Genomic DNA, 72,089 nt, shown 5'->3' with positions numbered 1-72,089 from the left:
CACTGATGAATGTGAAGGAATGATCATCGATGGATGGAGGCATGGAGACAGAGAAATCAGTCGGAGCCGCGCAACGCAGCCCGCCCGGAGTGCACGTAGCGGCAGCACAAAAAACCTTTCTGTGCATGCCCGGGGGCCCACACGTGGGCAGGCCCCACCCCCGGCATCCCGTCGCTCGTCGTCAGTCTGCTAGCCACTCCCGTGGTCCACACGTGCGGTTGGGCCATCAACGTGTCGCTCCCCCATTGGTCCCGGCCCGTGGCGGGATGCTCGGGCCCGCGTGGGCCGCCTCCTTGTAAAAAATCATCGCAGCCGCCGCCGGCTTCCCTTGACCCACACCCACCACCCGTCCACCACGGCACCACCACAGCGCGCCATCGGCCCCAGGCCATTCCCTTCTCTTCTTCTCTCTCCACGTTTGGAAAAGGGCCGGTGCCGCTGCCGCTGCCGCGTGGTGAGCCTTGAGGTTGAGGGGGCCCTGTGGGCCGTCCGATGGCACTTGGATGGCCCAGATGCCGCTCCGTGGCTAGCGTACTCCGCACGCGCGGGCTGGGTCAGGGTGCGGGTGACGCCAGCCGGTGCGTGGAGGTGAGGTACACAGGCGTCGCGGCCGCGGCGGTGGGGACAATGACGCCAGCCGGTGCTGATGCCTGATGGCTCGAAACGTGTCTCCCGGGACGATGACGTGGCGCGTGGTGCTGGGTGTTTGGGGCTTGCGTTGCTGATCCCTCGAGTTGCAGCGGAGCGGGTTGTTAACGTAACCCGCCCGCTCGCCCCGCAAAACTAGGTTTCGTGGCTGTTATGGATCGGCTGCAATTTTTCCGTGGCCCAAAGACTTCCAACCCTCCAAGCCCGTTGGACGAGCGAGAAGCCTCGCAACAACCCGCAAGACCCGCGACACCCTCCTCTACTCTCCCTTCCATCGCAAGCAACTGACGCAAACAACTAGTCTGAATCTGACTGTTGCTCTGCCTGGCTGACTGTTGTCCGCAAGCAACTGACGCAAACAACTAGTCTGAATCTGATACAAACTGAGTTGACTACTCAAGTCCACATGTAACCTGGATGGAGTACTCCATTTGCAACTAGGCGATACCTGTGCGTTGTGGCGGGAATTACTGGAATAAACTGTAAATTGACGATTGAAGATGCTCCGCAGCCAGATATTCTTGCCTATGAGATAGAAGAATCTGAATCTGCAGACTTGAAAGCTGTTCTGGATGATATGCCCTTTTTACCAAGTAACAGATAATCATAAAAAGCACGTCTAGACGTCTAGTCATATTATATACTGAAGAAATTCTTATACTCATTTACTCCTTGCTAATATACAGCTTAGCTAGATTGATTGCTTACCGTACACTGACTGATTACAGCAATTTGAAAGTTAGTCCAAAAGAATATATTTGTTGCAACTTCTGAAATGCGCAGGCCTAACGTAGGGCAATTGATGGAGGGCCTGTGGAAAAAGGTCAGACTTGAGCTTGGGGATACTAATAATTTTTAGATATTGTACTGTATGTCTTGCGGGTCTTGCGAGTTTTGCATACAAGTTTGTTGTGTCCACGGAACACTTGTCCGCAAGATTCGTAGCTTTGTGGCAAGCCATAAGCCCGCTAATAAACTTTGCGGCAAGTGAGACGGGTTAGCTGCCGGCCGCGAACGAGCCCGCCTGCAAGTTGACTGATCCCATTCCCAAGTACTAGTATCCTGTACCCCGGCTCCTAGGTACGTACGGGTACATCATGCCTGTGAATCTGTGATGATGGTGCGGTGCGGCACAGGACTACAGGAGGCAGGCAGGCATACCGCATTCTGCAAGACAGACATGCATGATATACAGTAGGTAAGCGACGGACGGACGACGGTACGGTAGGCGGGCCGCGGGCGTATCGATTGGTGTGGTTGGAACGGCGATCAGTGTTGGGATTATGGAATGGATAACATGGTGGATTTGGTTATTATGTAGTGGTTCAGCCTAATCATATGCATGCATCGTTTGTTATTAGCGCCCCAATCACTATGCATGGATAAGCAAACTGGGCACTAGTCGATCGATCCAACCCTACCATCAAATTGAAATCCATGCATCTGATTATTGATACATGAGGTGCTCGGGCTCGGCTCTAGCTGCAAGCTGCAAAGGGAGAGCACTGTAGCATGCTCTTGGTCTTGGATAGTAGTACTGCTCCAAATTCGACTGGAAGGTTGCTGCTACTGTAGCTACAAATGTCGTGCAGCGATTGAGCCATGAGCCAAGCCAACAGCCTGTTCGGTTAGCTGGTTCATATCGTTGCTGGTTCGTGAAGAAGTACTATTGACTGATTTGTGTGAGAGAAAAATACTATTTTAACTAAAAATTTACGATTATTTATAACAAACCACAGCCAAACCAACAAGTAAATCGGTCGGTCAGTCAATGGTCAGAGATAGCGTCGGACCGGGTCACGGGGCGACTTGAACTAGAACAGTTGGTCTTTGGGCAGCACCAGGCACCAGCATGCAGCTGGGTGCTCTGTCGTCAGGCAGGAGTGAGCGACAGACACGTACGGGTCAATGGTGCTCTGTTGCCACCTTGCATCTGCATTGAATCTTGGTGGGCCTATCTAAATCCAAGTAGGCCTGCGGCCTGCCGCCAAGTGATGCACCCGTCAATGGCCATCGGCTAGCGGTGGCTGGCTTTTAGCCTGTGCAGATAGTCAAGGCCCAAATTTACTGGGTCTATCCACCAGGGCCTCCTTTTAGGCCTGGTTTAGATTGCAAGTTTTTTCACTCTCTCCATCACATCAAATTTTTGGACACATACAGAGAGTATTAAATGTAGATAAAAAAATAATTAACTACACAGTTTGATTGTAAATTACGAGACGAATCTTTTGAGATAGTTAGGTCATGATTGGACAATAATTGTCAAATACAAACAAAAGTGCTACAGTGTCCAATACTGATTCCTAACCTCAATCTAAACAAGACCTTAGTGAAAGAGAGGACAGATCCAATCTCGTCTTGGGTCAAGGAACTGGAACATCATGAATAAATAAAGAGCATTGATGCTTTCCCTAACGATAATGCTCGATCATCCCGTCCGGATGCCGCTCATCTCCGTGAAGTCATTCACCCTCTCAAAAAAAATCCATTACGGTTATCCACTCGTCTTGGTGTGAGCGCGTGAACGCACACCGCGTGCTCGTCGTTTACCGCACCGTGCCCTCCCCCCATCGTCGCCTGCGTCGTGCTCCGTTCTAGTCACATGCGCCGCTCGCTCCCTCGTCGTCCATTCATCCCCACTGTCGTCGCGCGCGCCGCTGATCCTACCAGCCGTTGGGGCGTACGTGTCGTGGCGCCTCAGGTCTTCTCCGGCCGAGCCAAGGGCACCCACGAGCGCGCCGGGTGCTGGTGGTGCGCGCGCACCATGGCTCGCTGTCGGCTCCCACCTCGACGGCCAGAATCGATTGGCCCCGGCCTTCTCCTGTCCTATTTTGTATATATGTTTCAAGTGTTTTAGCATTTTAGATGTATATAGTGCAATTGTTTCATTTTAATGTTGTAAAAGTAGATCGGAGGATGCCGCACATGTTGCATATGTTGCAAGTATTTCAGTGGCATGATGCAAGCGTTTGTTCAAAATATTTCATCTGTTTCCAAACGTATGTTGCAATCATTTTTTATTATCTGGATGTTGTATATGTTTCACACATATGTTGCAACAGTATGTTCCAAATGTTTTAGCTTAGTTTTATGTTGCAACAAGTAGTTTCATATTGCAAGTTGCAAGTGTTTTATTTGAATATTTTATGTGTTTCACAAACATGTTGCAAATACATGTTCCAGATGGTTCATATGTTTTCAGACGTATATTGCATCCAAATGTTTTTTCATGTTGCAAGTGTTTTATGTTGTTCGGCCGGAGACAAGTCAGGGCAACTCATCCTGGCTCTTGAGTGCCGCCCGCATGGAGAGAGAGAGAGGAGGGGGTCAAGGAAAGGACCGGCGGGTGCATAGATGGGAGTGGAGTCGCGCGTGGAGCGAGGTGAAGGCAAATGGGAGGGGGCTGCATGGGCGTCTGGGCACGTGCGTTCGTTCGAATGTCCGAACGCTAGCCACGCTGTTTCCCTATACAAAAGCAAGGAATTGGAATCTACCAACTACCATGCATGTACCAGCTTGGTAATCGGCTAATCACATGTTGAAAACGAAGCCCAGAGGCAAACAAGAAATCAAAGAAGCAGGCTATGGCTATCACAAGGTATACTAACAGACTATCTTAAGGCCTCCTTTGGAATACACGAATCAAAAAATGCAGGAAGAGAAAAAATATAGAAACACATGTGCAAACCTAAGGAATTCAAAACATAAAAATTATATAGGATTATGTGTTTAATTTGGTTGGGTATAGGAAAAAAATAAAGAATTCTAAAAGAATCTTAAGAACAAATTCATATTACTCCTTTATTCAAGCTAGGTATCCTTTCATAATAAGATACTAGTGGAGAGCACATGCTTGATTAGACACCAAGTACAATTATTAATTTCTTGTTTGTCCTCATTCCTTGTGCAAAGAAAATTTTCCCTGAGGTATGAGTAGATTCTTTTTCCCTCTAGTTTTATTGTGACTTATTCCTATAAACCAAATGCTGCTACATGAACTAAATCCTTAGGAATTAGAATCCTATATTTTCTTGTGTTTGTCCTCCATTCCAAAGAGGGTCTAAATGTGGAAAACACAAGCATCCAAAGAGGGTCCTCCATTCCTTGTTTGGTAGGGCTCCGGCTCTAGCTCCTCATATGGAGCAACTTCTTTGGTGCAGTTAAAGTTGTTTTGAAAAATGTTTGACAAAATCAACTCTAGTGGTAGTTTTGTAATAATTTATATTAGCTGTGTAAGGAGGAACATGAGACTGGGACGGTCCTTAGACCTGTGCTTTGACGTGAGATATGCGAGATGATTTTTTATAACGTGCAATTCCTGCGCATGCGAGGTGGGGAATCAAACTCCCGACTTGGAGCTTCCCACAACAGGGATGCCAACGACGGGGACGCCACCGTTATCAACTGGTCCACTATCATTATCATTTTCATCATTTAATGAAAGCCATTTTTTGGGCCATAGTTGTGACACGTCATTAAAAATTGACAATGTAAATGGACAACAGCATTTCCAAATCCACTTGAAAGCTTGATGCACTTGAGTATGCCCTATCAGAAATCTATAGATTCTTGTGGTTGAAAAATTTCCCCAAACTGAATGCCAGATGCCTTGCTGCTCTGTTAGAGGAAAGTGGTTTCTCAGAGATTCAACATGAAAAGACTGATTGTAAGCTTCGGTTGAAAGTGGCAAATTGAACTGATCAGCCAAAGGTTGTTGCCCAAGCATGTTGTCCACTGAGATCAGTCTATTTTTAGCAAAAGAGTATAATTCTGGATATTGCAAGTTCAGTGGCTGTTGTATCCAAGTATCTTGCCAAAATAGACAGGTTTAACCATTCTGAACAATGACCCACATGTGCTTGTCATTGTCCTTCAGACTTTTGACTGCTGCACATGAGAGCCAGATAACTCTGGTAGTCTGTCAGGTGTCCTCGGGGAACCCCGAATCATCCACATTTATTCTCTCGAGCAGGATCCATTGCAGAAAGCATTGTAGTATTATAACAGTTGTACAAATATACAAATCTATTACATCAGAGTAAGTGGCGGAAGTCTTACAATACCATAATTTTACAAAACCAATTATTAAGTTATTACAAACCATAAGTTTTAGCCATTCAGGCAGTGGGGTAGCAAAAGGGCACCACTTATACTACAATCAAAAGATACTCACCCTGCCCAAGGGTGCGCAACAACAATAGCTCTACTGTTGGGACTCATCCTCCAGAACCGCCATGCAGCAGGGGCAAAAGTCTAACTGCTCATGAGGCTCACCTGCAACAAGGGTTTAACAAACCCTAAGTACAAAGGTACTCCGACGAAAAGGAAAGACTCTAAGGATATGCAGGCTTACGGGGAATCAAGGTAAGTTTGTAGCAAGAATCAAGTTAAACTTTTGTAGAAAAGCTTACTAAGTTGATCCTTACTTTCAATGTTTTAGCTCAAGTTAAATAATTATAGGTCTCTCATTTGCACCTGATCTAGGTCAATCACTTCTTTAACCATCTCATCTCATGATCATATCACTAATGTTTCAGTTATTAACTACGATGCAGGTTAGTTGATCGAGTCTTCTTCTCCAAGAAGCAGCGGTGATTCGAATCGGTTTGGCCCAGCTGGGGGTTCCTTACCACACGACATATGCAGGTCTAGGACCGGTCCTGAACCTACATATATCAACCCTCATGTGGTTCCCCCAAAACATGAATGAGTCCAGCGCTACCCGAGAGCACGGTACTCCACCTCCCCATGCCACTCCTGGTGGATTGACATGATGGGTACATGTTACTCTCGTCATCTCTCCACTCCCAGCGCGCGGTTGGTCTTTCACATAATGGAATAGTGAAAGCTCTAGTTTGGTTTTGGTTAATTGATGAAACCCTAAGTGCTAACCTAGTTTATCAAGATGATTATGAGATAGGTAGCACTACTCCAAGTGATGAAGCAATGGCGAAGATCATGACAATGGTGATGGCATAGTGATGGTCAAATGCTTAAACTTGGAAAAGAAGAAAGAGAAAAACAAAAGGCTCAAGGCAAAGGTATAAAATATAGGAGCCATTTTGTTTTGGTGATCAAGACACTTAGTGAGTGTGATCACATTTAGGATTGATAGCCATACTATTAAGAGGGGTGAAACTCGTATCAGAATGCGGTTATCAAAGTACCACTAGATGCTCTAACTCATTGCATATGCATTTAGGATCTAGTGGAGTGCTAACACCCTTGAAAATATTTGTGAAAATACGCTAACACATGTGCATAAGGTGATACACTTGGTGGTTGGCACATTTGATCAAAGGTAGTGAAGTTTAGGTGCAAGGGCAAGAAACTCCACCGGCGGAGTGTCCGCCTGTAGAGTGCGGACAGTCCGACGGTGCCACCGGCACCCTAGATAGAAAAATTGGAGGTCACTGTGAGTGACCGGACGCTGATCTTGGATGGACCGGCGCATCCGGTCAGGCGTAGCAGAGAGGTCGCCAGTTTCGGTGTTGCACCGGACGCTGGACCTGAGATGCACCAGACGGTGGTTTCTGCGTCCGGTCAAACTGACATGGCGACACAGTGACTAGGGTTTAGCACCGGACGCTGGTCTGTGTCCGGTCAAGGTGGACCGGACGCGTCCGATCGAAGAAAACCGGATTTAGACCCTTACTATAAACGACCGGACGCTGGTGGTTCAGCGTCCGGTCAGTTTTGCCGGAGCGTCCAGTCAGTTAATAGCCGTTGTGATCTGGCGGCTCAAGTTTAACTCAGAATGACACGTGGCTTACATCTGTGGACCGGACACTATGTCCAGGGTCCGATCAGTATGACCGGAGAGTCCGGTCAGAGCGCGATTTGCCCAGTGAAAGGGTATAACAGCTCTATTTGATGGGGGCTCTATTTATAGCCCTATGGCCGGCTCAAGGGACAACTCTTGCACATTTTCATTGACATAGCAACCTTGTGAGCTTAGCCAAAGTCCTCCCACTCATCTCCATCATTGATTCATCATCTTTGTGAGATTGGGAGAGAATCCAAGTGCATTGCTTGAGTGATTGCATCTAGAGGCACTTGGTATTCGTGTTACGCTGCGGATTTCACTTGTTACTCTTGGTGGTTGCCACCACCTAGACGGTTGGAGCAGCGGTGGAGGATTGGCATGAGTTGGTGATTGTTCATGGCCATCTCCGGTGATTGTGAGGGGCGTTATACCTTCCTCGGTGGAGCGCCGAAAGGTAACTCTAGTAAATTGCTCGTGTCATTGAGTTACCTCACTCGTGGGTTGGTTCTTGCGGTGTCCTATAGTGTGGACGAGGTTTGTGAAACACCTCTTAGCCGTCAAACCACCAAGTGTTGGTCGACACAACGGGAACGTAGCGTGTTGGCAAGCACGTGAACCTCGGGAGAAAATCGATTGTCTCTTGTCTTTGGCATTCTCCCGGTGATTGGCTATATATTCATCTTATGATTGGTTCATTCCCTACACGTCGGTATAATCACCCTACTCACTTATTTACATTCTTGCAAACTAGTTGATACAAGCTCTTTAGTGTAATTAGAATTGAGAGCTTGCTTTGTTATTTACATTCATCTAGTTGAGCTCTTTAGAGTAGCAAGGTTGAGAGCTCTGAGTGAGTAATTACATAGCAAGTTTGTGTGCCTAAGTAATCATTGCAACTAGAATTGTTGTATAGGTGGCTTACAACCCTTGTAGAGCTAGAGCAAGTTTGCATTACGCTATTTGTCATACTAATCAAATTGCTCTAGTTAATTTGTAGATTTTTAAATAGGCTATTCACCCCCCCTCTAGCCATATTAGGACATTTCAAGTGGTATCGGAGCCATGGTCACCATTTGATTGAAGGCTTAACAACCTCGGTGTCAAATTATGGCTCAAGTTGTGTTCAACCATGTGGGGGGCAAACCACCTTTCTTTGATGGCACATGCTATGATTATTGGAAGAGAAAGATGAGGATGTATCTTGGTTCAATCAATGATCAAGTATGGGAAGTGACCGAAAATGATTATGCTATCATTGATCCCGACAATCCCACCAACCAAGATAAGACCAACAAGCAATGCAACACAATGGCTCTCAACACCATCTACAATGCCATTGATTCTAAGGTGTTTGAGCAAATCAAGGATTGTGAAAGAGCTAATGAGGTGTGGACAAGATTGGAAGAAACTTATGAGGGCAAACCGGCGGTGAAGAGTGCCAAGTTGTATATCCTCAAGGATAAATTGACAAGCTTTAAGATGAAGGAAGATGAGAGCATTTCGGAGATGTTCCATCGGTTGCAAGTAATTGTCAATGATTTGAAGGCTTTAGGAGAGAAGATCAAGGATGATGACGTCTCTCATCGGTTCTTAATGTGCCTACCTCCAAGATTTGAGATGTTGAGATTGCTCATCATAAGAGGAGGATTGAAGGATATTACCCCCAACCAAGTACTAGGTGATGTCATGACACAAGAGACATACCGTGTGAAAAGGGAGGGGGATGACAAGAAGGAAGAAGAAGACAAGAAGAAGAAAAGCATAGCATTCAAGGCTAGCTCATCATCATCAAAGAACAAGGGCAAGTCCAAGAAAGAATCAAGTGATGATGATGATCTTAGTGATATTGATGATGAAGCTATGGCTCTCTTTGTGTGCAAGATGGGAAAATTCATGAAGAAGAAGGGCTATGGTGTAAGAAAAAGAAGAGATCACACCAAGAAGAAAGAGTATGTGAGAAGATGCTATAATTGCAAGAGCCCCGATCATGTAGTCGTAAATTATCCATATAATAGTGATAATGATGAGAATGAGAAGAAGAAGCATAAGGAGAATAAGAAAGAAAAGAAGGAGAAGGAGAAGAAGATGGCCTTCCAAAATAAGAAGAAGGGTGGAGGATATGTGGTCACATGGGATAGTGATGGCTCTTCAGATAGTGATAGCTCTAGTGATGATGACAAGAAATCTATCAAGAGAGCACTAGCAAGCATCGCCATCAACAACAAGCCCTCCATCTTTGACACTCCATCGACATGCCTCATGGCAAAACCTACCAAGGTAAAATATGATGTGAGTGATGATGATAAATGTGAAAGTGATGCTTGTAAGAGTGATGATGATGATGAGGAGTACTCCAAGGAGGAGCTCATGGATATGTGTGAGCAAGTACATACTTGCTTTGAGATGAAGAGAAAGGAGTGCAAGGAATTGAACAAGAAAGTCAAATTTCTTGAGCAATCCCTTGATGAGCTCAATGCAACTCATGAGAGGCTAATGGAAGCCCATGAGAAGCTTGGCAAAGCTCACTCTAAGCTTGAAAAGGCTCACTCCTCTCTCATTGAGCAAGTCAAAGTGGAGGAAGCCAAGAAGGAGCAAGTAATCATAACACATGATGTGGGACTAACATGTGATCTTATTGATGAATCTTTTCATGAACCCATTATTGTTGCTCCTACTAACACTTCTTGTAGCACAATCATTACTACTCCACCTATGAATGATACATCACTAATAGTGGAAAATGAGAACCTCAAGAAGGAGGTGAATGAGCTCACTCGTGCCTTAGGCAATGCCTATGGTGGAGAAGTCCACTTGCTAAAGTGCTTGGGTAGCCAAAGATTTTCTCTCAATAAAGAGGGATTAGGCTATACCCCTAAGAAAGACAAGGCGGCCTTTATCACTCCCAAAGCTAGCTTTGTAAAAGGCAATTGTCGGTTTTGCAATAGATGCAAGCAAGTTGGGCATATAGAGCAAAATTACAAGACTAACAAGAATAAGCTACCTATTGTTTCCTCAATCAAGTTTGATTCTTGTTACATGCTTTATAAGAGTGCCAACAGTGTGAAGGCTAAGTTCATTGGTACACCAATTGTGAGCCCAAAGAAGAAGGCCATTTGGGTACCAAAGACTTTGGTGACTAACCTACAAGGACTCAAGCAAGTTTGGGTACCTAAAAAGAATTGATCTTCTTTTGTAGGTAAATTATAAAGCCGGAGGAAGGCATTGGGTGCTTGATAGTGGATGCACACAACATATGACCGGTGATCCAAAAATGTTCAATTCAATCAATGAAAGTAAGAGCAATGGGATTGATAGTATCACATTTGGTGACAATGGCAAAGGCAAGGTCAAAGGGCTTGATAAGATTGCAATATCCAATGATTTGAGCATTTCCAATGTGCTACTAGTAGAGAGCTTGAACTTCAACCTATTATCGGTAGCTCAATTGTGTGATCTTGGTTTCAAGTGCATATTTGGTGTGGATGATGTAGAGATCATAAGTGTAGATGGCTCTAACTTGATATTCAAAGGATTTAGATATGAGAATCTATACTTAGTTGATTTCAATGCTAGAGAAGCTCAATTGTCAACATGTTTGATCACTAAGTCTAGCATGGGTTGGTTATGGCATAGAAGGCTTGGTCATGTTGGAATGAAACAATTAAACAAGTTAATCAAGCATGACTTAGTTAGAGGTTTGAAAAATGTCACATTTGAGAAGGATAAGTTATGTAATGCATGTCAAGCCAGAAAACAAGTTGGTAATACACATTCTAAGAAGAGCATGATGAGCAGATCTAAGGCATTTGAGTTGATGCACATGGACTTGTTTGGACCAACCACATACACTAGCATTGGTGGAAACAAATATGGATTTGTGATTGTGGATGATTTCACTAGATACATATGGGTGTTCTTTCTTGTTGATAAGAGTGATGTGTTTGCAATATTCAAATCATTTGTCAAAGGCATTCACAATGAGTTTGAAACAACAATCAAGAAAGTTAGAAGTGACAATGGTAGTGAATTCAAGAACACTAGAGTTGATGAGTTATGTGATGAATTTGGAATTAGACATCAATTCTCGACCAAGTATACTCCTCAATCAAATGGGCTAGTTGAAAGAAAGAATAGAACCTTGATTGATATGGCAAGATCAATGTTGAGTGAGTACAATGTGAGTCATTCATTTTGGGCCGAAGCAATCAACACGGCTTGCTACTATAGCAACCGACTCTATTGTCACCCTATGATGGAAAAGACACCTTATGAGCTATTAAATGGAAGAAAGCCCAACATAGCATACTTTCGGGTTTTTGGTTATAAATGCTATATATTGAAGAAAGGCACTAGATTAAGCAAGTTTGAAAAGAAATGTGATGAAGGTTTCTTGCTTGGTTACTCTACTACTAGCAAGGCTTATAGAGTTTGGAATTTGGCTAGTGGTACTCTTGAGGAGGTTCATGATATGGAATTTGATGAAACAAATGGTTCCCAAGAGGAAGATGAGAACCTAGATGATGTAAAAAGCACTCAATTGGTCAATGCAATAAAGAACATGGATATTAGTGAGTTAAGACCTAGAGAGGTGATTGATGTTGAAGATGGCAAGAATCAAGTGCTCTCTAACTCAAATATGCAATCTAGTGGTTCTCATGATCAAATCCAAGCAAGCACTAGTAATGGCAATGTGCAAGATCAACAAATGGCTAATTCATCATCTCAACCAAGTGATCAATCTAATGCAAGCAATCAAGTGCAAGTGCTTCAACCAACCAATGTTGCAAGAGATCATCCATTGGACACTATCATTAGTGATATTTCAAGGGGAGTACAAACTAGATCAAGATTGACATCATTTTGTGAGCACTTCTCATTTGTGTCATCCATTGAGCCTAAGAAGATAGATGAAGCTTTGAATGATGTTGATTGGGTCAATGCTATGCATGAAGAGCTAAACAACTTAACAAGAAACCAAGTATGGGAGTTAGTTAAGAGGCCTAAGGGTCATAATGTGATTGGAACTAAGTGGGTCTTTCGGAACAAGCAAGATCAAGATGGGATAGTAATAAGGAACAAAGCAAGATTAGTGGCTCAAGGTTACACTCAAGTTGAAGGTCTTGATTTTGGAGAAACATATGCCCCGGTTGCAAGATTGGAAGCAATTAGGATCTTGCTAGCTTATGCATGTGCGCACAACATCAAGTTGTGCCAAATGGATGTGAAAAGTACATTTCTAAATGGGTACATCAATGAGCATCAATGAGCTTGTGTATGTTAAGCAACCTCCCGATTTTGAAGATGAGAAGAAACCCAACCATGTCTACAAGTTGAGAAAAGCTTTGTATGGATTGAAACAAGCACCTAGAGCATGGTATGAGAGATTGAGGGATTTCCTACTCTCTAAGGGATTCAAGATGGGAAAGGTTGACACCACTCTCTTCACCAAGAAGCTTGGAAATGACTTGTTTGTAATGCAAATCTATATTGATGATAGCATCTTTGGATCAACAAATCAAGAATTTTATGAGGAGTTTGGCAAGATGATGGCAAGTGAGTTTGAGATGTCTATGATTGGAGAACTTAGTTACTTCCTTGGTCTTCAAATCAAGCAAATGAAGAATGGCACATTTGTAAGTCAAGGCAAGTATATCAAGGACATGCTCAAAAAATTTGGAATGGATGATAGTAAAGCTATTAGTACACCAATGAGGACAAGTGGAAGCTTAGATAGTGATGCTAGTGGCAACATGGTGGATCAAAAGATGTATCGGTCTATGATTGGAAGCCTACTCTATGTGACCGCATCAAGACCGGATGTGATGTTTAGTGTATGCATGTGTGCTAGATTTCAAGCATCACCAAGAGAAAGTCATTTGAAGGCAACAAAGAGAATATTGAGGTACTTGAAGCATACATAACATGTTGGATTATGGTATCCCAAAGGAGTAAGATTTGAGTTGATTGGATATTCGAATTTCGATTATGCGGGATGCAAAGTTAAGAGAAAGAGCACATCAGGCACATGTCAACTATTGGGAAGATCACTTGTATCTTGGTCATCAAAGAAGCAAAATAGCGTAGCACTTTCAACCACCGAAGCAGAGTACATTTCGGCCGGTAGTTGTTGTGCTCAATTACTTTGCATGAAGGCTACTTTGAGTGACTTTGGAATCAAGTTCAAGCAAGTGCCATTGCTATGTGACAATGAAAGTGTCGTAAAGCTAACCAACAACCCGATTCAACACTCAAGAACAAAGCATATTGATGTCCGTCATCATTTCATAAGAGATCATCAACAAAAGGAGGACATTTGCATAGAGAGTGTGGGCACCGAAGATCAACTTGCCGATATATTCACCAAGCCACTTGATGAGAAGAGGTTTTACAAGCTAAGGAATGAATTGAACATACTTGACTTCTCCAATATGTGTTGATGCACCCCTAATTTATATGACATGCCTCTCCTTCGAGCCAAGCAAGGTAAAGTTGATTGACATGTCATCCATACATTGCTAAGGACTTGTTTAGTGCATCTAGACATATTTTCCATTTAAATAGGCTCATTCATGAAGATTAAATGAACTTGATGCTTGTATGGTACCACTATTGCTTGTATGTTTGAAATGATCTAGTGGTAGCATATGACATATTTGTGGGCTTGTAAACCTAGTGTTTGATTTAGAAAATGAGCTATAAGTGTTTAACTCAACATGGTACAAGATAACTCTTATTTGGAGGTGTGAAGAAGCTTGTCCTTGGATCAAACCAAGTTAAATATCTTTTGCAAGTAATCTAGATTGAACCAAATTGGGAAAATGATCCTCATTTCACATGGTTTCACCCCAACATATCTATAATTTGAGGCCACCTTTTGTGTAAATTGTTGACATTAATAATCCTACCCTATCTATACTTTAAGCCTTTGTGGTCATTGATGCCAAAGGGGGAGAGATAGTGTACAAAGATAGTAAAACAAAGGGGAAGAGATAATAGATGACAAAAAAAGGGGATCAATTCAAATTTTGAGCATACAAATAGGGGGAGCAAGCTCATAAACTTGTATGGTGCATTTGAATGAGCATTACATATGTTTGCTTGCATGGCATAAGTTTTAATTTCAAAAATCCATGCTTGTGTGGTGTATGCTAGTTGTAGGTTTGAATATTGAAATGAAAAACTAGCATGCATAGGCTAAGTAACTAGACTTATGTTCATTCTATAGAAACTAGACCCTTGCATGTAATGTTGATCTCATGGGGTATTCTAGTTCCTATATATGTCTAGTTACTAATGGTGCTAAGGATGGTGTATTGGTGTACTCCGATTGGTATCACGCTTCAAAGGTCCATTTCTTATACCTTAGCATCATTTGGTAGAAATTGACTCCTATATTTCCTATCTAATCATATGTGTAAAGTTTCAATCCAAACTCTTAGCATATATGTAGGGAGAGCAATTGCTATCATATGGAGTTCATGAAACTTGCCCATATCATTTACACATGGTAAATATGCTTGGGCAAACAACATGGATTCAAATGAACTTTAATTCATATCTTTGTATAAAGGTTGTCATCAATTATCAAAAAGGGAGAGATTGAAAGCTCTAGTTTGGTTTTGGTTAATTGATGAAACCCTAAGTGCTAACCTAGTTTATCAAGATGATTATAAGATAGGTAGCACTACTCCAAGTGATGAAGCAATGGCGAAGATCATGACAATGGTGATGGCATAGTGATGGTCAAATGCTTAAACTTGGAAAAGAAGAAAGAGAAAAACAAAAGGCTCAAGGCAAAGGTATAAAATATAGGAGCCATTTTGTTTTGGTGATCAAGACACTTAGTGAGTGTGATCACATTTAGGATTGATATCCGTACTATTAATAGGGGTGAAACTCGTATCGGAATGCGGTTATCAAAGTGCCACTAGATGCTCTAACTCATTGCATATGCATTTAGGATCTAGTGGAGTGCTAACATCCTTGAAAATGTTTGTGAAAATACGCTAACACATGTGCACAAGGTGATACACTTAGTGGTTGGCACATTTGATCAAGGGTAGTGAAGTTTATGTGCAAGGGCAAGAAACTCCACCGGTGGAGTGTCCGCCCGTAGAGTGCGGACAGTCCGATGGTGCCACCGGCACCCTAGATAGAAAAATTGGAGGTCACTGTGAGTGACCGGACGCTGATCTTGGATGGACCGGCGCGTCCGGTCAGGCGTAGCAGAGAGGTTGCCAGTTTCGGTGTTGCACCAGACGCTGGACCTGAGATGCACCGGATGCTGGTTTCTATGTCCGGTCAAACTGACATGGCGACACAGTGACTAGGGTTTAGCACCGGACGCTGGTCTGTGTCCGGTCAAGGTGGACCGGACGCGTCTGATTGAAGAAAACCGGATTTGGACCCTTACTGTAAACGACCGGACGCTGGTGGTTCAGCGTCCGGTCAGTTTTGCCAGAGCGTCCGGTCAGTTAATAGCCGTTGTGATCTGGCGGCTCAAGTTTAACTCAGAATGACACGTGGCTTACATTTGTGGACCGGACGCTGTGTCCAGGGTCCGGTCAGTATGACCGGAGCGTCCGGTTAGAGCGTGATTTGCCCAGTGAAGGGGTATAACGGCTCTATTTGATGGGGGCTCTATTTATAGCCCCATGGCCGGCTCAAGGGACAACTCTTGCACATTTTAATTGACATAGCAACCTTGTGAGCTTAGCCAAAGTCCTCCCAATTATCTCCATCATTGATTCATCATCTTTGTGAGATTGAGAGAGAATCCAAGTGCATTGCTTGAGTGATTGCATCTAGAGGCACTTGGTATTTGTGTTGCACTGCGGATTTCGCTTGTTTTTCTTGGTGGTTGCCACCACCTAGACGGTTGAAGCAACGGTGGAGGATTAGCACGAGTTGGTAATTGTTCGTGGCCATCTCCGGTGATTGTGTGGGGAGTTGTACTTCCCCACGCGGAGCGCCGAAAGGTAACTCTAGTAAATTACTCATGTCATTGAGTTACCTCACTTGTGGGTCGGTTCTTGCGGTGTCCTATAGTGTGGACAAGGTTTGTGAAACACCTCTTAGCCGCGGAACCACCAAGTGTTGGTCGACACAACGGGGACGTAGCGTGTTGGCAAGCACGTGAACCTCGGGAGAAAATCGATTGTCTCTTGTCTTTGGCATTCTCCCGGTGATTGGCTATATATTCATCTTATGATTGGTTCATTCCCTACACGTCGGTATAATCACTCTACTCACTTATTTATATTCTTACAAACTAGTTGATACAAGCTCTTTAGTGTAATTAGAATTGAGAGCTTGCTTTGTTATTTACATTCATCTAGTTGAGCTCTTTAGAGTAGCAAGGTTGAGAGCTCTTAGTGAGTAATTACATAGCAAGTTTATGTGCCTAAGTAATCATTGCAACTAGAATTATTGGATAGATGGCTTGCAACCCTTGTAGAGCTAGAGCAAGTTTGCATTACGCTATTTTTCATACTAATCAAATTGCTCTAGTTAATTTATAGATTTTTAAATAGGCTATTCACCCCCACTCTAGCCATATTAGGACCTTTCAAATAGCCAAGGTATTAGGCTTACCGGAGTATGTGGCCAGTACTACAAGTCATGATCACAAGCGGGCCTACAACGATCGATCCTTAATCGACACAGACAGAACAAGCACGAACAGACAACCCTATCGGCTTAACCACCAGAGACATAACCCACGTCCCGTTCGGTCTCCAATTAATATTATTTATTATTAAACTCTCAGGGCATCCCTGAGTGTAGAAACATTGCGAATGATGAAATCGCCACTCGACTCTTATCCACTAAGCAAGGCTAAGCATAGCTAACCTATCATACTACAAAGGGTAACAAGGGATGGTATAAGATCATCAAGGTAGGTAATGCATCAGATGGTAATCAATCAACTCCTACTATACTTAATGCAACAAGCATGACACTTATATGAATAATATTTGTAAAACACAAGGAAGTGGTGGTATGCTCCGGGGCTTGCTTGCGGTGTCGGGTTGTCAGATATTTCAGAAGTAACACAACCCTCGAACCCAACTTCCACAGAGTGAAAACCCTCCTCTAGGATTTGCTCCACACTAAGGTCACCACTCTCGTTCACTAAACGTAAATAAAATGCATGCTTTAGAATGATGAAGTGCTAAACATGGTTTATGATGACTTAACAATATTAATTACTTGAGTACAACTTTCCTTCACTAAGTAACTAGGTTAATTACTCACTAAACACTATTGTTATTTATCATTAACATGTTAATCATGAGAACACAATCATGTAAGTAGTTGCTATGTAACAGCAAGGTGTTAGTGTTCCAAGGTCCACAATCAACCCCAAAGTTCACTCAATTCATTTTAATGATTTAAGGAAATCATTTTTTTTGTATTTTTATTAATCCATAAAAGACATTTGAATTAAGTGGACAAGATATTTTTATTAAAACAGAACCAAAATTTTTGTGGAGGTTGATTTTAGCATGTAAAGCATATACACAAAATTTCATGATTTTAGCATGATTATTTTAACCTGTACAAATCATGCAAGGTTCATTTATTAATTAAAAGAGGTATTTTTTTAATCCAGCAAAAGTACTGATTTCCACCAACTCATATTTTTCTCTGATCAAACACAAGATAAAAAGCTTACACAAAAATTTTCATAATTTTATCAGCTTTATTTATTTAGTTATGAATTAATCAAATTTCAGGGTTTATTAGTATTTTCAAGAAAACGAAAAAGGATAAAATCCTTTCTCACCCTCTCTGACTGACAGCCGGGCCCGGTCAACGGCGCACAGTGCACCCGCGTTGACCGCGAGACGCGCGGTCGTTGACCGGCGGGTTCTCGCCGACGGCGTGCTCGCCGGCGACGAAACCTACTCTGTTACACTCCTATCATCATTGCGCACACCCTGATGATACGGGTTGGTCTTCTGGTGCACGACGACGAACACGACGGCGACTTCGGTGGGTCGGGGGCGCTCCGGCACGGCGGCTAAGGTCATCGGCGACGATTATAGTGACACCAGCTAGCCCTACACGTCCCTCTAGACCTCGCGAACTCCCTGACGGTGACAGTCGATCAACTATGGCACGGTAGCGTCAACGCTGGCGGCCATGGCGGCACGGCGGAGCTCAGGCAGCGCGGCTACACCCAACGGCGAGCTCTCCGGTGACACGAAGGCCACCGGTACACTCAACACTCACACTCGAACGCGCCCGAGGGGTCTGTCGAGCACGCACGAGTTAACAACGCACACGACCGCGGCTGCAGCGGCTTGACAAGGCAGAGCACGCCGGCACGGTGGCGCTGCAGCCACTATGGCCCGGTAGAGGTTAAGCGGATAGTTTAGTTAGACTCAGGAGCTCACCGAGACTTCGGAACGGCAGCGGGTCGAACCGAGAACGTGGCGGAGGAAGCTCGTCGACGTTGGGGGCGAAGACGGCGGCGTGAACCGGCGGCGAAGACACGTTCCAGCGCGTCTGGACTTTCTCTGTGAAAACCGTCAAGGCGATGAGCAACAGGACGATAATAGGAATCGAAAACAAGGAAAATTTGGAGCGGAGGTGCGCCACGGAGGGCTGGCCACGGTCAGGAGGCTCACGGCGGCACGGTGAACATCGAGGAGGAAGACGACGACGTTAGGGCGATTCTGGCGGGTAGAGCTGGCACGAGCAGGTCAGGCGGATGCGCAAGGAGATGGCGAACGTGGCTGTGAGATGAATTGCGGCGAGGTGGACGATGGCGGTGAATTTGGTCGGCGAACTGGAGGTGCTCGACGGCGGCGGGAAAAAGAGAGGATGAGCTCGGCAGCCGGTTGGGCGATTTAAGGACGTGGGCGAAGCTTCAGGGCGTCCAGATCCTACTTACGAAGCGTCCAGGCGAAGCAGCTGCGTGTTGGCGTGCGTGGAGGCGGCGCAACCGTTCAGCGGCGGCGGCAAGCAGGCAGGCAGGGTGCTTCCCGGCGACGTGCACTGTAGCACTGACAGCCCTTATTCTCCCTACATTTTATCCAGATTCCAAATGGAAACATGATTGGATCCAAAGACAAAAGTTATTCATATTTATTTTATCTTCAACTTTGATTTAATCAAGAACATCTAATTCTAATTGGATAAGGAGATCTCACCCAAGAATGGGAGGAAGATTGAAACTGAAAACTCAGTACCGACACACTTGCAGTTAGGGTTTTGAAAACAGTCAACTTAGCAACTTTGGTGAATTAATTAGTGACTAATTAGTGAGCAAACACTTCAACCAATAGCATCATTGTGACATACAAATCTTATACTTCAAAATGGTGCCATTTTTTGAACAAGTTTATTTATGAAATTCATTTTAATAAGCTCCCCAAAATTGAATCAAATACTGAAATCCAGCGCTTAGCCAAATTGACAGTGTTGAAATCCAAGTTTTGAATTCAAATTTGAGGCTCCATTTTTAAGGGTTTGGACTTGAATTCATACTGCACACTTGACACTAGTGTAAAGCACCTTCTTTACACCTCAAAGTTTATTAAAGCATAATTTCAAGTATTTTAGTGAAATTGAAAAATAGAAGGTCACAAAGTACCTTAAAAGGGTTTTTAAGTTTGAACTCAAGCTTCACACATGCATTGCATTTCTAATAAAATAAATATTGATTTTAGTGGATGCAAGACATGATTAGCTATTATGGATGATCAACATGCAAGATGGTGACATGATCAAGTTTTAGTGATGCTTAACACTAGGGGTGTTACAGGTAAGGCCTAGGGGAAGCCCAAGTTATGTGAAGCGGAATGAGCCCTTGGAGCACCCAAAGGTGTTAGCCAGATGATTAAATCTTTCCTCAGATAGGTTGATGGGAAGCATAACAGATTTAGAGTAATTCACCTTCAGTCCAGTAGAATCAGTGAAAGAATGTAGAACAGCTTTCAAGAAAAGTAACTGTCTAGCATCACCCTCAAGAATGATCAGAGTGTCATCGGCGTATTGGATAACTGGGAAGTTAGAGGAGGAGTTCAAAGGAATAGGTAAATTAAGGAGGCCCCTATCCTTGGCATTGTTCAAGACAGATTGTAGAAGATCAGCAGCAAGGACAAATAAGAGGGGGGATAAAGGGTCCCTGTGCCTGACACCCCTCCTACAATGAATAGTTTTCCCTGGGACCCCATTGAGCAGGACCTTAGAAGTTCCAGTGGAGAGAATATTCTGTATCCAGGAAAGCCAATTATCGCCAAAGCCTTTTGCCTGAAGCAATTTCAGGATTGTAGAGTGCTCAATTTTGTCAAAAGCCTTTTAAAAATCGAGTTTAAGGATTATGATCTCTTTTTTAGAGTGGTGGCACAGGTGGAGATACTCAAAGGACCATGCTAAACAATCTTGAATTGTTCTATTTTTAATGAAGCCATATTGATTTTTGTGGACCAAAGAGGTGATGGTTGTTTGAAGTCTGTTGGCCAAAAGCTTAGTGATAAGCTTCATGGAGCTATTGAGGAGGGAAATTGACCTGTAGTTAGAGATGGAAGTTGGGCTTTGATTTTTGGGGACTAAAGTGATGAAAGAGGTATTGATACTCTGAAGACAGGCATTGTTATTTTGGAAGGCCCAGCACAGATCATAAAAATCATTTTTTACTGTGTACCAGCATTTTTTGATGAATTCATTAGTGAACCCATCTGGACCTGGACATTTATCATTTGGGAGCATCTTCACCACCTCATCAATTTCATTTGTTGTGAATTGATCTTCCAGCCAGTTGAGATTGGGATGCTCTTGCATGAGGGAAGACAAATCAAATAGCATTTCATTATATTCAGTGACCCCAGTCTATCTTTGAAAGAGTGCCAAATTTGCACTTCGTCATGATGGGAAGTAACAACCTCACCCTGTTCAGTGACCAATTTTGCAATTAAATTTCTTCTGTGCTTAATGGTTACATTAGCATGAAGGAATTTAGTGCTAGCATCCCCAAGTGTGACCCATTTGACAGATCCCCTTTGTTTCCAGTATATTCTCTGCTGCTCCAGTAAAGAAAGCAACTTTTCTCTGAGACTATCTCTGAAATTCCATTCCTCTAGACTCAAATCTCTGTACTCTTCCAGGATCTCTAGGAAATGGATGGTGAGGGAAAGATTTTCAATAGTGAGCTTTAGATTAGAGAAAGAAGAGCTCCAGACCTTAAGAGCTGCCCTAAGATTTTTAAATTTCCTGGAAATATTTTGAGCTTTGTCAACACGGGGAGCATGTAGAGACCAGTTATCTGTAACTAAGCTCTGGAAACCTTGTCTAAGAAGCTAGAAATTCTCAAACCTAAAGGTATGAGCTTTTGGCAGCTCAGTTGAGATTGAGATGACCAGAGGACAGTGATCTGACACTTCCATTGTAAGAGCCCTACAGGCAGTGACTGGGAAGGAAAGGTCCCAGGTGCTACTTGTGAAGGCCCAATCAAGCTTTTCAAGAAGAGGTGGAGTTTGCATATTGGACCAGGTATATTTTTCCCTTGAAGAGGAATTTCAGTCAGCCCCAGATAGCTAATTGTGTTATTGAACAATAACATGTTGTTGGTTTTCATTTTAGTCATATTCATCAGATCGGGATGTATTGCATAGGAATAGAATAGGTGTTCGGGATTTACATGAGAGGCAGAGAGAAGGGGAGTGAGATGTAGCAAACCATCGAAGGCCGTAGTGGTCGAAGCACCGGCCGGGGTCTCGTTGGCGGACGCCATCTGCGCGCCGGCAGCGACGTTCGGTGGAGAGGGAGGAGTCGGCGCTGTGGCGTCCTCGGCGGCGGCGTGCGCGTCGGGGTGGCGTTGCCGGCGTCGGTGGTGCTTCCCGTCGCTGGCAGCGCCCCTTCTCAAGATCGGGTTAGGGTTAGGATGTCGGTGGGGTGACTGGCGGCGCGGTGAACCTCGTACTGCGAGCCCCGGCCCCCACCTTTCCTTTATAGCGCTGTGCGACGGGGGCCCACCAACCATGTAGGGTTGGGTGCCCCCGATCAGGGCGCGAGAACAAGGCCCAAAAAGGCCGTTGGGCCTAACTGGTGGGAGATCAAACCTAACATTCTCCCCCTTGATCTCTCATCTATTCTTCGTTCTTTAATTTCATACTCAAAACTTTCAATTCATATTTTTCTTGCTTCCATCCTATTTCATCACAGATTAGTACATAGAACTGTCCCATCGTCACAGCAATTAGTGCCGTTAGACTAACAGCCACAATACACTTCTCCGTTTTAAAATGTAAACTTTATTTGGGCCCTTCGTATGTTCGGGAATCATAGGCTTTCCATTAAACCCATGCCGGCTACGTGTTCTCTGAACACGTTGGGTGGTAAGCCCTTTGTGAGCGGATCCGCGAGTATTTTCTCTGTACTTATATGCTCAAGATTTATTATATGATCCCAAACTTTATCTTTCACAACATAGTACTTTATGTCAATGTGTTTAGCAGCACCACTTGACCTATTGTTGTGAGCGTACTGTACCGCTGGATTGTTATCACAATACAATCTCAGTGGTTCATTTATATCATCAATCACTTTCAATCCGGGTATGAATTTCTTCAGCCAATTCACCTGCCCCGTTGCCTCATAGCATGCTACAAACTCGGCATACATTGTCGAGGATGTAGTCACTGTTTGTTTGGAGTTTTTCCACGATATAGCCCCTCCTGTGAGAGTAAATACATATCCTGACGTGGATTTTCTTTCATCACCCGCATAATCAGAATCTGAATACCCCTCTATCTGCAGGGAATCAGATCTTCTATACGTAAGCATGAGGCCTTTCGTACCCTGCAAATAACGCAGGACTTTCTTCACTAATTTCCAATATTCAATTCCTGGATTCTTTTGATATCTGCCAAATAACCCGGTAATAAAAGCTAAGTCAGGGCGTGTACACACTTGAGTATATTGTAAACTTCCAACAGCTAAAGCATACGGTACCGCTTTCATTCGGTCAATTTCATATTGGTTCTTGGGACACTGATGTTCCCCAAATCTATCGCCCTTGACTATAGGAGCAGGTGAAGGACTGCACGCATGCATACTGAATTTCTTCAGGACCTTTTCTATGTATGCCTTTTGCGATAATCCTAGAACCCCTTTTCTCCTGTCTCGGTGAATCTCTATTTCCAAAACGAACGAGGCCTCACCGAGATCTTTCATATCAAAGTTTGAGGACAAGAATTTTTTCATTTCCATTAGTAGATTGATATCATTACTAGCAAGCAAGATATCATCCACATACAAAATTAGGAATATGTACTTTCCATTCTTGAACTTTGCATAAACGTAATTGTCCTCAACATTTTTTTCAAACCCAAAACCTTTTATCGTTCTATCAAACTTCAAATACCACTGTCTTGAAGCTTGCTTCAATCCGTAGATTGATTTCTTTAGGCGGCATCCCATATTTTCCTTTCCTTTTACGACAAAACCTTTCGGTTGTGCCATATAAATATTTTCTTCCAAATCCCCGTTTAGGAAAGCCGTTTTTACATCCATTTGATGTAACTCCAAATCATAGTGGGCTACAAGTGCCATTATAATTCTGAAGGAATCTTTACATGAGACTGGAGAAAACGTCTCATTGTAATCAATCCCTTCTCTTTGCGTGAAGCCTTTCGCCACAAGTCGCGCTTTAAATCTTTCTATATTCCCTTGGGAGTCATATTTCGTTTTGTAGACCCATTTACAGCCAAATGTTTTGGCTCCTTTAGGAATATTTTCTAAGTCCCAAACTTTATTGGTACTCATTGATTTCAATTCATCTTCCATGGCCTTAAGCCACTTTGATGAGTGGTCGCTTCTCATGGCTTCTTCAAATGAGGTGGGATCATCCCCCATCTGACATTATTCTGTTTCATAAACTTCATAGTCATCGGTAATAGCTGATCTTCTTATTCTTTGAGACCTTCTAGGTGCCTCCGGCACTTGTTCCACATTTGGCTGTTGTTGGTCTTCCTCATGTGCAACATTTGGTTCTATAGGTTCCTCAAGGATAGGTTCCTCGAGGACAGGTTTCTCATGTTCATTCATTGTCGCCACGGGAGAACTTGCAACAGGTGTTGACACTACAGTGTCCTGCACTGTCGGTGCAACAACAGCAGGTAGCGTGAAGAATGGTTCTTCAACCATCGGAGTGGGTACATGTACCCACTTCTCCTGTAGGCTGATTTCTCGTGCTACCATGCTCCCCCTGATCATGTTATCCTCCAAGAACACAGCGTGTTTTGTTTCTACAATCTTCGTATGTCTGTCAGGACAATAGAAATGATATCCTTTCGATCTTTCTGGATAGCCAATAAAATGGCAGCTGACTGTCTTGGAGTCTAACTTTCCTATGTTTGGGTTAAACACTTTTGTCTCAGCTAGACAGCCCCACACACGCAAATGGTTAAGTGAGGGTTCCCTTCCTATCCATAATTCATACGGTGTTTTAGGCACCGATTTACTTGGTACTCGATTAAGTATGTGAATGGCGGTTTTTAGTGCCTCCATCCATAAACTAATCGGTAATGTGGAGTAACTCATCATGCTTCTTACCATATCCATTAAGGTACGGTTACGTCTTTCAGCCACTCCATTCTGTTGAGGCTCTCCCGGTGTGGAGTACTGAGCAACTATGCCATTTTTCTGTAGGAACCTTGCAAATGGTCCAGGAATTTGGCCATATGGGGTATGTCGCCCATAGTACTCTCCACCTCGGTCTGATCGTACTATCTTGATTTTCTTATTGTGCTGATTTTCAACTTCAGCTTTAAATATTTTGAATTTATCCAATGCTTCCAATCTTTCTTTAATTGGATAAATATTGCCATAACGAGAGTAGTCGTCTGTGAATGTTATAAACGAGTCATAACCATCCACACTTTTCACAGAAAAAGAACCACATATGTCTGTGTGGATTATTTCTAAAATTCCTGTGCTTCGTTTGACATCTTTCTTAATTTTCTTGACATACTTTCCTTTGATGCAATCAATACATTGTTCTAAATCTGAAAATTCTAAGTGCAGGAGAATTGATTCCTTAACCAATCGTTCTATTCTCCCCCTCGAAACATGGCCCAAACGACAATGCCATAATTTCGAAGAGACGGTATCAATTCTCTTCCGCTTCTTAGTTACATCCGCAGATGGGGAATCATTCACATTCTCATCGCATACATTGTTCGCATTCTCAGCAAGAGATAATAAATAAAGCTTGTCTTGTCGGAAGGCAAGACCAACACATTTATTATTAACCAGTATCTTACACTTGCCATCACCAAAATGGCAATCATTCTATCATCATCAAGTTTTGAAACACTTATCAAATTTCTACGCAAAGAGGAAACATAAAGTACTTCTTTAAGTCTAAGTACAAAACCATTATTCAATTCAAAAGAAAAAACTCCAATGGCTTCAACATTGGTTTGCACTCCATTTGCAACTTTAATCGTTCTTTCTCCTCTTTACAAGGTTCTCGTCCCACTTAACCCCTGTAAGGAATTTGCAACATGAGTAGTTGCTCCTGAATCAACCCACCAAGTGGATTTATCATAACATAAATACAGGGATTCATCTATAAATGTAATAAAGTCATCACCTTTCTTTAGCAGAGATTTCAGGAAGTCTGGACAATCCCTCTTATAGTGTCCCTTCTTGAAGCAGTGCTTGCACTGATCTTTTTCAGCTCCACCATATTGCTGATTCTCTGAATCCTAGGGTTTCTTTTCCTATGAATTGGAGGAAGAGGCCTTATCCCACTTAGGTTTTCCTTGTGGTTTAGAATTCTTGCCATTAAAGTTCTTTCTTTTGTTATCCTTCACAAAATGAGCAGATTCACCTTGTGAGGACTTTATCCTCTCCTCTTCTTGAGCACACATTGAGATGAGTCTTTCTATGCCCCATCTTTCAGGCTGCATATTGTAGTTCACAATGAAGGTGTCATATTCTTTTGGCAAAGAAGCAAAAATCAAATGAATCAGGAAATCCTCCTCCTTCAAATTCATTTCTTTTAGCTTAGATGCCGTAGTGTTCATCTTCAGAATGTGCTCTCTTATGCTACCACCAGTGAATTTCTCATTCACAAGCTTCTTAATCAGTGAACTTGATGTGGCCTTGGTAGACCCAGTAAACTGACTCTTGATTTTCTCAAGATATTCTTTGGCAGTAGCACATTCAGGGATTGAGCCCCTTATCTGTTCTTCTATGGTGACTTTGGCTACCAACAGGCACTTGCGGTTGGAGAGAGTCCATTGCCTATGTTCAAGGTCATATTTCATTCTTATTTCAGCATGATCATGCTTTCAAGCAGCGAAATCAGCGTCAGATTCATTTTCACCTCTCACCGGGTCCTCTGGCTCAGTAGGACACGGTGAGGTGATGGCAAAATCGACCTCTCCCAATGCAAGTTCCAATTCATACTTCTCCCGCCACACACGGTGATTGGTTCCATTAAGTGTCGGGATGTTGGCAATGTTCACAATGCATTTGCCTCCTGAAATCACACCAGAGTAAGTAAGAAACATTTATACATAAAATTCCATGCTTTAACTCAACGTTGGTCAAATTAAAACTTATAATTCATCCATGCAAACATTTTACATCACCGTTGGGCAGAAGTAAAATTAATGCATAATTTCTCATGGATCAAAATTATAATATTGTTATTAACAACGTTGGTCAGAAAATAATAATATCATAATCGCATCAAAATTATCAGAAATTTATTTCTCTTAAAATTAAATTGTCCCGTTGGTTCAAATTTAATCAAAGAGAACAATAATTATCATGCACAGCGGAAACATTAATAATCTTTTCATATTATTATTTTCTAGAAGCACTAAAAAATTACTGTTTTTCTGAGCAAAATATCGTTGGATAAAATTTGCACAGAAAAATTGTATCAAAATCATTCAAATTCATCAAAATTATGCATTAAAATTGCTTCTGAAAAATAACAAAATTTTTCTTGTTTCTTTTCAGCCCAGCGCGGCCCAAGACGGCAAAAGCCGGCTCGGCCCAGCTGTCCTCGCGCGCACAGGCCGCACCCAGGCCGCAACCTGGGCCTGGGGCGGCAAAGTGCCTCGGCAGCGCGCTCCCGCCTAGGCCTCGGGTTGGCCCATCGAATCTCGACCATCCGTCTTGATCCGACGGCCAAGCGCACGTTTCGCCGAGTATAAAACCGCGACGCCGCGCGCGATCGAGTAAACCCTAGGTCATTTTCATTCGGTCTCTCTCTCTCTCTTCGCCTCACTGCTCTCTCTCTTCTCCTTTCTCAGTCGCAGCGCAACCGAGTGGCCGAGAGCGAGACGGCGAGCAATCGGGCGGTGGAGCGACCATAGCGCCGTCGCCGGCCCCCTCGCCGGCGCGCGTGCTCCCCAACGGGTGAGCACGCCGCCGTCGAGCGGCCTGGCCGCGGCGCTTCCTTGGCCGAGCCCGGCGAGCCAGCTCCTCGGCTCGGCTTCTTCTCCCGTGTCGGCGAAAAGAGATCCCGACGCACGGCGAGGTAGATCCACCCCTTCCCCTTCGGCTTCGTATTGTTCTTCTTCCTTTTCTTTTCGAGTTCATCCGAATGGGAACTAGGGTTAGGGTTAGGGTTCCGACCCTTCTTTCCTTTCTTCGGGTTCGTTTTCTATCTTCTTTCTTTTCTTTCCACTCGTTCACCCGAAAAAGGGGATCTTGGGTTAGGGTTTTGTTGAACCCGATTCATGTTTTTTTTGTTTGATTCGAGTTCTCCAAGATTATCCCCTTCCCCCTCTTCGGATTTGGGTCTGTTTTTTTCTTCTTCGAACAAGGATTTAGATCTAGGGTTCAGAATCCGACCCTCCCATTTTTCCTTTTCTGATTTGATTTGGGGAATTAGGGTTAGGTCTTAGGGTTCGGCTTTCTATTTTCTTTCCTGATCCAGTTTCTTCTCGGAACCTAGCTCTGATACCATTGTTGGTTTTCATTTTAGTCATATTCATCAGATCGGGATGTATTGCATAGGAATATAATAGGTGTTCGGGATTTACATGAGAGGCAGAGAGAAGAGGAGTGAGATGTAGCAAACCATCGAAGCTCGTAGTGGTCGAAGCACCGGCCGGGGTCTCGTTGGCGGACGCCATCTGTGCGCCGGCAGCGACGTTCGGTGGAGAGGGAGGAGTCGGCGCTGTGGCGTCCTCGGCGGCGGCGTCGCGTTGCCGGCGTCAGTGGTGCTTCCCGTCGCTGGCAGCGCCCCTTCTCAAGATCGGGTTAGGGTTAGGATGTCGGTGGGGTGACTGGCGGCGCGGTGAACCTCGTACTGCGAGCCCCGGCCCCCACCTTTCCTTTATAGCGCTGTGCGACGGGGGCCCACCAACCATGTAGGGTTGGGCGCCCCCGATCAGGGCGCGAGAACAAGGCCCAAAAAGGCCGTTGGGCCTAACTGGTGGGAGATCAAACCTAACACATGTCAGCTAGATCAACCCCTGGCCTATTTCTGTTCTCAGGATATCTGTACAAGTTGAAGTCTCCCAAAATAATCCAATCCTCTTCTTGATCCATGTCAGCAGCTTTTAACCAATCAGTAAATTCAGTTTTCCCCTCATTGGTACATGGGCCATAGATGTTCATCAGATTCCACTTGGTGCAGTTATGTTTAGAAGTGAATTGAACTGCCAGAGCAAAACCATTTGAGAATTTTAGGGAGCCATAAAAAAGATTAGACTTCCAGGCAACCATTAGAACTCCTGAGGCACCCACCAAGGGAACAAAGACAAATGTATCAAAATTTGCTGGTAGCACCTTTCTGAGGAAACTAAGATCAAAATTGTCCTTTTTGGTTTTTTGAAAACATACTATATCACAACTGGCCTCTGTTACTTTACTTCTAATTGAGTCCCATTTTCTGGCAGCATTCATACCCCTGACATTCCAGCAAAGCACATTCCAAGATCTAAATATTGATGAGTTCATTTAGGAAACAAAGATTAGAAAAGGCCCCATGATGGGCAAGTCTTACAACTGATAGAGGTTTAACAAAGCCATCCCAGTGGAGCAAAGGTAATAACTCGGTACAGAAAGGTTGCCTAAAACAGAGACTAATGAACTGAAAGAAAAGCCTCTCCTCATTGCTCAGATTACAGCAAGAGGGGTTCATCCCAAAATCTTCTAACTTCATCATCGTCATTTGATAAACATAATCTTGATCAGGCTTCCCCATCAGAAGCCCGGTGCTTCTCCAGCAGCTGAAGCAGGTGATCAGCCTTGTCCTTCAGTTCCTGCTCATCCTCTCCTTCTTCTGGCCCATCCTGAATGACAGGCACAGTCCTTGCTGTGGCTATTGGCCTGCTTTTCTTTCTTTTTGTCTGCAAAATATCATCATTTAATTCAGTTTGGTCTAGTTTGCAGAAATCAAAAGCCAGCTTTTTGACTGCTTCTTTACATATTATTGGGGGCTCAGGACCACAGGCTAGGCATCTCTTGTCAGTACAGGAGCTGGTTCTGAAACCTTTGTTATTATGCTTTAAACTGGGACTTCTTCTTACCTGGGTTTCAACCAAGACAGGAGAATTTTTTGAAGATCTTTTCCTTGTGCTGGACTGAGCAGCTTCAATGTCCTTGAACTCCTTTCCCTTGGAGGAGCCCTCATCATCAGACTCTGTCAAACATTTCAGGTTATGTTCAGGGCATTTAGCAGGTATGGAGAACTCAATAGACCCATTACCAGTCATTAGCAATTCTGGAATCTTGGTGGATAACAGGTTTTTAGCCCATTGAAAGTTGGTGGGTGACAGTAACAAAACTGTGAAGAAATTGGCCCATGATGTTGGAATGCTAGTGTGAACATGAATAGCATTACCTGAGGAGAATAATCTGGCCCAAAGCCTGGTTGCCTCAGCTTGTTTTGCTCTGGCCCAAACTGGATCAGCATGATCACTGCTTATCAGAGCCATCCCAACATGGAGATTGTTGCTGAAATTGTCACCAACTTGAGGTTGAAGCAGTTCATCTTCTTCAGGAAGAGCTGGCCCATCTGCATGTGGGACTGCTTCATCAGCCTGAGGCTGCAATGCCATTTGAGCAGCCACTGGTGGTTCCTCAACATTAAGTTCCACAGGTTCCTCAGGGAACCCCTCTTCTCCAACTAATTGGTCCAGTGGAATTTCGTCACCCAGATAATCAATGGGAGACTGAGGAATAGCTCGGGGGATTTGAAGTTGTTCCTGGAGCTGTTCCTGCTGTATCTCATCTGCTATCTCCATCAATTCTTCCTCTACTGGATTTGCAAGATAAACCTCATTTTCAAGCTGAAGCAAATGATGCTCCATCATGTTCACGTAAGGATCATTGAGATAAAAAAGGTCTCCATTCAGGGGTGCTTCTGGGTTCAGAATTACTGGATGCAGGTACATGTCTAGAGCCAGCTGATTAAGATCCAGGTCTTGGTTTTCAGGAACAGGCAGCTCATTCAGGTTCTGGCCTAGAGGAGGAGCTAAATCAATCTACATAGGCTGGAGCTCTGCTGGCCAGGGATCCCAGACATTCAGTTCTTGTTCCTGCTGCTGTCCTTGCTATTGATTCTGGCCATTCTGCCCAAACAGCCCATCTAATTGATTCTGGTCTTCTTCTCCTTGATTTCCATTGACTGGCTGACCCAGCCCAAAGAAATCAAAAGGCATACCGTTCTCAAAGTTAACATCTTCAGGGATTGGATCTTCTTGAGGGGGCCCTTCATGAGGATGATGCAACAGAAGCTCACACTGAATGGTCCAAGAATCATCATTCAGCGTGTCAGGATCTGAATAAACAATGAACTGTGGCAGCTTCTGAAGATCATTGACACGAGCTCTGACTAGCAAACGATTCATGTGACCTTCACTCTCTTCCTAGAGTAAAACCTTTGCAAATTTGCCCAAAGCATTCTGAATGTGTCTTCTGGTGCGATAATCATTGGGGAATCCGAGCAGAAGCAGCCAACAGTGCTGATTGAACTGAAGCCTACGACAGTTTCTACCTTCATTATGCTTGACAAAAGAAACACTGACATTGCCGAAGAAGTGGGGGATATCTAACACCAGCGTATCCCTATCATACACATGGGTGAACTTAACCAGAGCCTGACCCAAGTGAGTGGGTTGGATATCCAGAAAGGCAATATGCACCTCATCACGCAAGAAATCTCTAAGGACCGCGCGAACAGCAGCAAACTGAAGGGAGTCATGAACTCTCGGTTGGGCACCTCTTGGAGCTGCATGTTGAGTGGGATGAAGGGAGTAGGATCGGCGCGCTGATACGCCATGATTGCAGCTTGAGGAGAAGGTTGAGGTGAAGAAGGCAAAGTGCTATCAAGCGCATGGAGGGAGTTTGTACAAGGCACCGTTGCCGCGCAGGGGAGAGAGAATTTGCTAGCTACTGCTTCTGCCTTTGGGGATAGATAACATATTGCACTTAGCACATGCTGCAATATATTAGCCGATTCTCATAATCTTAGACGGCCATTGGGTTGACAAATCTTGCTCATAGCGAGTTGCTTGGGACTTTGGATTAATCTCTTGTGTGAACGAAGCACGGCACCAGCAGTGGTTGCGATCTTGCAGATTATAGTGACCCGCATTTCCACCTAGAACCGACGAAGGGCTCATTCAGATGACCGAGATCTCAAAAGCACACTACAGCCATTTATCACCGCTTATTTTTGAACACCATGTTTGACCACTGTCTTAAAGAAATAGTACAAATATGCAAAAATACTGAAACCCGTTTGGAAGAGAGGAATACAAAACATAGAAACGGAAAAAAAACACATGAACAATGGTTAACTTAAAACAAAGGAATAGAAAAACACATGAATTCAAAGGAGTTGGTGTTTAGAACACATGAATTGAAGTATCTCAGGATTTTGAGAGCTAGAAATAAATCTAGGTGCTTACACTAATGGCAGTATTCCTTCTTACAGTTAGAGATCAGATCAAAAGTAGGTTCAACAGACAGAGTGGACCCACATGCTAGTTATCATTTCCTTTGCTCTCATCCACTCATTTTTTTTTGTCTTTTTTTCATGGCTCAGTTTCTTATCGTTTCGTCTCAGAGATGAGAATGAGATGGCAGCAAGCCAATAGCAAATCCTTTTGCTTCTCCATGATTGCTGCTCCTTTCTTGCATCTCTCTTCTTACCTTGAGCCTCTTGCACGTGAGTGACGGCTACTATATGCGAGCTTTGGTCGTGGCCACTGCTCCTCCTGGCTTGTCCGTGAGCGGGTGGCGGCGGGGGCGGCACTGTACAACCAGCGTGGGGAGACAGTGTGGCCGAGCATCCAGCCAGGAGCGGTAAGGAGCTGCTGACGCGCGGCGGCCTGTCGTTGGCTCCAGATGCGATTGGGGAAGAAGATGCAAGCAAGCAAGGTGTGAACACATATGATTATGACGTGTCTACGTGTGACGAGTAGGGATAAAAACGGTCGAAAAATCTCTCAACCGTTTTCTACTTTTACGTTTGAATGCGAAAACGAAAACAAAAGTGGTAAAGCCGGACACGAAAACGAACACAAACTTACGGAATATCGAGAATTTCGAAAACGAACTAATTCGAGCGGAATTATGTCGAACACGGTTGGTACATGAAAAATCAATATGGAATATTGACCCGTAGGACCAAGTGCATAACAATTAACAAGTGAACAACTTTCTTAAAAAGTATCTCGGTTCGACACCATGTAAGAAAGATATGATTTCTCTAAGACAACAAGCGCTTGTACGCGATTAATATACCGCTGAAACTTTGTTTATTTTTTTGAACATCTTAAAGACCTCAATTGAAAAAACTAAAAACTAGAAAATTGTAGATCTCGTCGAGAGTTATAATTTTTATATAAAAACCATCTTCATCCGAGATCGTATGAAAAAGATACAATTTTTCTTAGGTTGGACTATTAGCGGGCCATATTTGATTTAAACTGAATTTCGAAACCGAATTTCTAATTCGGGATATTCTAAATTAAAAGTAGAAAAGTAGAAAACGGTCGGAAAAGTGTCAAAGCCATTTTCGTTCCGATTTCGAATTTGATGTTTCGAATTTCGAACCGAATTTGAATTTGTCCGAAAATACGAATTCGATCGGATTAAGTGTAGAAAACGACGCGGTTCGATATGGGATATTTCCGTACCGTTTTCATCCTTAGTGATTAGTAATGAGTGATTGTAAGAGATGATCGATCTTTGGTTGAGTGTTTGAGACTAACCGTGACGTGAGTCTGGTGTTGTGCAACATATCTCTTGCCTTGTGATGGGTGCAGGTGTTGAGCGTTGAGATAGTTGATGGCAATGGAGAAGGTTAAGCCATCAAGCGAATTCGTGGCGATGGACCAGCGACGGCGAAGGATGGACGTGGAGGCTTGAATTGAGGGACCGAGATGTCAGGGAGGACCATGGACGGCTAACACCTAGCAACGTTGACGAGCAAGTGTACATGAGGAGATGTTGTAGACTGTGTTGACCAAGTCCAATGGGGGCGCAAGGACTTGATGATCAGATAGTTAAGTATAGACGATAACACTCGTCAAGATCATGGAGGAGCGTAGTGATGTAGACAAAGGCCCGATCTTCCGATAGGTATGATAGCGTCGATTGGTGGAGACTCTACATTCACGATCTAGGCTTCGAACCAAGATTGATTCGGACCCTCGCAATCGTTACACCACTGCTCCATTGGTTATCAACCACGCGAACGCAATTAACCTCGCCGAGAAGGCTTTCCTGCAAGCGAATCGAGAACATAAGCAAGAACGGGATGAACGCAATCTAAAATTGCAAATAAATATGAGACTTATGATAACGAGAAGGAGTTCAAGTCTTTATTCGAAAGGACTAATTGCCACAGACGAACAAGATCAAGAACAAGGGCCCTAGTTCATAGCAAGTGACCTTGACGACACGGTTGCAGTAAAACGACATCTATTTCACGAGGAAATCAAGAACTAAACAAAACCCAAACCCTAAGAAGAGCGACGGCTGCTAATTATAGAGTCTTGGGTGTCACCCCTTGGACGCACCCTCTAATGGGCCCAAACACGATACACGGTCCAACGGACCAAAAGACGGTGTCGCAGCACCCTGGCACATTCTGGACGCTGACTTGTTTCGATGATTCCCGTTGATTCCGAAGGGCTTTTGACATGAGACCACTTGCATTGGCTTCCTTATCTAATTAGCTTTCCATCCATATGTGGATCATTGAAAACGGAGCCCAGACGCACCTGTGTGACCAGTTTTATGACAGATTGGTCCTAGAACCCGAGATGGGCTCCAACTTCAGTTGGACTGGGCCTCCACCATGAGAAAGATGAATTGGATGCCCATGCTAGACCTCCTCCTCTCCTTGGCTTGTATGCGATGAAGTAGTGATGTCCTCATCATCCTCCCTTTCCTGAATTAAAGTCGTCCTCGACTGAAGTAGATCGCCTCCTCCATTGGATGACAGCAACGATGGCTCCGGAAGAAGACGTTCATCTTGGCGCCCAATCTTTTGCAAAGGTGTCTGCCATGGTGGCCTCCCTGCTAGGAATTCATCCTCCTTCTCCTGCAAAAGGTTAGTACCAACAAGAGGCATAGCACTAGAAGTAGGACCAAGTGGACATATAGGCGATGTACAAGTTAAAGCATAACATGGTTCATCATGATCAGCAAGAGCAGATTTAAGAGCAAATAGAACTTCTTTTATGTTACTTGATGGTTCATTTGCTGGTTTGCTAAAGTCTTTATCATGGACTTTCTTTTTCTTTTTAGCAAGTTTCTTTTCATATTGCACAATTTTAGCAGGAGTTAATGGAAGTAAAGCAATGGTCTTTCCTTTAAACATAAAAGTATATCTATTTTGCCTACCATGATGTACAACATTATTATTATATTGCCAAGGGCGGCCTAACAAAAGTAAACAAACTTGCATAGGCACGACATCAAAATCAGCATAATCATGGTATGATCCGATAGAAAAATGCACACGAGCAGATTGTGTTACCTTTGTCTTACCACTATTGTTGAACCATCGAACATGGTATGAATGTGGAAGAGCACGTGTAAATAAACCAAGGGTCTTGACAAGTTTAGAACTTACCAAGTTATTGCTGCTCCTTCCATCAATTATAGCACGAACATAGAAATTATTGACAATGAGGAACATTTGAAACAAATTATGACGTTGTAGCTTGTCTACTGGCTCAACTTGTGTACTCAAAACACGCTGAACAAGGATTGATTTGTAGTTTGCAGTGCATGCCACACTATCAATTATCTCATCAGGATCTTGAGCAACATCAGGATCTTCAGCACTATCCACAATTTTATCTGCATAAAGATCAGTTGCAAGTGTAAATTCATTCTCTTCATCACTAGCACTAGCATACCCACCATCATCAGTAGCAATATATGCGTGTTTGCTGGGGCATTCTTTAGCAATATATCCCATGCCCTTACAGCGGTGGCAAACATCATTAGAAGAGCTGCTAGAGGAAGGTGTAGCAGATCCACTGGAAGAAGGTGTGATAGGAGAACTCTTCTTTACAGGCGCTGGTGGTGTCTGCATATTAGAAAATTTACTCATCTCGGTTGGACGTGAAGGAGTGGACGGAGTCATGGAACGCCTAGGTTGTCGTCCCTGTACTTCCCTTTCAGCTTTAAGAGCATAATGATATAATTGGGAAAATCTAGTCCATTCTTTATAGTCAAGAACATCCTGTATTTCACGATGCAAACCTCCAAAAAATCTAGAACACTTATCCAATTCATCCTCCTATATGTTACTACGTGCCAGATCAATTAAAATATCCTGATAATATTCCTCAATAGTCTTACTACCTTGATTTAAACGCTACAGTTTTAATCGTAGATCACGCTGATAGTATGGAGGAACAAATCTCGATTTCATTCGTTGCTTAAGTACAGTCCAAGTTTGAGGTATTTGAGCATTAGCATTAGCATCAATATTAATATTATTGCAAATATCATTCCACCAGAAAAGAGCAAAACTAGTAAACTCACTAGTTGCAAGTCTAACTCTATATTCTTCAGGTACTTGATGGGAGCTAAATTTTTGATCTACAACTATCTCCCAATCTAAATATGCTTCAGGATCAACAGAACCAAAAAAAGGAGGTATCTTAAACTTGGTTTTAGAGAAAGGATCATTATTACCTTGGTTATTATCTCCCATACCGCATCGGTTAAAGTTCAACCAATTATAGTTACGTGCATCCTCAGCATGTCGTCGAGCTTCGGCTTCAGCTTCAGCCTCTGCGTCGCCATCCTCCTCCTGAGAGAGATCATCATCATCGGCATCTTCAGGACGTGGTTCAGGATATCGTTGTTCAACATCTTCAATCCTCTTGACTAAGTTGATGATTTATCGAAGGATCTCATTAAACTTGTCATCAAGAATGGCACGAAGCTCATTCTTGGAAACACAATTATTGAAATCTATAGGTGTGTCCTTGTTCTCTTTGCCGCTGCCTCCGACTTTTCCTGACATGGTTAGTAGAAAAGAGAAGACAACACAAATAGTATTATCCCTACCAATTACTTAGGTTGTGGACAAAGAAAAACAAGGCATTCAACTCTCAAACATCTTACCATAGTCTTACAAGTGTCTTACCAAAGCAACAGGCGGTGCAATCGGTCAGTGACTGTGATACCATTGTAGCTTGAGTGTAACAGTTTCAAGGTGAACCTATACTTGGTTAGAAGAAAGTGGAGCTTGGACAGGCACAATATAGTAGCAAGGAATAACAATATTCGTAACTGAATAGCAAAGCTGAATAAGTATCCTGAGTACTTGTTTGAGTTGCTGGACTACTCACGTTCCAAGTACCAAATGTATCAAGTGATGTGAACAGCAGGAATATGATTAGAAACAAGGCGGAAATCAGCACACACAAACACAGCTCAAATGACGCTCTCTATGTGCTCCTATAGATATTGTTTCACTTCTGCCCCTCTTTTTTCTCTATTTTTGGGTTGTCGTTGTTTTTTAGGATTTTTTGACTTTTTCTTTTTATTTTTTTGATATTTTTTTTCACTTAGGAGCATAAAAGAAGTAACAACAGAAAATATGAGCTTAAACAAGTGAAAGACGTGGCCTGTGGAAAATTCAGAAGACGTGCTCAAAATTGACAAAAAACTTATGACCATGAAAAGAGGATCTTGTGATCAGTTTTTGGTCAAAATAAAATTTTCTGAACCTGACAAAGCGGGAGACGAGCGGATCCGAAATTTTTTTCTGATCAATTTTGATATATGGAATGTTAAAATCTAAGTTCGTATGCGAAAACTAGACCAGTTTTAAGAACTGATTTCGAATTAGAGGATAAAACGGGAACAATACGCGCAAAAGTTGGTGTGGCGGCTATGGATAGATGCAAACAATGAAGACAAATGATGGCGTGGACTAGGGTTTGATGGATACAGAGGAAACACAACAAGAATGAAAGGTGTTTACGGATTATGATGAATAAGGCTGGATGAAAAACTCGAAAATCGTTAGCTCGCTCGGCTCGTGGCTGGCTCGACTCGGCTCGGCTCGAGCCGAGCCAAGATTTTAGCTCGTTAGCTATAACAAGCCAACTCGAGCCAGCTCGCGAGCCGCTCGCGAGCTAAACGAGCCAATCTTCTAGGAAAAAAAGTATCAAAACTTATATTAGTTTTTGTATTATTTCATGTCTTGCACTTTATAATTGACTGGTAACTGGTCTAGACCATATAAATTGACTGGTAACTAGTCTAGATATATTTCTTTTATATTATTATTATTCTCAAACTTTAGATAAATGCAAATATTATATTTTGTGTATTTTTTATACCTAGCTCGCGAGTTTAACGAGCCACCTTGAGCTTTTAACAAGCCGAGCCGAGCTAGCTTTCTGGCTCGTTAGGATAACGAGCCGAGCCAAGCTAGCTTGTTATCTTAACGAGCCAGAACGAGCTGAGCCAGCTCGTTATCCAGAACAGATGACGAAAAACAAAGAGAAAAACACAAACTGGACTAAAAACGATCTAAAACCAGCAACCAGAACTTGCCCTAGGACACGAACTCAATAATGCGAAATTGAGACGAAATTGCACGGCACAACGAGGCTATAGGACAGGGAATATGTGGCGGTGTATATTTTTTTGGCTTTTTGTGAACTATAGGTAATGCAAAAACAGTAACAATCTAAAGGAGAAAACAAAGTTATCCTTAACGGACAACAAGGTCTCTGATACCACTTGATGTAGACAAGGCCCGAACTTTTGATAGATACGATAAAGTTGATTGGTGGAGACTCGACGTTCATGATCAAGGCTTCGAACCAAGATTGATTCGGACCCTCGCAACCGTTACATGACTGCTCCGTTGGTTATCAACCACGCGAACGCGATTGACCTCGCCGAGAAGGCTTTCCAACAAACGAATTAAGAACACAAGCAAGAACGGGATGAACGCAATCTGAAATTGCAAATACATATGAGGCTTATGATAATGAGAATGAGTTCAAGTCTTTATTCGAAAGGACTAATTGCCACAGGCGAACAAGATCAAGAACAGGGGCCCTGGTTCACAGCAATGGCCTTGGCGGCACAGTTGTAGCAAAACGACGTCTATTTCACGAGGAAATCAAGAACTAAACAAAACCCAAACCCTAAGTAGAGCGACGACTGCTAATTATAGAGTCTTAGACGTCACCCCCCTGGACGCGCCCCCTAATGGGCCCAAACATGATACACGGTCCAACGGACCAAAACGGTGTCGCAGCACCTTGTCAGATTCTGGACGCTGACTTGTTTCGATGATTCCCATTGATTTCGAAGGGCTTTTGACATAAGACCACTTGCATTGGCTTCCTTATCTAATTAGCTTTCCATCCATATGTGGATCATCGAAAATGGAGTTCGGACACGCCCGTGTGACCAATTTTATGACAGACTGGTCCTAGAACCTAAGATAGGCTCCAACTTCAGTTGGACTGGGCCTCCACCATGAGAAAGATGAATTGGACGCCCATGCTGGACCTCCTCCTCTCCTTGGCTTATATGCGACGAAGTAGTGATGTCCTCATCACGTAGCAAATACGCTTCTCCAACTGGGTTTAACGGTTTTGGGCCTGTAAACCGTCGATGGACGGTTTGTTGGGTTTGGGCCTCAAAGGGGTAGATCTCGGTGCGGCACGTTGCATCACTTGAGAGCTTACGTGGAGATGAAGCGTCTTCATGAAGGGATCATGGTCGTCTGATGCTCAGAACTCAACTTGGACCATTATGTGGGGTTAAGTGGTTTAGGCAAAATATCTAAAGGCAGGCTTCAGATGTATAATGTGGCTCTATAAATAAGAGAGGAGGCTGCCCATGCTAGCCATCTGTTCCAGTGCTTTTATTTTCAGTCTATAGGCGTTAGTTTCCTTTTTCTAGCTAGACTCCTGTACCAAGAGAGATCCATAGATGAGAGATTGAGTCATCTGTCTATGTTCATCTATAAAACCAGATCTTGCTCAAGTTGATCTTGTGGCAATAAAGAAAGTTGTCCTTTGAATCATTGTCTCAAGATCTTGTGTTTGGTTTTTCCTCTCTGTTCCCCTCTCTTGTGGTTTTGATGGATTTTGTGTTCCTGCATGTTAGAGGACGATTTGAATTGATGGATTCGTGCTAGAACCTCTGAGAAACATCCCTGCCAAATAGTTCGGACAGATTTCTCACAAGCGCTTAGATCCATCATCGGAGGAAATATTGTGAAAACCCCAATCCTTTAGATGTTTTTTAGACAAGAGTTGATTTCGTATTGTCTGGGTGATGATCTTTGGGGGATTGCTTCTAAGCACCCAAGGGAACGCCTCTGCAAAATTTGGGATCAATCGGAGTTCGTTTGTATGTTTTTTTGCTTTTGGAGAGAAGTTCTTGTGCCGCTGTATAGAAGAACCAGCTAAGCCGGTTCGGCCTCACTAAATCGCGCGCATGCTCAATAGGAAATAGGCGTGTGATGGGACAGCCCCACGGCTTTCCTTTTTTGGCAAAAAAGTTTTCCGCAACTTTTCTTTTTCTAGAAAGTTTTCTATTTTTGGCAAAAAAAAATTTCACAACTTTCTTTTTTTGGAAAGTTACAACATTATACTCATGACTTTTACGCATAACTTCTGGAACAAACTTCAGCGTATAACTTATATATATAACTAATACACATGACATCAACATATACCTTCAACGTGACACAATTACGCACATAACTTATACATATACGTGATAAAGTTTATACGCATAACTATAAGTGCAATCAAACTCTAAGTGGGTTTTGGTGATGTTGACAATAAAATTAAACAACTAATGGCAATATTCCTTCTTATAGTTAGAGATCAGATCAAAAGTAGGTTCAACAGACTGAGTGGACCCACATGCTAGTCGTCATTTCCTTTGCTCTCATCCACTCATTTTTTTGTCTTTTTTTCATGCCTCAGTTTCTTATCGTTTCGTCTTAGAGATGAGAATGAGATGGCAGTAAGCCAATAGCAAATCCTTTTGCTTCTCCATGATTGCTGCTCCTTTCTTGCATCTCTCCTCTTACCTTGAGCCTCTTGCACGTGAGTGACGGCTAGTATATGCGAGCTTTGGTGAGCGGCGTGGCGGCGGCGGGGACGGCACTGACGCTGTACAACCAGCGCGGGGAGACTGTGGCCGGGCATCCAGCCATGAGCGGTAAGGAGCTGCTGGCGCGTGGCGGCCTGTCGTTGGCTCCAGACGCGATTGAGGAAGAAGATGCAAGCAAGCAAGGTGCGAACACATATGATTATGATGTGTCTATGTGTGACGAGCAGGGATGAAAACGATCGGAAAACCTCTCAACCGTTTTCTACTTTTACGTTTGAATACGAAAACGAAAGCAAAAGTGGCAAAGCCGGACCAAAAAACGAACACGAACTTACGGAATATCGAGAATTTCGAAAACGAACTAATTCGAGCGGAATTATGTCGAACACGGTTAGTACACGAAAAATCAATATGGAATATTAACCCATAGGACCAAGTGCATAACAATTAACAAGTGAATAATAATTAACAAGTCCTACAACTTTCTTAAAAGGTATCTCCCTTCGACGCCATGTAAGAAAGATATGATTTATCTAAGGCAATAAGCGCTTGTACGCGATTAATATACTGTTAAAAATTTGTTTAATTTTTTAACATCTTAAAGGCCTCAAATGAAAATACTAAAAACTAGAAAATTATAGATATCGTCGAGAGATATAATTTTTATATAAAAATCATCTTCATCCGAGATCGTATGAAAAAGATATAATTTTTCTAAGGCTGGACTTTTAGCGAGCCAAATTTGGTTTAAACCGAATTTCGAAACCGAATTTTAAATTCAGGATATTCCGAATTAAAAGTAGAAAAGTAGAAAACGGTCGGAAAAGTGTTGAAGCCATATTCGTTTCGATTTTGAATTTGATGTTCCGAATTTCGAACCGAATTCGAATTTGTCCGAAAATACGAATTCGATCGGATTAAATGTAGAAAACGATGCGGTTCGATACGGGATATTTCTGTACCGTTTTCATCCTTAGTGATGAGTAATGAGTGATTGTCAAGAGATGATTGATGGGACAACCCCACGGCTTTCCTTTTTTGGCAAAAAAGTTTTCCGCAACTTTCCTTTTTCTAGAGAGTTTTCTATTTTTGGCAAAAAAAATTGTTTCACAACTTTCTTTTTTTTGGAAAGTTACAACATTATCCTCATAACTTTTACGCATAACTTCTGGAACAAACTTCAGCGTATAATTTATATATATAACTAATACACATGACTTCAACATATATCTTCAACGTGACACAGTTACGCACATAACTTATACATATACATGACAAAGTTTATACACATAACTGTAAGTGCAATCAAGTCCTAAGTGGATTTTGGTGATGTTGATGACAAAATTAAACAACTAATGGCTTCTTTAAGTGATTGGTAGTGTATCATTAGTCGTGGTTGCAAACAACAAAGGAGGAGACCCCCAAATTCAAATGGCTGGCTTGCAAAGGCTCAAAGAGCTAGTTTACTTCATTTTATATTTTGAAATTAAGTTATAGGACAAGCCATACTATCAAGGAATAATAATGGTGTGTTGGGTGGAACCAAGTGCTCAAAACACCATACACAACTCAAATTATCCCAGCCATAAAAAGCCAGCCGAGTTGAACTCCTTTCTGTTCTGGCCAACGCGGAACCTCCGCGCCCAAGCGTGGAACCTCCGCGACTTCGCGAAGGCTCCGGGGTCTATCTGACCCGACCGTTTTGTGGGTGATGTGGGAGGTATTTATGCCTCTTCCCTTCACCCCAATGGTTATCTTCTTCCTCATTCACTCAAACAAGAACTGAAGTTCTCTCTCTCTCTCTCCAAGCTTGGTTCTCTCAACTCCCTTGCTCAAATCTTGGTGATTTTTAAGGGATTTGGCATTAGAGAGTGTGAGAAAGCTCGAGAAGAACCTTTTCCTCTGTTCTTGTGCACTTTAATGGAGACGGGGATCCCGATCTTTCGTCAGGTGATGGTAACTATCGTTGTGGCGGAGAATGACACACCGATCCGGCTTCAGATCGAAAGATCGAACCCTGCAATCTTAGCACCATAGCTCCTCTGGTTATCAACCAAGTCACGGACCAAGTTGACCTCGCCAAGAAGGCTAATCCTTGCCTACACAACGAAGAACACAAGCAAGAACAAGAAAGAACACAACCAAATTGCAGATGAATGATTATCTCACGAAGTTGGGGTCTCACAAACCGATGAATGGCGAAACTGTTCTTGACAGAATAATCTAAGCAAAACCCCAACCCTAATGACGGCGACGGTGTATGATTATAAAGGTCTTAGGGTCATCGCCTACCCTAGATGTGCCCCCTAATGGGCCCAAACACGATACACGGTCTAACGGACCAAAAGAAGGTGTCGCAGCACCCTGGCAGATTCTGGATGCTGAATTGTTTCGATGATTCTCGTTGATTCCGAAGAGTTTTTGACGTGAAACCACTTGGATTGGCTTCCTTATCAAATTATCTTTCCATCCATATGTGGATCATCGAAAATGGAGTCCGGATGCGTCCTGGGTGACCAGTTTAAGGCAGACTGGTCCTGGATTTCGAGGCAGACTCGAACTTGAGTTGCTTTGGGCCTCCACCTCGGGGACTCGAACCGAATTAGCCTCGGGTTTCCTTCTTGACTTCGACACCCTTGCTGGCCTCCTTCCCCTCCATACCATGCACCAAACATGGTCATATGCATGGGTGTCATGTCCTCATCATCCTCCCCTTCTTGACGAAAAGCCGTCCTCGGCGTCGATTGTGCTTGAAACTGATCCCGCACAACATAAAGGAGAACGGGGTTGCGAGGACAAAAAAAAACTGAAATAATTATGAGAAGGAACGTGACCATGTTTCCAAGTTTCTAGCATGTCATCTCGCATAAAAATTTCAGCAAGCATGTAGACTCCATGATCCGAATGCACACGATGTATGTCAACACTATTCTGCAAAAGATTAGAACTAACCAAAGACAATGCAGGAATAGATGGTCGAGCAGACATAGGTAGCAACCAACAATGCTCCCCTTCTTGGAAGTGAACTTGTTTCTTTAAGGAACATGAGAAAATGTTTGTATTATTATGGCTGCCCTCTAAACGATCATAATCTTGTACAACAAAAGGAGAATTTATATTATTACGAATGTATACTCAATGTATCATATATTGTCCCTTGTTGTTATATCTGTCAATAACATGATATGTGTGTTTAGAAAACCAAGGCAAATCAGCATATTTAAAAAGGCTCTCTTCCAAACAATCTAGGTTACACAAAACATCAAATTCAATATAACCCAAAGTATGTAAAGAAGACAACAGTTTGAACTCATCAATTTTAGTAGCAATATGAATAATATGTTTATTTTCAGCATAAGTCACTGGTTCCAAAACATGTAAAACTGAAGCATCTTCAACCAATTCATCTTTGTTACAAGGAACATCAAGCAAATTATCATGGGACAAAGATAAATCAAGAGAGGGTTCCACTAACAATTGCTCTATGACAGCATGGTTTGTGGAAAAATTTAGTACATTAAGGCAATTTTCACTTTCCGTGAGTGTAGGACCATGGGCATTACCTGTATTCTCAACAGGAGTAATAGGTGCATTGTGAAGTGATAGTTTTGAATTTGCATATGAGGTTGTGAGCTCTTCATTTTCTTCCACGTCATCCTCTCGCTTATGTACATTATTCTACAGAAGGTTAGTCATAGCAAGAGAAATAACAACAGACTCTTCCTCTAAATGGTGCACCTCAGCATATGAAGTCAAAACAGGAGGTGGATTAACAAAGGTTTCTCGCATAAGAAGTTTCATATCATTCCAAGTTTGAGGTTTATCAGAAGGATCTAAAGACTCCCACCAAGATAAAGCAGAATATCACAAAACACTAGCTGCATTTTTTACCTTCCTCCTTGGACACATAAAGCGAGTAGCAAATATGTTATCGATGGCAATTTCCCACTCTATGTACTCATCAGCACCTATACCATCATAAGTCGGTGGATACGAACAACCTGTCATTGTAAACACAAAAACAAGGAACAAACAGTGAAAGTTATCCCTACTAAATGACTACGTGGTTGTAGTGGTGTCACTTTTCACAGCAAGTGGAAGCGTCTTACCAAGCTCTTACAAAGTTCTTACCAACGCAAGTAGTGGCGGTACAACCGGCGACTGGTTCGTGATACCTGTGAGGCAGTGGTACCGAGATTGCAAAGCCCTTTTTCTGTACTGATCTGAAGAATTTGCGGAGCTTAGAAGGCAAACAAAGAGTAATATGTATATCTGGCATATAAGTCAGTAACAGAAAGTAATGCTGAATTATAGTCCAAAGTACTTGTTCTCGTTGCTGGTCTAAAATGTTTCAAGTACCAGGTGTGTGACAAAAGTATGGTGGATAGCAAGGTGACAGATGTATGAAAAATAAGTATGGTGGATGGAAACAGCAACACAAACAAGGAACCAGACAGCACACGCAAACACAGCTCACTTTGGTCTTCTCTATGTGCTCATCTAGATATTGTTCCTCTTTTGCCCCTCTCTTTTTTTCTATTTTTTGGGCTGTCGTTGTTTTTTAGGAAATTTTGATTTTTTTATTTTATTTTTTTGATATTTTTCCTTTACTTAGGAGCACAAAAGAAGTAACCACAGAAAATATGAGCTCAAACAAGTATAAGACGTGGCCCGTGGAATTTTCAGAAAACTTGTTCAAAATCGACAAAAACCTTGTGACTACGAAAAGAGGATCTTGTGACCACTTTTTGACCAATCTAAAATTTTCCAACCCCGATATAACGGGGATGAACGGATCCAAAATTTTTTTCTGATCGATTTTGATATATGAAACGTCGAAATCGAAGTCCGTATACGAAAACTAGACCAGTTTTAAGAATTGGCTCCGAATTAGAGGACAAAACGGCAACAATGTGTGCAAAATTGGTCACAACAACAAAGATTTGATGGAAACGATAGGGGAAAACACACGAACTGGACGCTAACACGACCTAACTAGCAACAAGACCTTGACTAGGACACAAACTCAACACGACGGACTCTAAAACTGAAATATGCAAAGGCTATGGCGCGGAAGGTTCTAGGACAGGAAAAACGAGTATGGCACTGGACTATGGGACGAATGCGAAACACTCAAAACTAGGGAATAAAAGTGAACCTGACGGTATACCTTAGCTCTGATTACCACTTAATGAAGATGGGGATCCCGATCTTCCGTCAGGTGATGGTAACTATCGTTGTGGCGGAGAATGACACACCGATTCGGCTTCAGATCGAAAGATCGAACCTTGCAATCTTAGCACCACAGCTCCTTTGGTTATCAATCAAGTCATGGACCAGGTTGACCTCACCAAGAAGGATAATCCTTGCCTGCGCAACGAAGAACACAAGCAAGAACAAGAAAGAATACAACCAAATTGCAGATGAATGATTATCTCACGAAGTTGGGGTCTCACAAACCGATGAACGGCGAAACTGTTCTTGACAGAATAATCTAAGCAAAACTCCAACCCTAATGATGGCGGCGGCGTATGATTATAAAGGTCTTAGGGTCATCGCCTACCCCTGGACGCGCCCCCTAATAGGCCCAAACACGATACACGGTCCAACGGACCAAAAGAAGGTGTCGCAGCACCCTGGCAGATTCTGGACACTGACTTGTTTCAATGATTCTAGTTGATTCCGAAGAGCTTTTGACGTGAAACCACTTGGATTGGCTTCCTTATCAAATTATCTTTCCATCCATATGTGGATCATCGAAAACAGAGTCCGGATGTGTCCTGTATGACCAGTTTAAGGCAGACTAGTCCTGGATTTCGAGGCAGACTCAAACTTGAGTTGCTTTGAGCCTCCACCTCGGGGACTCGAACCGAATTAGCCTCGGGACTCCTTCTTGACTTGGACACCCTTGCTGGCCTCCTTTCCCTCCATACCATGCGCCAAACATGGTTATATGCATGGGTGTCATGTCCTCATCACACTTGGTGAAACCCTAGCCGTTTGGTGTGTTCGTTACTCTTGGAGCTTGGCTCCTAGACGGCTAGCGGTCGCCTGGGAGCTCCTAATCCTTTGTGGCTGAGCACCAGGATGTTTGTATTACCCTTTGTGACTTAGTGGAACCCTCCAATCTATTGCCTTGGTGATAGGTTGGAGAAGATGAGCGAGTTGAAAGAGACTCCATGGCCTTTGTTGCTAACCTCAATAACTTGGACGTAGACAAGCCTTTGTGGCGAGTTGAACCACAGGATAAATCCCCGTGTCTCTTGTGATTGTGATTGTTGTTGCTATTACTTGTGATTTGAATTGATTTTTAGGGTTTGCATTCGATCTACGAGCTCCTCATCTTCTAGGTGCAACCAACCATTTGGATAGCTCAACAAACTCCCCAGGAAGACTGGTATCACATTCGATCTATTTTTCATTCGTTAAATTCCGTAGTAGATCGATTTCATACTCTAATCTCCGGAGTTTCTATGCCTAGTCCTGGGACCTCCGCGCCCCGGAACCTCCACGCTCCAGCCCGGAGGTTCCGTGTTCCGACAGTTTTCATGAAGTTGATTAAATTTCAGAAAAGACCTATTCACTCCCTTCTAGGCCACTTGCTAGATCCTTTCAATAACTTTTATGTATAGTATTTTGCGGAACAAACTTATCAACATAATTTCATAGAAAGCTACAAAAATTATACCCAAAAATTTTTATGTGTAACTTGTTTGTATAATTTAGATATAGAACTTGATGAATGACTTAGACGTAAAGTTGAATGTATAAGTTATATTCATGAACATAAATGTATAAATTAATATCATAAGATGTTAGTAGAAATATGAAAACTATGTAGAAAAATAACTATGTAGTATAACTTATAAATATATAACAAAAAAGAGAAAAATGGTAGAAAGAAAAACAAAAAAAGGAAGAAAAAAATGAACATTCGTGCAGGTGTAGCCATGCCACCGAACGAATCCGACCAGCAAAAAGTTATTCAATACAATTTATGCGCATAAGTTGTAAGTTATAAGTTATATGTCATAAGTTAATACACATAGATTACTATTAGAAAAAAGTTCTTCGAAACAATTACAAGTGGGGTCTCGTTTTGTTCGCGTCGGTGTGTAGAATACACCGGTGTAGACAGAATTAAAAACGGATACACCATTCAGAAGTTATAGCTGTTTCAAATAAATGTATTGTATTCTTTAGGGTGACATCCGTAACATTGAAAAGCGTGCAGGTGAGGGGAGTGGGCAGTCACCGGGTGCCGGCGCTGGTCGGATCGTCCGCTGGATTGGAATTGGGTAAACCGGTTTTGTCAACATGCTCTGTTTGAGGTGATTTTTGGTGGAAATGTTCTTTATAATGTTGTGAACTTCCCTATTTGATTGGGTTTCGACTTTATCTCTCTCGGGGTGTGCGGAAAACCAGCCGCAGAAAAATCAGCTTAGGCCCCGTTTAGTTCCAACCCAAAAACCAAAAATTTTCAAGATTCCCTGTCACATCGAATCTTGCGGCACATGCATGGAGTATTAAATGTAGACGAAAAAAAAAACCAATTGCACAGTTCATCGAGAAATTGCGAGACGAATCTTTTAAGCCTAAATAGTCCATAATTGGACAATTTTTGCCAAATAACAACGAAAGTGCTACAGTAGCCAAAAGCCAAAAATTTTCGGAACTAAACACGCCCTTAGCTAGTTTCCAAACTAGGTAAGCCGTTTTCCTGGGTGACGTCACCGCAGTGTTGTGTTTTCGTGTCCCGGGTTGCATCTTGCATCCGTTTGACTTACTGTCTTTTTCTAGTTGGCCTGTGTGCACGTACTTGTGTGGAAGTTTTTGGTGCTTTGAGTTTTTGGCTAGTTGGTGTTGGGACAACGACCGAAATCGAAAGAAAAATTTGATTTGGCTCCTATTCACATCCTTAGGCCATCTTACACGATTTTTTAATTGATATTAGAGCCGGTTTTATGGATCAATTCACCTTGACAAGTTTATGATATACGAAGACGACATAGAGCGTGATAGTAGCATGGCTCCCTTGGTTGGTTGGCCTAGACGCATTATCTGCAGAGAATGCACCTGGGTGCAGAATTACATATATAATTTATATGTATGGTTCGATACATATTGTTAATTTTTAGATGCAAAACTTATTTTGACATGAAAAATAAAGCTGCATGTAACTTGAAGCAAATGGAGCACATGATGTGCCCTATGAAGAAGTGGCTTGGTTTGCTTCCAAAATTGCTTCAACCACCCGGCTGAGCGCAACATGATCTGAGATCATACCGATGTGCGTCACGTTTGGGATCAAAACGGACTTGAAGTAACGTTGATCCGGGTCATCCCCGACAAAAGTTTGTAGTGCCAGCACGGTGTCCAAGCTGACTATCCCATCGCCGTCACCGTTCACCACCTGAGGCTTGGGACTGAAGTTGCCATCCCAGTAGACCAACCTAAGGATCGTCGGCACACCAACGCCATTGGTAGACGTCATCGGCACGAGTGGCGCCCTGAAATTCAGCGTCACCGGCAGCGTCCTTGTTTGGTACCGCTCGACCACGTCGTTGGAGAAGCCTACCGCGGCACGGAACTCAGGCATGTTCTGGGCAGAGTAGTTCTTGGCTCGCGTGATCACCAGGGGCGTGCTGCCGTACACCTTCGGGGACGGAAGGCGGGAGAGCGTGCTGGCGAAGCTCCTGTTCCCGAACGACAGCACGCTGCCCAGCAGCGTCGGCGACGGGGTAGTGCTGGCCCTGCTGGAGGCGAGGACCTGCAGGGTCAGCGCCGAGCCGCCGACGCCGTGGCAGACCATGACCAGGTGCTTGACGTACCTGCTGCGCCACGGCAGGGGGCTTCGGTTGAGGAACTCCGTGGTGAAGAGGCCGCCGAAGCTGTGGGTCACGAGGATGACCGGCCTGTTCCCGTTCGTCACGCTCGCGTGCTCCACCAGGAGGCTCAGGCTGGAGCGGAAGTCGGCGAACGCCCTGGACGCCACGCCGGGCGCCGCCGGCGCGTATCGGAAGTCGTACGGGGCGCCGAACAGGTTGGCTCCCTCTGTGTATCCGACGCCTTCCAGTGCCTCCACGAGCCTCTCCATGCAGGTGTTCCTATAATAAATAAGGATATGGCGCACGAGACAAAACATGATTTCACCACCGTATCTCCTGTAAAATTCGACATGATACATATATACATAATACACCGCCGATACACGCATATGCTTAGCTTGTTACTTTTTTGGCGGGATCGTCGAAGCGGAAGCTGCGGGTGGAGCCGAAGGACACGACGCGGGTACTCTCCACGCCGGGCAAATTGCGGTAGTCACCGGCGGCGCAGTCGTACACGAGCCGGAGCTGGTCCTCGTAGCACGGCAGGAGCGCGGGGTCCTCCTGCAGCGCCGTGTAGTTCTCCCACAGCCGGAACCAGCGGCACGCCGCAGCCGGGCGTCGGAGGCTTGTACTCGTCGGTGAGCCGCGCCTCCAACTGGCCGCAGGAGTAACCCGGGAGCAGTATGACCGGGTGGAGGGAGGTGGCCCCGTGCGCCTCCGACGACTGCGCGCCGACGGAGAAGAGCACGGCGGCAAGCAGCAGAACGAGGGCCGTCGTCAGGCGATGCTGCTGCGCCTCCATTTGGGTCCACTGAATTCGCTAGCGACTGCTTCTGCCTTTGGGGATATATAACACATTGCGCTTAGCGCATGCTACAATATATTAGCCGGTTATCTTGAGTACTACTGTGATTCTCATAATCATAGTCAGGCATCGAGTTGACAGTGGACTTTAGGAAGGCAACTCATACACGCGAATGCAAGTGAATCTGTGTTCCATATATCATCAGTGACCCGCATTTCCACCTAGAACCGACGAAGGGATCATTCTGATGACCGAGACCTCAAAAGCACTCCATTTGTCGCCGCTCATTTTTGACACCATGTTTGACCACTACCTTAATAAAAAAAAGGGGCTATTGCGTTCTTGCGCCTATTTTAACATCCAATTGTGATTTTATCCTTGCTTCTGTCATCGTTGTGATTTTACCCCTGTTTTTTGAAAACGAAGCTTAAGTTTACCCCTACTCCGGGAACAGCAGGTAACGGTGTCAAATGGGTTTAGTAAGGACAAATTTGCCCATACGAAATCGCCCCTACTTATCTGAATACATTGTGATTTTACCCCTGTTTTTTTTTAAAAAATTGGCAGCATCATTGCACAACTTGTTACATATGATTCTACACAGCATGCAAATATAGATAGATAATATCACATCAAATGAAAGTGTAGCAAAAGTATCCATACAGTACCAAGCCTCATCCAACATATAAGTCCAACAAAAGCGGTAGCTAATAGTGAGATATTACATGTTCAATGTCATACATCACATTCATGCATCTATTCCTAACAATGCACCCAACCTCCCTCCTCTTCCTCTTCCTCTTCCTTCTATTCCAGCCCCTTCTGCTCCTTCTGTTCCAGGTCCTACACTTGCACTTCCTCTTCCTCTTCCCCTTCGTCTTCCCCTTGCACTTGCACTTACAGTTGCACTTGCACTTCACATGAATGGAGAAAAATGGTTCAGTAAACAAGTTGACTAAATAAGCATGAGTAAAGAAGCAAAAAAAATACAAATGAACATGACTCACATTTCTTGTGAAGATGATTCATTTTGAGAAGATGAGCGATTCCTCTTTTGACTAGCAGTTGGACCTCCTTGGCAATGCTTCGCTATATGGCCTAGTTCATTACATTCAGAACATGGTCTCCTTTTCTTACTGGTGGTGGCCTCATCATATGACTTGATCCTAGAATTTCTTGGTCTTCCTGGTTTCCTTCTCAGTTTAGGCTTCTTGATTTTATAGCCCAAATCAACATGTGGCCAATTATCCTTGGATGTCATTGGATTGAAAGAACATGCATATGCCTTTTTTAACCGATCAACAGAAAAGTATTCATGCACAAAGTCATCCATTCGTACCTCTCTACTAATCTTAGAAATGAAAGCTAAAGCATGGGTGCAGGGCTGTCTAGTTACTTGCCAAGCCCTATAAGTACATGTTTTTGTCCTAAGTTGATTGCGTACCTGAATCTGTTCACAGTTACTTCAGCTGTTCCAGCCCCACGTGTCAATACCTCATGGCCCTTGATACTCTTGGCTTTAGCATTTAGAGCATTGGTCACAGCTGGAATGATTGTGCCTGACATTTTACTAGCAATCTTGGCTCTCAAAACAAATTTCTCAATGATCATTTGTCTTATCTTGTCATGCATATCCACAATTTGAAAATCCTTGGTTTTGGACACCCAATTGTTAAAGCTTTCAGAGAAGTTGTTGTTGATATAATCTACCTTGCATTCTTTCCCAAATTTGCTTCTACTCCACACAAATGGATGGTTGTCATCCAACCAGGATAGTGCACTAGGATCCTTCTCCTCTATGTTTCGCATGAAGTACTTGAACTTGTCATTTGTGAAGCTCTTGGCAGCTGCCCACATATTCTTACCATAAAGCTCACCACAGTACCCATTCTTCTTCATGTTCTTCCACAAGTGCCTCATGCATTCTCTATGTTCCACTCCTGGGTACACATCATGTACAACCACCTCAAGTCCTTTGCCCGCATCTGTACTAATGACCAAGCCTGTAGGAGTACCAATAGCCTTCTTTAAGTTTGTCATAAACCAAGTCCAACTTTCCTTAGACTCGGTCTCAATCACACCATAAGCCACTGGAAATAAGCAGTTTTGACCATCCACTGCAACAGCTGTTGCTAACTGACCCCTTCCCCTTCCAGTCAAGTTTGTGGCATCCATGGCAATGTTTGGTGGCTCTCTTTTTTGGTGGCTCTCTCTTTTTTGTTTGTGGATGTGGCTCTCTCAGCAGTGTTTGTCTCATTGGTGGGCACTCTATTCCTTACAGAAGGGTGGCACCTACGTTTTGTTGGTGAATATCATAATGGACCCTCAAAATCATTAATTTGGGCATTAATGTACATCTTTCCCTTATCTTTATTGAGTTCAAACCACTCAAGCAACCGCTCATCAGTTTTAATCTCAATAGAAGGACCTCTAGAAATTTCATCCAATGCACGCCACAAACTTATGTACTGTTTTGAACCCCACATGTAGTGCTCAACTATGAAATTAACTAGATGCAGTAGGTCAAAGCTATGCATGTCAACAACTTGAGTAAGCAAGGTTCTACCCTATCGCCATGATTACGAATGTATACTCAATGTATCATATATTGTCCCTTGTTGTTATATCTGTCAATAACATGATATGTGTGTTTAGAAAACCAAGGCAAATCAGCATATTAAAAAGGCTCTCTTCCAAACAATCTAGGTTACACAAAACATCAAATTCAATATAACCCAAAGTATGTAAAGAAGACAACAGTTTTGAACTCATCAATTTTAGTAGCAATATGAATAATATGTTTATTTTCAGCATAAGTCACTGGTTCCAAAACATGTAAAACTGAAGCATCTTCAACCAATTCATCTTTGTACAAGGAACATCAAGCAAATTATCATGGGACAAAGATAAATCAAGAGAGGGTTCCACTAACAATTGCTCTATGACAGCATGGTTTGTGGAAAAATTTAGTACATTAAGGCAATTTTCACTTTCCGTGAGTGTAGGACCATGGGCATTACCTGTATTCTCAACAGGAGTAATAGGTGCATTGTGAAGTGATAGTTTTGAATTTGCATATGAGGTTGTGAGCTCTTCATTTTCTTCCACGTCATCCTCTCGCTTATGTACATTATTCTACAGAAGGTTAGTCATAGCAAGAGAAATAACAACAGACTCTTCCTCTAAATGGTGCACCTCAGCATATGAAGTCAAAACAGGAGGTGGATTAACAAAGGTTTCTCGCATAAGAAGTTTCATATCATTCCAAGTTTGAGGTTTATCAGAAGGATCTAAAGACTCCCACCAAGATAAAGCAGAATATCACAAAACACTAGCTGCATTTTTTACCTTCCTCCTTGGACACATAAAGCGAGTAGCAAATATGTTATCGATGGCAATTTCCCACTCTATGTACTCATCAGCACCTATACCATCATAAGTCGGTGGATACGAACAACCTGTCATTGTAAACACAAAAACAAGGAACAAACAGGTGAAAGTTATCCCTACCTAAATGACTACGTGGTTGTAGTGGTGTCACTTTTCACAGCAAGTGGAAGCGTCTTACCAAGCTCTTACAAAGTTCTTACCAACGCAAGTAGTGGCGGTACAACCGGCGACTGGTTCGTGATACCTGTGAGGCAGTGGTACCGAGATTGCAAAGCCCTTTTTCTGTACTGATCTGAAGAATTTGCGGAGCTTAGAAGGCAAACAAAGAGTAATATGTATATCTGGCATATAAGTCAGTAACAGAAAGTAATGCTGAATTATAGTCCAAAGTACTTGTTCTCGTTGCTGGTCTAAATGTTTCAAGTACCAGGTGTGTGACAAAAGTATGGTGGATAGCAAGGTGACAGATGTATGAAAAATAAGTATGGTGGATGGAAACAGCAACACAAACAAGGAACCAGACAGCACACGCAAACACAGCTCACTTTGGTCTTCTCTATGTGCTCATCTAGATATTGTTCCTCTTTTGCCCCTCTCTTTTTTTCTATTTTTTGGGCTGTCGTTGTTTTTTTAGGAAATTTTGATTTTTTTATTTTATTTTTTTGATATTTTTCCTTTACTTAGGAGCACAAAAGAAGTAACCACAGAAAATATGAGCTCAAACAAGTATAAGACGTGGCCCGTGGAATTTTCAGAAAACTTGTTCAAAATCGACAAAAACCTTGTGACTACGAAAAGAGGATCTTGTGACCACTTTTTGACCAATCTAAAATTTTCCAACCCCGATATAACGGGGGATGAACGGATCCAAAATTTTTTTCTGATCGATTTTGATATATGAAACGTCGAAATCGAAGTCCGTATACGAAAACTAGACCAGTTTTAAGAATTGGCTCCGAATTAGAGGACCAAAACGGCAACAATGTGTGCAAAATTGGTCACAACAACAAAGATTTGATGGAAACGATAGGGGAAAACACACGAACTGGACGCTAACACGACCTAACTAGCAACAAGACCTTGACTAGGACACAAACTCAACACGACGGACTCTAAAACTGAAATATGCAAAGGCTATGGCGCGGAAGGTTCTAGGACAGGAAAAACGAGTATGGCACTGGACTATGGGACGAATGCGAAACACTCAAAACTAGGGAATAAAAGTGAACCTGACGGTATACCTTAGCTCTGATTACCACTTAATGAAGATGGGGATCCCGATCTTCCGTCAGGTGATGGTAACTATCGTTGTGGCGGAGAATGACACACCGATTCGGCTTCAGATCGAAAGATCGAACCTTGCAATCTTAGCACCACAGCTCCTTTGGTTATCAATCAAGTCATGGACCAGGTTGACCTCACCAAGAAGGATAATCCTTGCCTGCGCAACGAAGAACACAAGCAAGAACAAGAAAGAATACAACCAAATTGCAGATGAATGATTATCTCACGAAGTTGGGGTCTCACAAACCGATGAACGGCGAAACTGTTCTTGACAGAATAATCTAAGCAAAACTCCAACCCTAATGATGGCGGCGGCGTATGATTATAAAGGTCTTAGGGTCATCGCCTACCCCTGGACGCGCCCCCTAATAGGCCCAAACACGATACACGGTCCAACGGACCAAAAGAAGGTGTCGCAGCACCCTGGCAGATTCTGGACACTGACTTGTTTCAATGATTCTAGTTGATTCCGAAGAGCTTTTGACGTGAAACCACTTGGATTGGCTTCCTTATCAAATTATCTTTCCATCCATATGTGGATCATCGAAAACAGAGTCCGGATGTGTCCTGTATGACCAGTTTAAGGCAGACTAGTCCTGGATTTCGAGGCAGACTCAAACTTGAGTTGCTTTGAGCCTCCACCTCGGGGACTCGAACCGAATTAGCCTCGGGACTCCTTCTTGACTTGGACACCCTTGCTGGCCTCCTTTCCCTCCATACCATGCGCCAAACATGGTTATATGCATGGGTGTCATGTCCTCATCACACTTGGTGAAACCCTAGCCGTTTGGTGTGTTCGTTACTCTTGGAGCTTGGCTCCTAGACGGCTAGCGGTCGCCTGGGAGCTCCTAATCCTTTGTGGCTGAGCACCAGGATGTTTGTATTACCCTTTGTGACTTAGTGGAACCCTCCAATCTATTGCCTTGGTGATAGGTTGGAGAAGATGAGCGAGTTGAAAGAGACTCCATGGCCTTTGTTGCTAACCTCAATAACTTGGACGTAGACAAGCCTTTGTGGCGAGTTGAACCACAGGATAAATCCCCGTGTCTCTTGTGATTGTGATTGTTGTTGCTATTACTTGTGATTTGAATTGATTTTTAGGGTTTGCATTCGATCTACGAGCTCCTCATCTTCTAGGTGCAACCAACCATTTGGATAGCTCAACAAACTCCCCAGGAAGACTGGTATCACATTCGATCTATTTTTCATTCGTTAAATTCCGTAGTAGATCGATTTCATACTCTAATCTCCGGAGTTTCTATGCCTAGTCCTGGGACCTCCGCGCCCCGGAACCTCCACGCTCCAGCCCGGAGGTTCCGTGTTCCGACAGTTTCATGAAGTTGATTAAATTTCAGAAAAGACCTATTCACTCCCTTCTAGGCCACTTGCTAGATCCTTTCAATAACTTTTATGTATAGTATTTTGCGGAACAAACTTATCAACATAATTTCATAGAAAGCTACAAAAATTATACCCAAAAATTTTTATGTGTAACTTGTTTGTATAATTTAGATATAGAACTTGATGAATGACTTAGACGTAAAGTTGAATGTATAAGTTATATTCATGAACATAAATGTATAAATTAATATCATAAGATGTTAGTAGAAATATGAAAACTATGTAGAAAAATAACTATGTAGTATAACTTATAAATATATAACAAAAAAGAGAAAAATGGTAGAAAGAAAAACAAAAAAAGGAAGAAAAAAATGAACATTCGTGCAGGTGTAGCCATGCCACCGAACGAATCCGACCAGCAAAAAGTTATTCAATACAATTTATGCGCATAAGTTGTAAGTTATAAGTTATATGTCATAAGTTAATACACATAGATTACTATTAGAAAAAAGTTCTTCGAAACAATTACAAGTGGGGTCTCGTTTTGTTCGCGTCGGTGTGTAGAATACACCGGTGTAGACAGAATTAAAAACGGATACACCATTCAGAAGTTATAGCTGTTTCAAATAAATGTATTGTATTCTTTAGGGTGACATCCGTAACATTGAAAAGCGTGCAGGTGAGGGGAGTGGGCAGTCACCGGGTGCCGGCGCTGGTCGGATCGTCCGCTGGATTGGAATTGGGTAAACCGGTTTTGTCAACATGCTCTGTTTGAGGTGATTTTTGGTGGAAATGTTCTTTATAATGTTGTGAACTTCCCTATTTGATTGGGTTTCGACTTTATCTCTCTCGGGGTGTGCGGAAAACCAGCCGCAGAAAAATCAGCTTAGGCCCCGTTTAGTTCCAACCCAAAAACCAAAAATTTTCAAGATTCCCTGTCACATCGAATCTTGCGGCACATGCATGGAGTATTAAATGTAGACGAAAAAAAAAACCAATTGCACAGTTCATCGAGAAATTGCGAGACGAATCTTTTAAGCCTAAATAGTCCATAATTGGACAATTTTTGCCAAATAACAACGAAAGTGCTACAGTAGCCAAAAGCCAAAAATTTTCGGAACTAAACACGCCCTTAGCTAGTTTCCAAACTAGGTAAGCCGTTTTCCTGGGTGACGTCACCGCAGTGTTGTGTTTTCGTGTCCCGGGTTGCATCTTGCATCCGTTTGACTTACTGTCTTTTTCTAGTTGGCCTGTGTGCACGTACTTGTGTGGAAGTTTTTGGTGCTTTGAGTTTTTGGCTAGTTGGTGTTGGGACAACGACCGAAATCGAAAGAAAAATTTGATTTGGCTCCTATTCACATCCTTAGGCCATCTTACACGATTTTTTAATTGATATTAGAGCCGGTTTTATGGATCAATTCACCTTGACAAGTTTATGATATACGAAGACGACATAGAGCGTGATAGTAGCATGGCTCCCTTGGTTGGTTGGCCTAGACGCATTATCTGCAGAGAATGCACCTGGGTGCAGAATTACATATATAATTTATATGTATGGTTCGATACATATTGTTAATTTTAGATGCAAAACTTATTTTGACATGAAAAATAAAGCTGCATGTAACTTGAAGCAAATGGAGCACATGATGTGCCCTATGAAGAAGTGGCTTGGTTTGCTTCCAAAATTGCTTCAACCACCCGGCTGAGCGCAACATGATCTGAGATCATACCGATGTGCGTCACGTTTGGGATCAAAACGGACTTGAAGTAACGTTGATCCGGGTCATCCCCGACAAAAGTTTGTAGTGCCAGCACGGTGTCCAAGCTGACTATCCCATCGCCGTCACCGTTCACCACCTGAGGCTTGGGACTGAAGTTGCCATCCCAGTAGACCAACCTAAGGATCGTCGGCACACCAACGCCATTGGTAGACGTCATCGGCACGAGTGGCGCCCTGAAATTCAGCGTCACCGGCAGCGTCCTTGTTTGGTACCGCTCGACCACGTCGTTGGAGAAGCCTACCGCGGCACGGAACTCAGGCATGTTCTGGGCAGAGTAGTTCTTGGCTCGCGTGATCACCAGGGGCGTGCTGCCGTACACCTTCGGGGACGGAAGGCGGGAGAGCGTGCTGGCGAAGCTCCTGTTCCCGAACGACAGCACGCTGCCCAGCAGCGTCGGCGACGGGGTAGTGCTGGCCCTGCTGGAGGCGAGGACCTGCAGGGTCAGCGCCGAGCCGCCGACGCCGTGGCAGACCATGACCAGGTGCTTGACGTACCTGCTGCGCCACGGCAGGGGGCTTCGGTTGAGGAACTCCGTGGTGAAGAGGCCGCCGAAGCTGTGGGTCACGAGGATGACCGGCCTGTTCCCGTTCGTCACGCTCGCGTGCTCCACCAGGAGGCTCAGGCTGGAGCGGAAGTCGGCGAACGCCCTGGACGCCACGCCGGGCGCCGCCGGCGCGTATCGGAAGTCGTACGGGGCGCCGAACAGGTTGGCTCCCTCTGTGTATCCGACGCCTTCCAGTGCCTCCACGAGCCTCTCCATGCAGGTGTTCCTATAATAAATAAGGATATGGCGCACGAGACAAAACATGATTTCACCACCGTATCTCCTGTAAAATTCGACATGATACATATATACATAATACACCGCCGATACACGCATATGCTTAGCTTGTTACTTTTTTGGCGGGATCGTCGAAGCGGAAGCTGCGGGTGGAGCCGAAGGACACGACGCGGGTACTCTCCACGCCGGGCAAATTGCGGTAGTCACCGGCGGCGCAGTCGTACACGAGCCGGAGCTGGTCCTCGTAGCACGGCAGGAGCGCGGGGTCCTCCTGCAGCGCCGTGTAGTTCTCCCACAGCCGGAACCAGCGGCACGCCGCAGCCGGGCGTCGGAGGCTTGTACTCGTCGGTGAGCCGCGCCTCCAACTGGCCGCAGGAGTAACCCGGGAGCAGTATGACCGGGTGGAGGGAGGTGGCCCCGTGCGCCTCCGACGACTGCGCGCCGACGGAGAAGAGCACGGCGGCAAGCAGCAGAACGAGGGCCGTCGTCAGGCGATGCTGCTGCGCCTCCATTTGGGTCCACTGAATTCGCTAGCGACTGCTTCTGCCTTTGGGGATATATAACACATTGCGCTTAGCGCATGCTACAATATATTAGCCGGTTATCTTGAGTACTACTGTGATTCTCATAATCATAGTCAGGCATCGAGTTGACAGTGGACTTTAGGAAGGCAACTCATACACGCGAATGCAAGTGAATCTGTGTTCCATATATCATCAGTGACCCGCATTTCCACCTAGAACCGACGAAGGGATCATTCTGATGACCGAGACCTCAAAAGCACTCCATTTGTCGCCGCTCATTTTTGACACCATGTTTGACCACTACCTTAATAAAAAAAAGGGGCTATTGCGTTCTTGCGCCTATTTTAACATCCAATTGTGATTTTATCCTTGCTTCTGTCATCGTTGTGATTTTACCCCTGTTTTTTGAAAACGAAGCTTAAGTTTACCCCTACTCCGGGAACAGCAGGTAACGGTGTCAAATGGGTTTAGTAAGGACAAATTTGCCCATACGAAATCGCCCCTACTTATCTGAATACATTGTGATTTTACCCCTGTTTTTTTTTAAAAAATTGGCAGCATCATTGCACAACTTGTTACATATGATTCTACACAGCATGCAAATATAGATAGATAATATCACATCAAATGAAAGTGTAGCAAAAGTATCCATACAGTACCAAGCCTCATCCAACATATAAGTCCAACAAAAGCGGTAGCTAATAGTGAGATATTACATGTTCAATGTCATACATCACATTCATGCATCTATTCCTAACAATGCACCCAACCTCCCTCCTCTTCCTCTTCCTCTTCCTTCTATTCCAGCCCCTTCTGCTCCTTCTGTTCCAGGTCCTACACTTGCACTTCCTCTTCCTCTTCCCCTTCGTCTTCCCCTTGCACTTGCACTTACAGTTGCACTTGCACTTCACATGAATGGAGAAAAATGGTTCAGTAAACAAGTTGACTAAATAAGCATGAGTAAAGAAGCAAAAAAAATACAAATGAACATGACTCACATTTCTTGTGAAGATGATTCATTTTGAGAAGATGAGCGATTCCTCTTTTGACTAGCAGTTGGACCTCCTTGGCAATGCTTCGCTATATGGCCTAGTTCATTACATTCAGAACATGGTCTCCTTTTCTTACTGGTGGTGGCCTCATCATATGACTTGATCCTAGAATTTCTTGGTCTTCCTGGTTTCCTTCTCAGTTTAGGCTTCTTGATTTTATAGCCCAAATCAACATGTGGCCAATTATCCTTGGATGTCATTGGATTGAAAGAACATGCATATGCCTTTTTTAACCGATCAACAGAAAAGTATTCATGCACAAAGTCATCCATTCGTACCTCTCTACTAATCTTAGAAATGAAAGCTAAAGCATGGGTGCAGGGCTGTCTAGTTACTTGCCAAGCCCTATAAGTACATGTTTTTGTCCTAAGTTGATTGCGTACCTGAATCTGTTCACAGTTACTTCAGCTGTTCCAGCCCCACGTGTCAATACCTCATGGCCCTTGATACTCTTGGCTTTAGCATTTAGAGCATTGGTCACAGCTGGAATGATTGTGCCTGACATTTTACTAGCAATCTTGGCTCTCAAAACAAATTTCTCAATGATCATTTGTCTTATCTTGTCATGCATATCCACAATTTGAAAATCCTTGGTTTTGGACACCCAATTGTTAAAGCTTTCAGAGAAGTTGTTGTTGATATAATCTACCTTGCATTCTTTCCCAAATTTGCTTCTACTCCACACAAATGGATGGTTGTCATCCAACCAGGATAGTGCACTAGGATCCTTCTCCTCTATGTTTCGCATGAAGTACTTGAACTTGTCATTTGTGAAGCTCTTGGCAGCTGCCCACATATTCTTACCATAAAGCTCACCACAGTACCCATTCTTCTTCATGTTCTTCCACAAGTGCCTCATGCATTCTCTATGTTCCACTCCTGGGTACACATCATGTACAACCACCTCAAGTCCTTTGCCCGCATCTGTACTAATGACCAAGCCTGTAGGAGTACCAATAGCCTTCTTTAAGTTTGTCATAAACCAAGTCCAACTTTCCTTAGACTCGGTCTCAATCACACCATAAGCCACTGGAAATAAGCAGTTTTGACCATCCACTGCAACAGCTGTTGCTAACTGACCCCTTCCCCTTCCAGTCAAGTTTGTGGCATCCATGGCAATGTTTGGTGGCTCTCTTTTTTGGTGGCTCTCTCTTTTTTGTTTGTGGATGTGGCTCTCTCAGCAGTGTTTGTCTCATTGGTGGGCACTCTATTCCTTACAGAAGGGTGGCACCTACGTTTTGTTGGTGAATATCATAATGGACCCTCAAAATCATTAATTTGGGCATTAATGTACATCTTTCCCTTATCTTTATTGAGTTCAAACCACTCAAGCAACCGCTCATCAGTTTTAATCTCAATAGAAGGACCTCTAGAAATTTCATCCAATGCACGCCACAAACTTATGTACTGTTTTGAACCCCACATGTAGTGCTCAACTATGAAATTAACTAGATGCAGTAGGTCAAAGCTATGCATGTCAACAACTTGAGTAAGCAAGGTTCTACCCTATCGCCATGATTTTGGTCCCTCATCAGGCAAACTGAAAAATGACAGAACTCTAACAACAAGGCTCATATCCATGTGATTTGGCCTACAAATCACATAACCGAATACATAGTTAGCTAAATCGCTCTACAAACATAAATTCATTCTTTCTACAGATTGATACTAATTTTCATACAGACCAAATCACATGAGCTCCAAATCTTACCTAGTCTCTTCACCAACGTCGCATAAATCCATCTCGTCGGGGTCGCTGCTCCTATCCTCGCGTGGCGTAGCACCTGGAGGCCTGCCTACCGCCCGACCATGCTGGGCCCTGTCCGCTCCCGCACCGCCTGGCCGTTCACGTCGCATGGGGCGCCTGGCCGCCCGCAATGCGCCCCGCTCTGGCCGCTCGGGGCCACGCCCGTGCCCTCCTCACGCGGCGCTACAACCCGCCCAGCAACTTCCGTGCCCTCGTCGCCCAGCCGCACCCGCTAGGGTTTCAGAGAAGAACGGGAGAGATGGAGAGGATACGGTAGAGAGAATGGGGAATTGGGGAAGGTATGATTGGATAAGGGGTATTATTGTCCTTTGGTCTTATTATGAAGGGTTTTGTTGTTTTTTATTTTTTTGTATTCCGGAAACAACTAACAGAGTTAAAAGTAGGGATAAATTAAACCTTAGTAGTTACAAAGCAGGGGTAAAATCACAACGATGACAAAAATAAGGGTAAAATCACAATTGGACATCAAAGTAGGGGCAAGAACACAATATTCCCTCAAAAAATAGTACAAATATGCAAAAATACTGAAATGGTCCCATGTCTAGTGGGTAGGGATGTCAACGGATTCGTTCCTGACACTACGGAAAATAGGGTCTTTGCCGAGTGCAACTTTCTTTGCCGAGGGCTAAAAATCGGGCACTCAGCAAAGAGCTATTTTGCTGAGTGCCGCACTCGGCAAAGATATACACTCGGTAAAGAAGGCTTTGCCGAGTGTCAGGCACTCGGCAAAGCCAGACACTCGGCAAAGGCCCTTTTTGCCGAGTGTCAGGCACTCGACAAACTTTGGCGCTCGGCAAAAAACGGCGTCAGGTAACGGCTGCCGCCTGCCATCCAGGTTTGTCGAGTGCCAGACCGTGGCACTCGGCAAAGGACTAGGGCTGCCGGTTTGCTGAGTGCCAGATCGGGGCACTCGACAAAGATTTTTTCCTTTTTTTTAAAAATCTAAACCCTAAACCGCACTCCATCGTATTTAAAAAAAACAAAATTACCACTTTGCCGAGTGCCGGGCGGAGAGGCACTCGGCAAACATTTTTTTTAATAAAATTGGCACGTTCTTTGCCGAGTGTCCCCACGAACACTCGGCAAAGGGAACACTTTGCCGAGTGCCTACCATCTGGCACTCGGCAAATATGCTCTTTGCCGAGTGCCAGATGGTAGGCACTCGGCAAAGTGTTCCCTTTGCCGAGTGTTCGTGGGGACACTCGGCAAAGAGCGTGCGATTTTTTTTAAAAATGTTTGCGGAGTGCCTCTCCGCCCGGCACTCGGCAAAGTGGTAATTTTGTTTTTTTAAATACGATGGTGTGCGGTTTAGGGTTTAGATTAAAAAAAGGAAAAATCTTTGCCGAGTGCCCCGATCTGGCACTCGGCAAACCGGCCTCCTTTGCCGAGTGCGAGATCGGGGCACTCGGCAAAGGGCCCGTCCATTAAACAAAACTAGCAGCCAGCCACTTAGAAAAAAGGCCCCGCCCCCGTGCCCGCCAGCGACTACGCCGCCGCCGACTCCGCGCGCCGCCGCCGTAGCCGCTCACCGCAGCCCCTCCCCGCGCCGGCCTCGCCCTCGGCCGCCCCTCCCTACGCCTGCCCCCGCCCCCGGCAGCCCCTCCCTGCGCCACCACCGCCCCTTCCCACGCCTCCCCCGCGCCCGCCCCTGGCAGGCCCCGGCCACGCCAACACCGGCCCTGCGGCTGGCCGCGCCCTGCCCCCGACCGCGTCGGCCCTGCCCCCGGCCCACCAACGCCGGCTCTACCCCCGGCTGTGCCCTGCCCCCGGCCGCGCCGGCCCTGCCCCTGGCCGTGCCCCGTGGACCGCGTGCCCCGATGCCGCCCGTGCCCGACCACGTTCCCGACTCCAGCGACCCCGACGCCGCCCGCCCCTACCCTTGGCGTCCGTCAGGTATGCCTTCTCTCTTGTTGTTGTCGTGGTAGTGATAGTTGTAGTAGTATTAGTTGTAGTAGTAGTGCTAGTGGTAGTAGTAGTATTAGAAGTAGTGGTAGTAGTAGTAGAACTAGTGGTAGTAGTAGTAGAAGTAGTGGTAGTAGCAGTAGTAGAACTAGTGGTAGTAGTAGTAGCAATAGTTGTAGTAGAACTAGTGGTAGTAGTAGTAGCAATAGTGGAAGTAGTAGTAGAAGTAGTGGTACTACTTGGATATATTCATCTGCATGGATTGATATCCAAACTACATGGCTTCTTTTGAGACATATGTGCTTGTCGGCCATTGTGCCATTGTTTTTTATAGGTTTTGGAAACCTCACCGTGCAGGGGAGGTTCTACCGATTTTTTTAAATGATAGTATTTTGTTCCATTTTTGTAGAGAAGAGCCCGTAGAAGCCGAGTCGGAGTTCCCGTCGCCGTGCCGGTCTGCCAGCACCGTGTCGCCTCGCCACTGCACCGACCCTCCACGGCCCCGCTAGCCTGACTCCGCCGCCACCCTAGGTATAACCCCTCGTTCCGTATCATGGTCATAGATCGCGTAACCCAGTTAGGCATCTCCTGTTCGAAAGAGATACAGTTGGAGGTATGCAGATCTTTGCATATCTATGACCGTATCTGTTTTGGATTGTCCACGTTTTTGGATAGCCCGTGGATGCATAGATGGGTTAGTTTCCATGGTCTGCTCCGGTCCGAGACAGAGTTTCGACATCACCTCCCTGTTGTTCTCTGGATATGCACTCTTGTTTGGCAGGACGTGTATCTAGAGAACAGCTGGGAGGTGTTGCTGAAATTCTATCTCGGATAGGAGTAGAGCATGGAAACTAACCTCATCTATGCATCCGCGGGTGGGATTAGGACCTATCCTCACCTATTAGACATTAGGAACACCATGTAGATGCAATTGATGGTTACATTACTCGCTGATACATATATTAGAGGATGGATGACCGTTAGTGGATGTACACGGGCTGGAGAAGTCAGAGTGATTACACCACGGAATGGATGAACAAGACCGATGCTTTCTTGAACAGTGCATTTGGCAAGGCTGCTAAAGGACATTGCCTAGTTTTGTGTCCCTGCAGCAAATGTGGAAACAAGAGAAGGATAAACAAGGTGGAAATGGGTAAACATCTTGTGAAGAATGGATTTACGTCGGACTACACCCGGTGGGTCCACCATGGTGAAGCCCATCGTATGAGAGAGGAGGTGGTGAGACCACGGGTGGAGGCTTTTGATGCTGATGCGGGGGGTAGCAGACATGTTAGATGACTTTCACCATGGCTAGTTCGATGATGGACATGAGAAGGAGGAGATGGAGGCAGCCGCATAGGCGTTCTACGACATGAGTGGACTCAGCACAGAAACCCGTTCATGATCAGTCAATGATGTCTCAACTGGATGCCATTGGATGCTTAATGGGGTTGAGGTCTGAGTTAAACTTGAGTCGAGAAGGCTTCAATAAGATGTTGGCCGTGATTGGCACCCTGCTTTCGGAGGGCCACATTCTGCCAAAGAGCATGTACGAGTCACAGAAACTCCTTCGTGCACTTAAGATGCCGTATGAGCAGATACATGCTTGTCCCAAGGGGTGCATCCTATTTAGGAAAGAACACGAGCATGCAAAGTTCTGTCCAAAGTGTAAATCCTCCAGGTACCTGGAGGTAGACTCTGATGATGGCCAGAAGAGGCAACTTACAATCCTCATGAAAATCCTATGGTACCTTCCGTTCTTACCGAGGATCCAATGGCTATACATAACCGAGGACTCCACGAAACAGATGACATGGCACAAAAATGGCAAACGATACAATCCTGACAAGATGGTACATCCATCCGACGGTGAAGCTTGGATCCACTTTAATGACAAACATTGTGACAAAGCAGATGAGGCTCGTAATGTACGTGTCACGCTGGCAACAGATGGGTTCAATCCTTATGGAATGATGGCTGCCCCATACACATGTTGGCCCGTCTTCGTTATCCCCCTTAATCTCCCCCCGGTGTCTCCTTTCAACGACATAACGTATTCTTGTCGTTGATAATTCCTAGACACCCAGGGAGTAATATGGGTGTGTTCATGGAGCTCGTGTTTGATGAATTGGTTCATGCTTAGGACGAAGGGGTATGGACATACGACCGAGCTACAAAGACAACCTTCAAAATGCACGTTTGGTACCACTACTCCCTGCATGACTTCCTGGCATATGGGATATTCTGCGCCTAGTGTGTTCACGGGAAGTTCCCATGCCCAATATGCAAGTAAGGTGTTAGGTTCATTTGGTTGCAGAAGGGTGGCAAGTATTCGTCGTTCGACAGACATCGTCAATTCCTACCTCTTGACTATCCATTCAGATAAGGCATCAAGAACTTTAAGAAAGGTGTCATAGTGTCAGACCCTGCACTGTGGATGATGACTGGTGCCGAGGTTCATGCTCAGATAGATGCTCTCGTGGCCAATCAAGAAGGTGGTTTTGTGGGATATGGTGAGCAACATATGTGGACTCATAAGTCGGGCTTGATGAGGCTCCCCTATTTTGATGACCTTCTTCTGTCACATAACATTGATGTAATGCACACTGAAAAGAATGTCGCCGAGGCACTTTGGGCAACACTCATGGACACTAAAAAGTCTAAGGACAACCCTAAGGCTAGAGTGGACCTGGCAACGTTATTCGATAGACCAAATCAAGAGATGTAGCCTCCTAGAGATGGCAAGAATTGGAGAAGGCCTTAGGCCGATTTCGTCTTGACCAGCAAACAAAGGAGGGAAGTACTTGAGTCGATCCAGACGCTAATGTTCCCTGATGGGTATACAGCGAATCTAAAGAGGGGAGTGAACTTATCTACTCTGTGAGTCAACGGGATGAAGAGTCATGACTACCACATATGGATTAGCGGCTTCTTCCGGCGATGGTTCGAGGCTATGTCCCTGAGCATGTCTGGCTAGTGCTAGCAGAGTTGAGCTATTTCTTGCGCCAGCTTTGTGCCAAGAAGCTATCTCGGACCGTCATTGATGACTTGGGAAAAGGGGCACCTGTGTTGCTCTGTAAGTTGGAGAAGATCTTTCCACCCGGCTTCTTCTTATCGATGCAGCATTTGATTGTGAACCTCCCGTATGAGGCACGAATGGGGGCCCATGCAGGCCCGTTGGTGCTATCCAATCGAGAGATGTCTAAAGACTCTTCGCAAAAAATGTAGAAATAAAGCCAAAATTGAGGCTTCCATTGTAGAGGCATACATTCTGGAGGAGGTGTCAAACTTCACAGAAAAATACTACACTGAGAACCTTCCTAGCATGCATAATCTACCCCATCGTTATAATGCTGGCGAAAATGAATCGAACCTCAGCCTTTTCCAAGGGCAACTCGGAAGCGCAAGTGCATCGACCACTAAGCACTTGAGTATTGAAGAGTGGCGCAATATCATGCTATATGTGTTGACCAACCTTGTCGAGGTGCAGCCGTATGTGAGGTAAGTTCTCAATGAACTTATTTCAGTATGCCGTCACTATTCTGCATCCAACTCCCTTGTTTCTCGTTGGTATAGGGAATTTCTTCATGAATCCTGGCATCAATCAAGGGATCCTACCCCGTAGGAAAATGATACCCTTCTTTCATAGGGTGCGGGACCAGGGAGGCCCGGTTTCATTCCTTGGTTCAAAAATATGGTACCGTCCAATTTAGCTCGTACTTAGTTTGACATTCCAAGTTGCTCGTATGTTCGAATAATATAACGATCTATCCTGCTTGAGCTTGCAGGCCCAAACCGATGCAAAAGGTCAGGTCATTTACCAGTTATGACGTGAATGGATATCGCTTTCACATAGCAAGCTATGAGCAGAGTCGGCCTAATAAAAAATCCACAAATAGTGGAGTTTTTACGCCCGGCACTGATGGCCTCGACTATTATGGAAGAATTGAAGAAATATACGAACTTTCATTTTATGGTGCCAAACCTTTTTATCCTATCATATTCAAATGCCATTGGTTTGATACTCGAGTAACGAGACGGACCCCTAATCTTGGGCTAGTCAAAATTCGACAGGATTCTGTCTATCCAGGAGACGATGTCTATATTGTGGCTCAATAGGCCACACAGGTTTATTATACGTCATACGCGTGCCAAACCAAAGGGCGTCTTAAGGGTTGGGATATCGTGCACAAGCGCTCGCCACACGGTAAACTACCTATCCCAAACGATGAAGATTACAACTTCAACCCACACACATATGACGGAGAGTTCTTTCAAGAAGAGGGGCTAGAAGGGAGGTTTGAGATAGACTTAACCGAAGCCATCGGAATGGAACTAGACAATGAAAGGGTTGATGACGAGGACGCTGGAGATGAGGTGCAAAATGTGAAGGACTTCGAAATGCTTGAGCGATTACGTTTAGGCAATGACAATGAAGACAACATTCCTCCTTCGGATAGTGTTGATTATTTGGGCAATAACAATATTGATAGTGATGACGAGACCTATGATCCAGCTAATCCCAATCATGAAGATTATTTCTAATACATGTAATACTATGTTTTTGTAATTATGTTTTGTTTATGACGAGACCTATGATCTAGCTACTCCTATGAGTTTTCGCTTGTGCCTTGCTTGTATGACCTAGATTAGCTATCCAAGTAATCTTGTCTAACACATGCAATGTCTTCTCCTTTGTGCAGCCTCAGTCGGAGGGTTCAAATAATCCAGCTCATGCGCCTCCGACTGATCCAGCTTTTCCTTCACCAGGCACTCAGTTTCCACCTTTCTGATGAGTAGCATTAGTTGTATTTGCATTTGTTGTTCACTTGGTGATGGATTTCTGATATACTTGTCATGCACTAGTGGTATATTTGGATAACTGTGATATATGCGATAGATGTTTGGATTGATGTATGCAATATATGTGATGAATGTGATATATGCGATGGATGCGATAAATATGTGATGCATGTTTGGATGGATGTGAGATATATGTGATAATTTGTGTTTGTCGTGATGGAATGTAAAAAATGAAAAAAAAACACTATTTTTGGTCAGTTTGCCGAGTGCAATAGTCACTGCACTCGGCAAAGCTGGAAAATGTAGCAACCCGTTTCCCAGCTTTGCCGAGTGCCATGACCATAGCACTCGGCAAAGATTTAAAAAAAATTAAAAACTTTGCCGAGTGCCACCCATCCGGCGCTCGGCAAAGAAATTTTTAAACAAAAAAAAAACTTTGCCAAGTGCCATCCCGGGCGGCGCTCGGCAAAGAAATTTAAAAAAAAATTAAAAACTTTGCCGAGTGCCATCCTGGGCGGCGCTCGACAAAGAAAGAATTTAAAAAAAATACAAAACAAAAAACTTTGCCGAGTGCCAGCCCGGGCGGCGCTCGACAAAGAATTTAAAAAAAATGAAAAACTTTGCCGAGTGCCGTCCGGGTTGGCACTCGGCAAAGCCGCCGTCACCGTTTCCTGGGCTGTGACCGCTCATTTTCTTTGCCGAGGGCTGGCTCGGCACTCGGCAAAAGCTTTGCCAAGTGCCCGACAAATGGCTCTCGGCAAAGGCTGCTTTGCCGACCATTTTTTCCCGAGTGGCCATTGCTGAGTGCGGCACTCGACAAAGCCTTTGCCGAGTGTATTTGGGGCTTTGCTGAGTGCTGCAGGCACTCGGCAAAGCGCCTGAATCCAGTAGTGTGATAAGTATCACCCATCCATGTCATCCATACATTAGAAATTTTTGTACCCATGTGTGGGTGCAATTTTGTACTCATAGTCATACCCATGCGGATAGCGGATGCCCACGGTTTGTTAATACCCGAGACAAAATGTAACACATGCATAAACTATGAAGATATGAGAAAATAATAGAATTACAAATATGTAACAGATGAAGCAAAAGTATATTTATATGTCTCTCGTTCTTATATATGGCACAACATGTGGTAATTGGACCATGTTTTGGAGTACATTAGGTTAAGGATGGCTTTGATTATAGTCGCATGTAGGGTTTAAACAATTCCGTGGGTTTATGGGTTTTGGTGGCACAAAACCATACCCGTATAAAAAAATTCAATCGGTAAGGTATTTTACCCATTAACATATCCATGTGTAAGGAAGATGGCACCTAGCTAGAGGATCATCTATGATTTAAGTGATTGTGTGACAACATGATCATTTGGACTAATGCGGTTTGCTAGTATACAAGGTATTTAGTCTAATGGATGCAAGGATGGACTTTGACAAAGGCAAGATGGAGATCAAGTGATCAACACCTCAAGCAAGGACACGAAGCAGTGCTGAAGATCTTACAAGACATGCAAGATGTCCAAGACATCAAGATGACAAAGTCCGGACAAGAAACTTCCATTGCCGTATTGTTGAATACCGCTGGAGCTTAGGCTCGGTCCAAAAACAAGCAGGAAAGGTTTTATGTGGAAGGTTTACACAGGCACCAAAATACTCCAGTGGGTCACTGAACAATGCAAGGGAGAAAATGGTGCTTTCTAGAAGTTTTTGTGGAATGTTTCAGAGGACACCGGAATTCTTCGATGGTGTACCAGAGAAAGACACCGAAGAAAAGGCCTCTAACGGTCGGCAATGGCTAGCCTAACGACTAGTACACATGGCAAACACCAGAATTCTCTAGTTGCCTCACTAGACCTTTCCGGTGAGCACTGTTCGAGGAGTCCTTTACCAACAGCTATATTTTTGTGTAGAAGCTATAAATATGCCCCCAAGCCACCCATTTGAGTGGTGTTGGAGCTGAGGAAGATTGCTAGTCAGTTGTGGTTCATCTTTAGTGCTCTAGCCACAAAAAAGTGCTTAAGGAAATATTAGGTGATAATTAGCGTAGTGCTTGAGGAAATATTAGGTGATTAGCGTAGTGCTTTGCGAAGTGCTTAGAATAGTTAGACCACTCAATTGGCGCTTTGCTATAGGCTTAGGCTTAATGTTTAGTGAGGTTTGCATACCTCTTGTAGTCTCGGTGCTTGCACACACAATTGTCGTATCCAAAGGTGCTTGTAATCTTGCGGGATCATACCAACTACGTTTGTGATCATTTGGTAGCCTACGGTGTACCAGAGGGAATGAGGACCACAACTTTTTGTGCTAAGCTGGATAATGAACATATCAGGGAGTGGTATGGAAGAGGCCATCTCAGAGACCCACTTGTGCGTTGGGAAGGCCCGGTGGCTATCCACGGAGTTACCGCACTAGGAGCTTGTCCCTTGTGAGAGGTAGGGAGGAACGCAAGCTTCTCGATACCTCAAGGAAAAAATACCATCACCAGAAGTTTGCATTCTCTGTCTCATTTAAGCTTCCACATTTATTACCTTAGCCTATATTGTTATGAAAGAGAGGACATGAGCTCTACCAATGAATTAAGAAGAAGTAAGCAAGGGTGTATAATACAAAGGGAAGGACTCCATAGCAGCAACAAGAAAGGGATGATTACACAGGCAGAAATACTTAGACATAAAATTAGTACAAATATGAAAAAATACTAAAATGATATCATGTTCAATGGATGAACTGTGCTTTAAAAATTAAATGCAAAAAATTAGAGCTTTGATCTAAGCTACTTCATGCATCTTCCAATCTTAGCCTATATTGTTTTGAAAGAGAGGATAGGAGCCCTACATATCAATT

At 43.9% G+C, this 72,089-nt stretch overlaps 1 long non-coding RNA gene and 4 pseudogenes across 1 annotated transcript; all 5 read right to left on the bottom strand.

Annotated features, from left to right (window-relative positions):
• Positions 1 to 5,655: 5,655 nt before the first annotated feature.
• Positions 5,656 to 19,222, bottom strand: LOC136492176 (uncharacterized). The gene is made up of 3 exons (XR_010768109.1): positions 19,051 to 19,222; positions 18,817 to 18,939; positions 5,656 to 5,922 (listed from the first exon to the last, which is right to left on the bottom strand). It is a non-coding gene; the product is annotated as an uncharacterized lncRNA (long non-coding RNA).
• A 29,968-nt stretch (positions 19,223 to 49,190) lies between these two features.
• On the bottom strand, positions 49,191 to 50,630 carry LOC136462334 (lecithin-cholesterol acyltransferase-like 1; annotated as a pseudogene).
• Positions 50,631 to 51,617: 987 nt separating this feature from the next.
• On the bottom strand, positions 51,618 to 52,471 carry LOC136462322 (uncharacterized; annotated as a pseudogene).
• A 5,811-nt stretch (positions 52,472 to 58,282) lies between these two features.
• LOC136462312 (lecithin-cholesterol acyltransferase-like 1) lies at positions 58,283 to 59,722 on the bottom strand (annotated as a pseudogene).
• A 987-nt stretch (positions 59,723 to 60,709) lies between these two features.
• Positions 60,710 to 61,563, bottom strand: LOC136462304 (uncharacterized; annotated as a pseudogene).
• Between the last annotated feature and the right edge of the window lie 10,526 nt (positions 61,564 to 72,089).

This window comes from Miscanthus floridulus, chromosome 1 (genome assembly GCF_019320115.1).
Source record: "Miscanthus floridulus cultivar M001 chromosome 1, ASM1932011v1, whole genome shotgun sequence".
NCBI lineage: Eukaryota > Viridiplantae > Streptophyta > Magnoliopsida > Poales > Poaceae > Miscanthus > Miscanthus floridulus.
This window is presented reverse-complemented; position numbering and strand designations above follow the sequence as displayed.